This window comes from Carettochelys insculpta, chromosome 8, assembly GCF_033958435.1.
Source record: "Carettochelys insculpta isolate YL-2023 chromosome 8, ASM3395843v1, whole genome shotgun sequence".
NCBI classification, from domain to species: Eukaryota; Metazoa; Chordata; order Testudines; family Carettochelyidae; genus Carettochelys; species Carettochelys insculpta.
Genome location: NC_134144.1, coordinates 32,118,131 through 32,190,219, shown reverse-complemented (window position 1 = coordinate 32,190,219; position 72,089 = coordinate 32,118,131). Strand labels below are relative to the sequence as shown.

Here is a 72,089-nt window from a genome sequence, read left to right as displayed (position 1 = left end):
TGTAGTAAAAGCAATTTGGGCATAATCCCACTGTTAATTTGTGGTGATTTTTTCAGAAAACGAAAGCTGAAAAGGAAATATAGTAGAAATATACGAGTGGGGGGATACAAAAATCCCCAACCAAAAAATGATTATGTTTTTCAGTCTATAAAAATTTTAAGTAAAGTGAAAATTAGTTTTTCCACTGGAAAAAAAATTAAATAGCATGTCTACTAGCTAGTCTTGGTTTTGGTGTGCAGATAGGCATTGACTAGGGTGACCAGGGGTGTGCCTACACTAGAATGCAATGTCGAAGTAGCAAGCCCAACTTCGAAATAGCGCGCACTGCATCTACATACGGCACATGCTACTTCAAAGTTGAAATCGAAGTTAGATGGCAAGACGTCGAAATCGCTATTCCTATCAGAAGATGGAAGTAGCACCCTACATCGACGTCTAACATCGATGTAGGATGCATGTACACATTCCGCATCCCACTACTTCGAAATAGTGGGGTCTGCCATGGCGGCAATCAGCTGTAGTCAGATACGTGCTATCCAGCCCGTGTGGGGCTCTACGATCTCTGCGCCCAGTGGTTCTTAAAGCCGCACGGACCCGGAAACCCTGTAGCAGGAAGCTGACACCACACAGGCAGCAGCTGTGCCATGAGGTGCCCCTGCACGGCCCAGAGAGCAAAGATTGCAGCCAGCCAGCCCCCTGAGTGCCCCCAGGGCTCCACCCCCGGGCCATCCCAGGCCTCCAGCCAGCAGAGCAGGGAGCAAGACCCCTTCTGGACTGACTCTGAGTTTCATGACTTGCTGGGGCTCTGTGGTGAGAAGGAGGTGGTCCATGTAATAGGGAGCAAGTGGTGGAATGAGGAGGCGTTCGCCCAGTTGGCCAAGGGCCTGGCTACCGGGGTCAACTGGGGTCACCCTGCCCACATTCCTGACTGCATCAGGAGTAAGGTCAAGGAGTTGCGGCAGAGTTACGCCCGGGCCCAGGACTTGGTCAGCCAATCTGGGGCTGCCCCCACCACTTCCCCTATAACCAGGAACTCTGGGCTATCCTGGGCACCTGGGACACCTCCTCCCCCCAGGCCATGTTTGACACCATGGCCGACGAACCCCAGCCGGCCTCAGAGCCAGAGTTGGGTCCGGAGCCCAGCCCTGAACCCCCAGGGCCAGAGCCGGGACCATCCACCCCAGCCACAGAGTGATCCAGCGAGGAGGGGGAGCTTTTGCTGGACATCCCCTCCTGCAACTCCAGCCGGGCATCCACCAGATGGGCCTCCTCTGACCATGGCAGTGGACTGCTGGGTACATACCCCACAGGGCACACACCCCCAGGGCATGGGGTGGGGGCACCATGGGACCAGGGGTCCTCCACATCCCCAGAAGACCCCAGCCTGCCAGGGCCTGGGCAGGCCATGGCCCAGGGACAGTTCCACAGCCATAGCGCCCATCAGCACCCTCATCCACAGACAGTGCCGTGCCCCGCAGCCGGTGGGAGGGGGCAGACCACTTGAAGGGGCCACCCACAGGGCCACTGCATGCACCGATGGGGGACGGGGGATGGGGACCAGACACCCATGAGGGGATGGGGGGGTGGGCCACAAGTCAGGGCTCAGTACTCATGGCCTTCCCCTGTTTCCACAGCTGCACCATCCGAGGGCCAGGACAGCCCCCCAAGACCCCCGGACCATCACCGCCCAGGGACACTGCCAATGCCACGATGGGCCCAACCCCACTGGGGCCAGAGGCACACCACCCACGACCCCGAGGTGGCCGCTACCCTGCGGTGCCAAGCAGACATCATGGAGTGGAAGCTCCACTTCAAGGAGCAGGAGGCCGCCTGGCACTGGGAGGCCTGGCAGGACTTTATGGTCACCTTTAACCATGTGGCCTCCACCTTTGAAGAGCTGGTGGCCCAGCTGCCCCCCCTCATCATCCTCCCTGCCGCCCCACCTGATGTCCCACCTGCCGCCCCACCTGCCAGCTCCGCAGGGCAGGAGCCCACTGAGGCCAAGGACCAGGCCGAGGACCCACCCTGGCCATACCTCCCCATCCTCCTGGCCCCCAGCCAGCCTCACCAGGGACCCCAGCTGAGGGGGGGGCCAGCCACCTGGACACAGCGGGGGTCGCGCCCGTCCACCCCCACCCTGGAATGATGGGCCAATGGCTGGCCTGCCCATGTCCTCCCCGTACATAGTTATTTACCATGCGGCTGTTTATTGGTTTTATATGCACAGAGGCAAAGTTTTTGGTTATTTAAGCAATGAAGCAGTTTTAGTTTTCAAAAACCCCATGTCCTGTGTGCTTTTGGTAGGGATGGAGTGTGAGTGCTAAGGGCGGTGTGCAGGAGACCCACCAGGGATGGCCTGGGCGGCACTCACTAGGCCCCCTGGTCAAAGCATTCACACAGGGCAAACCCAGGCCCCTTCCCGGTAGGCCTGGCGGCTAGGGGCAGTGGCCAGCTGGGGGTAGCCTGTTCCGGCCTCCAGCGCCCAGTCCTGCATAGAGGCCTCCCCCTTGCTTTCCACCAGGTTGTGGAGCGTGCAGCAGGCACCCACAACCTGGGGGATGTTTGGGAGGCCCACATCCAGGTGGGCCAGGAGGCAACGCCACCAGCCCTTCAGGCGCCCAAAGGCCCACTCGACCACTTGGCGGGCGTGGTTCAGTCGGGTGTTGTAGCTTTCCTGGCTGGCAATGGGGATGGCCCATGTAGGTGCGCATAAGCCAGGGCTGGAGGGGGTAAGCCACATCTGCCACAAGGCAGAGGGGTATGGTGGTGTCCCCCAGAGGGCAATCCCTCTGGGGGATGTAGGTCCCCGCTTCCAGCCGATGGCATAGTCCTGAATTGAGAAACACGTGAGCATCATGGGTCCAGCTGGGCCAGCCCACATATGCGTCCTGGAAGCAGCCATTGCTGTCCACCATGGCTTGCAGGACCACAGTGATAGCCCTTTCTGTTGATACAGTGCCCACCACTGTGGTCCAGGGCACAGATGGGGTATGGGTCCCATCAGGGGCCCCGAAGCAGTTAGGGAATCCCATGGTGGCGAATCCCACAACAGCCACATCCAGGTTCCCAACTCAGATGACCCTCTGCAGCAGCAGGGCATTAAGCGCATGCACTACCTGTGGGGAGGGGACATGGGTGCCCGTGAGGGTATGCAGAGTGTGCCCCTGTCCCGGACCCCCTCCCTTGCCAGGCCCCCCACCCTCCCCCCAGTGGGTTCAGGCCCAGGCCTCCTTACCTCCATCACGACAGCCCCAACTGTGGTCTTGCCAACACCAAACTGCTGGCCCATGGAGCAGTAGCTGTCTGGAGTGGGCAGCTTCCAGACGGCTATTGCGACCCTCTTCTCGACGGTGAGGGCGTGCCGCATCTGGGTGTCTGGTGCCTCAAGGCAGGGATGAGCCACTAGCAGAGCTCCATGAAGGTCTGCTGGCGCATGCGGAAGTTCCGCAGTCACTGGTCATCATCCCATTCCCCCATGACCAGGTGCTCCCACCTCTCAGCGCCGGAGGGGTAGCTCCAGAGCTGGTGGGGCACATGGCGGGGGGGGAGCAGGAGGGCCTGATGGTCTGGGGCATCCCCTTGTGCCCCTGGGGAGGGCTCCCCTGCCAAGAGCTGCTGGGTGGCCGCCCATGCAGCGTCTAGCAGAGCGCCTGCCCCGCAGGAGGCGGCTTGGAGGGCTTCCAGCTGTTGCTGGATGTCCTTGTCTGCGGGCCCGAGGTCTGCGAGGCTTGTGTCACCAACACAAGGCTCGTGCAGTGCAGACCGACTGTGTCTGGCCCTTTAAGGAAGCGGCATGCTGTTGCCCCGGAAGGGCTAGGCTGCCCTGTGACCCCGTGTGTGGGCTTTCTTGGTCCCTTATTTCAAAGGGGGGTGCTTGTGTGTGTGGACGATCTGCTTTTCCTTCCAGGGCGGCCCCTTTCAATGTTCCCCGTTGCTACTTCGACGTTGAACATCGATGGCACCAGCCCCAGAGGATGTGTGGACGAAACGCATCGAAGTAGCCTATTTTGATGTCGTTACTTCGAAATAGCCTACTTCGACGTAGCGTCCTAGTGTAGACCTAGCCCAGATGTCCTTATTTTTCACACTTGCTGTCTGGTCACCCTAGCATTGATAGATCACTATGAAAAGGACCTGAAGTACTTCGAAAGAGCATGCACAATGGCTGGATAAACAAAATGTAGGGACTATACAGTAAGGTGCTGAGTCTCTCCAGTTCCACTTTAAAAACAGTGAAAGCAAAGTGTTCATAACATGTAGCAGGGTTAGCCTGGGCTTGCATTTAGAGAGAGCAAGAATTTGGATTACAGCCGAACAGTTGTTTTTACTTTACTGTCCTGTGTCTAATACAACTGATCAAAACAAAGCAGCAGTAATGTAGCACTTTAAAGACTAACAAAATGATTTATTCAGTGATGAGCTTTCGTGGGACAGGCCCACTTCATCAGAGCTGATGGTCTTTCTTTTTTATTAATCATCAGATCTGGATTTGATGGAGTGGGTCTGTCCCACAAAAGCTCATCACCGAATAAATCATTTTGTTAGTCTTTAAAGTTCTACATTATTGATGTTTTGTTTTGTTAGAACACAGACTAACACAGCTACCTCTCTGTTACTATATAGTTGATCAAAGTTTTGGCTGACATCAATGATCAGACAAGGACCTGTTAGTAAATCCTTCATAAATGGGCTTTGATTTTGGCTAATTTACTTATTGTTCATAATTGTTCAATGAACAGTTTAAGCAAATAAATCTGAGTTTATGGGTCATTTGCAAACTGTTCACTTAGACTATTCTCTATGCTTTGTGTATGTCCAATTACCTAAGTCACATGGTACTATTTCTACTCCTTGGCTATATGCGTGAAACATTTTAAAGAGAAGAATAATGCATTGCAAATGGCAAATAACAAATTGCAAAAAACACCAAATGCCCTGGTTGGTGCCAGCTACCCATGTTTGCATGTAATTACGGGCAGCTGATGAATGAACACTCAACCCCAAACACCTGTGCAGACAAAAATGCAATAATGTGTAAAGAAAAGAAATACATTGCTAAGCTCTGCCACAAGACATGGCATCTGGTGTTGTAGAGCCTAAGTATGGTTTCGCGGAAACCTGAATTACTCTCTGCCTGATCTGTAACACCTCTCGTTTCCTGACCAGAGGTAAATATGACCATGTCATGCATTGCCTTTGTGAAGGGAACACACCACACCGTCTAAAGATCTAGTCCATCACTAACGATGGTTAACGCTGTCAACCTCTATGCAATGTAAAAAAAATGGAGAAGCAGTGGCATATCACATGATAGGACACCCCACTGCAATGGAGTTCTCATCTTTGAGGAAACAGCGCTATCTGCCTTTCATTAATTCTTAATGTTTCGAAACCATGGAATTTGGAACCTGCCCCAATAAAGTTGAAACATGATGAATGGATATCAGGAACCTCTCTGCAAGAAAATTTACACTGTATTGGTGAAATCAGCGCTATACTGTCAACATGCAAAGGAAGTTCCTTTTGACATGCAGCTCCAGATTATGCAAAAATCTAATAGGTTTTCACTGGTCAAATTAAATCCATTAAAGAAAAGAAACGTTAAAAGAATAGCATTGTGGGCCATCTGATGATGCAGCTGTAACCTAAACTGCAGACAAGCACGTGTGTAATTAATTCAAAACCAAGTCTGTCCCCTCTTATCAGCTAGGCAGGAGATGCCATTGTTGGAGCAATAGCTCACAGTTGGGGTAGAGAGAGCTTTGAATGTCCCTCTGTGAAATCTCCAGCCATTTCAGGAGCTTCCATAACCAATTCCAGAAAAAGGACACAGGACATTCCTGGAGAGGGGAAATTGGACAACAGCAAACCATCACCAGAGCTGTAAGAAGAGCTTAAAGGATAAGGAAAAGTGGGACACTAGAGGGAAAAGGAGGACACTCACATATAACAGAGCTACAACTCTCTTGAACAAAAATCCTTAAATCAAAGACATAGATGCAATGGGATGGACACCCACCGCAGGCTCTGGGGCACGGTGTAGGGAGGCGACTCTATGCCCTGGAAGGGGCAGGGTCTCAGGCAGAAGGGGTGGAGCCATGGGCAGCGATCCCTTACCACTGCCTACACCACAGTTCTGGGGCCCTGTCCCTTCCCCTCCATTTTTTTGGCAGCCACATTATGAAAGGTGAGATCCAAGGGACCTGGGTGATGGTTCTCAGGGTATCCAGTACAGACAGAGTCATCTTGCTGCGTGTCATCTTCAGCATAAGAGACTCACGCCTGTTCCTGGGTGCACGTTAGTTTCCTAGCACTACCTCCTTTTCAGACTCTCAAGCACTCTTCCCTAGGCTATGTTAACCTAGCAAATTAACAGTAAATGCATCCTGTCCCCAAGGAACTTTGCATCTTTCCCCTGGGATCTCCCCTAGCACCGGCTCCTCCCAGAATTCCCAGATCCTCTGGCCCCTGCATTGCAATGTATCCCAGTTTGCCAGTTTCAACTCAAACAACAACACTTGTGAGCACTTATAATCCCAAAGAGAGGCACACGTACCCTGGAGGTAAACACATGGCTTGCACATGTTGGCAGGAAGAGGTCTTTGGTTATCTCAACCCAGAGATGCTGTTCTGGGAAGATCTGTTGGAAACAGAAGAGGTTCATCTTACCAAGAAGGAGAAGAGCCCTAACTTGCCAACCTAGTGAGCAGGGCTTTAAGCTAGGATCAAAAAGTACGTAACAAAAGCCCAAAGTTACATATAAAAAGGCAACCCTAACAGAGGTCAATCTATTGGAGAGTCAGAGGAAGGATCAGAAAATTACAATGGAGTCATAATATTAAATGTAAATCAGTGGGGGAATCTGCTCAACGCCTTATATGTCCACACACATATTCCAGGAATATAGGGAATAAACAGGAAGAACTGGAGGTATTATTACATAAGCTACCTCACTACCTGATTCACACTGCAGAGACCTGGCAGGATAAATTCAAGACTTAACTATTACTATAAAGGGGTATTAATTTTTTCCAGAAGAATAGGCAGGATTAAGAGGGAAGAGGTATTGCATTATATATCACAGATAGGTACTTGTTCTGAGGTATAGAAGGAAGTGAAAAGTTGTAAGGCTCTGAGTAGAGATAAATAGACAGAGGAAAAGTCATGGAAGGGATCTACTATACAACAGGAACTTAAGTGGATGTGGCGTTTCTAGACCGAACAGAAATATCCAAAAGAGAAGAGCCAGTAGAACTAGAGGACTTTTTACTATCCAGATATCTGTTAGAAAAGAAGTACAGCAAAACACAGAATTTCCAATCAGTTCTTAGAATGTATGATAGATAATTTTTTGTTTCAGAAATAAGAGCAAGTAACAAGGGAGACAGCCATTTTAGACTTGATTCTGACCAACAGAGAGAAATTAAGAGTCAACATGAAGGTTGGAAGCAATTTGAGTGCAAGTGATCAGGAAATTATAGATTTTGTGATTCTAAGTAAAGGAAGAAGTGAGAGCAGCAAAAATCAAAATGAACTTCAAGAAAGCAGACTTTAACAAATTCAGGGAATTCTTAAGATACAGGGGCTGTGTCTACCCTAGCTCCTGCTTTTTGAAAGGGTCATGGTAATGAGTGAGGTTGGAAGATGCTAAGGAGGAGCTTCCATGAATATGCAGCATCTCATTAGCATAATGGTGGCTACGGAAATTTGAAAGTGCCACTTTCGAATCATGCACCGCCCGTGTAGACAGGGGCCTTTCGAAAGGATCCCCCAATCTTCAAAAGTCCCTTATGCGTATTTGGTTTTATGAATAAGGGGCTTTTAAAGTCCAGGGGGGTCCTTTCGAAAGGCCTCCATCTACACGGGCAGCGCATGATTTGAAAGTGACGCTTTTGAATTGCTGCAGATGCCATTATGCTAATGAGGTGCTGCATATTCATGGTGGTGCCTCATTAGCATCTTCCGACCTCACTCATTACCATGCTCCTTTCAAAAAGAAGGGGCTAGTGTAGAAGTAGCCAAGGGGAAGAAATTCAAGGCAAAAATAAAATCATGAGAGCAGGTTTTCAGTGTCTCAAGTAGACACAACTTTTCAATATTTTCATGGATGACTTGGGTAATAGAATGGAGAGTATGGCTATAAAATTCGCAGATGACACTGAGCTGGGAGATTTGCTAACACTTTGAAGGACAAGATTAGAATTCAAAAGACCATAACAAATTGAAGAAGCAGTTGGAATTCAACAAGATGAAATTCTATAAAGTGTAAAGAACTTCACTCAGGAAGGAAAAAATCAAACGCAAAACTACAAAACGAGGAATAACTGGCTAGTTGGTCGTACTGCTGAAAAAGATCAGGGGATCATTGTAGATGACAAATTGAATATGAGTCCACAATGTGATGTACTTGTGAAAAAAAGCAAATATCTCTTTGAAATGTATTAACAGGAGTGTTGTATGTAATTATCCTGCTGTACTTAACATAAGAATGGCCAAACCTAGTCCAGACCTAAAAGTCAATCTAGCCCAGTATCCTGTATTCTGATAACAGTCAATGTCCCAGAGGAAATGAACAGGATAATTCCATTCCCATGTTCTGGCCAACAGAGGCTAGGGTCACCATCCCTGCCCATCCTAGCTAAAACCCACTGATTGACGTATCCTTCATGAATTTATCTAGCTCTCTTTTGAAACCTGACCCTTACAACATCCTTTGGCAGAGTTCCACAGGTCGGTTGTGTGTTGTATGAAGAAATATTTCCTTTTGCTTGTTTTAAACCTCCTACTTTTTCATTTCATTTGGTGACCCCTAGTTCTTTTAGGAGGAGGACTAAACAACAGTTCTTTATCTACTTTCTCCCCATCAGTCATGATTTTATAGATCTCTATCATATCCCCTCTTAGTCATCCCTTTCCATACTGAAAAGTCCCAATCTTATTAATCTCTCCTCATATAGAAGTTGTTCCAGAGACACTAATCGTCTAATTTAGACCCCATCATTTTATATGTATAGTTTGGATAATGTTTTCCAATGTCCATTACTTCAAATTTATCAAAATTGAATTTCATCTGCCATTTTGTTGCACAGTCACCCCGTGTTGCGAGGCCCCTTGGTAGCTCTTCACAGTCTGCTTTGGACTTAACTATTTTGCGTTATTTTGTGTTATCCACAAGTTTTGACACTCATTTTTATTCCTTTTTCCAGATCATTTATGAATATATTGAATAGTGCCATTCCCAGTACAGACCCATCAAAGACATCACTATTTACCTGTCTCCATTCTGAAAACTGACCATTCCTACCCTGTTTCCCAACTTTTAACCAGTTACTGATTTATTAAGTTACTTTTCCTATCTAATAAAGTATGGTTTCCTCAAAAAGTTCAGTTTGTTGCAGAGTTGGCTGGTTTCTCAAAACCAGAACCCAAATATGCATGAAAACACTTTCACCCCACAAGGGCTTTCCTCAGGGACTGAGGGGGCTTCTCTCCCATCCATGTTATACTGAAATCCTTTTGGTCCTAGCCATTGAAACAGCTAAACCCTTCCGTGTTTTAAAGTTCTTTCGTATCTTCAGATAATTTTGATTGTTTGTGTTGCCTCTAATGATTTGCACTGAAGTCTTTAGCCTTAAGTGATACTAATAATTAAGCCCTGCATTGCATTTCAAGCTGACATCAGTTGGGCCTGTTGACAACTCTCTGCCAAAATGAGCCATCACTGAGACATATTACCTCCTAGTGAGTAATCTTTAGTTCAAGTCCATAAAACATACTTTCAATATAATTATTCCTGAAATATTACCTACACACACATCTCACACTGATTATAAATCTTGACAATTGACAAGCTTTCTGCCAATACCCTACGTGTTTCTCCTCATAGATAACGTAATACATGCTTGGTGTAGTGAGTTTGTAAAGTCTGAGGCACGAGTCTTCTGCAAAGAACAAGGGATGGTTTCCCACAGGTCTCTGTGGTACATCGTGCCCCTGTCACAGCAATAGGACTAACCTCTAGCTATGCTGAATGCCTCAGTACTGGCTTCTCTTTTCTGCACAGGGGAGCTACTCCCATATGTGCCAACTCCATGGGTGCTCCAAAGCTGGTGCCTAGCACCCACCAGCAGCCAGGTTTCCTCCACACCCTCAGCACCTCCCACACACTGGCAGCCCTGATAATCAACTTCTCCCTCTTCCTCCCCGCACCTTCTGCATGTCACGGAACAATTGGGAGGAGGCACTGGGAGGGAGAAGCAGGGACAGGGTGTATTCAGGGGAGGGAAGAGGAAGAGTCAGGGCAGGGGCAAAGCATGGACAGAAAGTGGTGGGGGCAGGGATGGGGCCTGGGGTGGGAGGGTTGGAAGCGGGGTGTTGGGACAGGGCAGTGGTGGGAAGAGATGAGGCAGGCACGGTAACATGGAGAAAGGGATGGGGTAGAGACAGGAGTGGGGCGTAGAGGGAGTCGAGCACCCTCTAGGTAGAGAGGAAGTCAGTGCTTAGGTTTGTTACCACAGCTTCTTTCCCTTTGATGTACACAATCTCCATCTCATACGCCTTGACCACCATGCTCCAGCTCAACGGCCTAGAGTCGGTACCAGTGATCCTGTGAAACCACATGCATGGAAAGTGCTCTGTTAACACCCTAAATTTGCTCAGGAGCAGACACCATTTCAGCTACAACTGCCCACACAATCACATAGTACTTTCTCTCTCTGACAGTGTTGTTTTGTTCAGGGGACAGTCAGTGCAGGGGCAATATTCTTACCGCTCTCCTTGTTAGTATTAGAATTTCCCCCATTTTAACTGTCACATATGCATCTTTACGTCTTTGCAATACAATAGTCACATAATTCCTGGTCTTGCCAAGTGCTGCTAAAAATGGCAATATCAGAGTCTTGTAATCCATGGAACACCTAATTAAGAAGCCTCTGAAATGTTGCTTCTGCACGGATTCATACAATCAGTAACCTTTTGAATTCATAAAGACACAAATCAGCTATGAAGGCAGATTTTTATTCTGTGCCACACTTAAAAGGGTTTGATAGTAGCCCTTAATAAGACCTAAAGTAGTCAGGAGCAGGTAGAGCATGGTATCAGACCTGAGCATAGGGTAAGGATCACATATTGGGACAGTGTTAAGTCACAGTATGTTTACAGGTCCATCCTTTTGGGGGGAGCATAACAACAAGGGATGCTTGTGGCTGTAATTAACCTAATTCCAGTATGCTGTGTACTTCTGTCCAAGCGTACCCACTTGTATAACTTGGTCTATAGGCTCTGCTGGGTGCTGATGTTGGACCCAGAATGTTGATCTCTGGAATCACTTGGTCAGTTTAACCCAGCTTATTGGAAAACGCCTGCTGGTGGCGCACACCAAATTGTATTTTGTAAACAAGGTAAGAACTTGCTTTTAGAATACAATTTGTACCCTGCTCCTCAAAGAACATACATGCCGTTATGCAATGGGCTGCACAAAGTGTGTGGGATGTGTTTGCAATCCACTTCCTTGTTTGCATGTGCCCAAGTCACAAAACTTTTGTCAAAAGCCATCACCTTAATTGTCACATCCTTGCTTGAAGGGTCAGATATTACAGTGACGTGTACAGTATAATTCCCTAGAAAGATAAAGATCCATAGCTGAATACACAAGGAACTATTTTCTCGCCCTTAAGTGTGAGTCTTAGTTTGGCCTCTGTTCTGCAATGATGTACCTGGTCAGAAGATCTGAACCCTTTTGAAAGTCATCTGTCATTCATCATCTTACAAACTATAACGAATAAACATTTGCAGAGACTTAGATGTCACAATTACACTAAAAATAAACTGAACACGTTATCATATAAGTGCTTATCAGACTGTCTTTAGGGCTACCCTCCTGTTGAGTATCAGCTAATGAATATGCAGAGGAGTTATTTCTGCATAAAGCAAACTCTTAGGAATCAGTGTTTTAAGCTTGAACCTTTTAGCTCTGCCATCAGAATGCAGTAAGTCATCCTTCTCATGTCCTAACATTTTTCTCAACATTTCGCTTTTTAAAAAGTTAACTCTTATGTGCATATGTAAAAAATGAAAAGGACAATTGATTCCAGACATAATAATCAGGACTTTGATGATTTAACAGGCTGGAAAACATTTAAATATATCACAAAATCTTTGATTTATTTATAATTTTGTACTCCATCCTTTCTCCTCTATTATTCTGTAAGTATTATATTAGCAATCATTCTTACGCAGACTAACTAGAACACTGACATCTTCCTGACATGGTATGAATGTAACTGGGAGCTTCTCATACACAAAGGCTTTTAGTGGGTTATTAATAGTGCCCTTCACTAAAGATGGACTAGTATTGCCACCCCCACTGAATTCCTTCATTTTGCTATCAACTCTGCATCTCCTCCAGATGGTTGTACCTACTGGACTGATGTCAGAGTGCCAGCAAGACCACTATCACACCATTCCTAGAAGTACTTTCATTTATCTCTGTAGAAAGACAATCATTTAAAACAAATGCATGGAGGTAGGGTTGGGCATTTTCAGAATCTCTCTTTCTCTGAGAACAGGACGCTGACTACAAGAAAAAAAGCTTTTATTTTTCTGCAAGCTTGCAAATCCTTAATGTACAGTAATGCACAATAGCACAACATATTAACACTGTCACTATAAAGCCCTATTTGCAAAGATGATTTTCAAGTTGGCCCTGAAGAATTGATATGGGATAAAACTTGGAATATGAAGTCTCGGCTCAAAGTGTGGAGGAAGCAGAAAGCGTGGCTGGTTTTTTGTTTGTTTGTTTAAATAAATTACAATGAAAAATAAAATCTGCTGGGACACTTGGAAATTTTAAGAAGGCAATTGGATTTTACAAACAATAGACATTAGTGGTATCAACACTTCAGGCCAGATTGTGGCTTTTATGCAACAGCCATTTTGTAGAGCCTATGGAGAAGCGTGCATTAGACCCCAGGTGAAAGGTTCAAATGACCTCTACCAAGAGAAACTGCTAACTCCCACACCGTTCTTGATACCGTGTGTTGAAGAACTCCTCTCTCCCACCACATGTGTGGCTAAATTTTATTGTTGAAATGACTCCTTGGCATATGATTCTGATCTCAGTTACACCAGTGTGAACCCAGAGCAAATTTCAGAAACATCAGTGTAGGAAAATGTACTGGTCTGTTGAGATTCATCTTTGATTTCTGCACCAGGTGGTGGGGATTGCTCCCTTTCCTCCTCATAGAGCTAAATGTTGACCTTCATCTGTCACTGCACTGATCTCCTACGATCTGTGGAAGCTCATTGCCATTGGCATTCTGCCTGTGTTCCTCAGGATATTCCCCCCTCTTGCTCCATGTCGAAGTGGCTCCACTGGGGATATGTACTATGGCTTCAGCAAGTAACTGCCCTGGAAATCCCTAGTTTAAAGGGGACTACCACCACTGAGGGTCCATTTTCCTTCCATGACCCCCTTTAACTTCACAAGACTGCAGGATCAGGATCCCAGAGCTTTGTGGTATTCCCCAAACCACATATGACTGCCCAGAAGGCTGTACGGTGTACTGATATTTGGGAACCAATCCCACAAACATTTAATTAGATGTTTCCATTAAAGTCAAAATAGGACTTCTCACATGTGTCTTTTCCTGGTCAGGTCTTTAGACCGCCCTGCCAGCACATGAGTGACTCCATGCATGCAAAGGATCCCACTGAAGTCCATGGACCATTTACATGTGCCAAAGTTACTCATTTACGTAAGTGTGGAGAGGATCAGGGGGCCTTCTTCATAACACAGCTCATTTTCTTCCCATTTTAGGTTGAGCATTTTCCCCTTTTGAAATTCCTTTGAAAAAGTGACCTTTATTAATATTAGATACCTTTAATTTATATAGCGGATGAACTGTACTAATATTTTACTACTCATTTCATTTCCATCCATTGCAATAAATGATATTTGGTTAAGACCTCATTTGTATTATGATATAAGATGGGATATATATTGTCAGTTCCTGACCCACTGTTCCGTTTTCTTTTCTCTCTGTAGGGTAATATAATCTCTGACTATTGAATGGAAAGTTAACACATGATGAGAAATTTGTTGCAGGGAAGGGATTCTGCATTTCCAAATAGCCTATTTTATTAAAGCCAGATTCTGCCATTCTTACTCAAGCTAACTAGGACACTCTGTCATTCAGCTAAATGGCACTATGCATTTACACATTAAAGGAACCAATTACAGGAATAAGGATGGAACATTCTGGCCTTTAGTTTGTCATTGTCACAACATTATTTTATATTATTCAAAATAAAATTGTGCACAATTTAATTTTAAGAAAAATATTTTAAATTGGATTAAAACTCAATACAGATAAACGTGATCTGTTACCTGGTTGTACTCAGTCTGATTGCTCCTGCAATCAAGGACACATTGAAGTGATGAGAATTAATTTCCACATTAGGACTAGTTACATAAATAAAGTTATCCATGAGTATAAATGTTCATAGGACCTTACAGTACGCACAGGCCTGACATGCAAATAGTGCTCACTTCTCCAAATAGTCCTATAGAAAAAAAAAGAATTTGCAGGAGTGCACTCCAATTTAGTAGACATTATTATTAACACAATGGGCTTATTAACAGGCTCTGATATGTTATTTCTCATCATATGGCAAGGAACTAGAAACTGATCGGTAAGATATTAGAGAGAGCCCACTATGGTGAAATGACTTGGACGCTCAGGAATGGGTGCCAGAGACTTTTGCAGACATGTGATGGATCTGAGCACTACGAAGTTCTCTCCCTTTGCTAAGCTAGGAAACTGTTTCTTGCTTGGGAAGGTGTGTTGGAATCTAAGGAGGCACAGGATCCTGAGTCTGAATGCTCCTGAGGCTTTGTGTGCACTTCCTCGCTGTCTGGAATACATATTTACATGGTTCCCATTCCCACAGAACCTGGATACCTCCCAGAGACTTACAAATATATCCTGAAAACTATTACGAGTGACAACTCTCCTATAACCTCCACTCTACAGGTGAGAAAGGCTCAGAGAGATTAAGGCTGCATCTACACTACGAGACAAAGTCAAATTTAAGGCAGTTAGCTCAGTATTACCATGTGACTGTCTTCACTAGAAATACCATTAGCTTGATTTAGGGAACACTCATATCACCGTCATAACATCGGTGAAACCAGTGGGGTGTAGCATCAAGTTTGAATCCAAAAGTTCAAAGGAAAGCTAGAGTGGAAGCACCATGTCTTTAAATCAAATTTATTAGCCTCCAGAGGTGTCCTGTATGTACCCCACAATGCCCCAGGGGCATTCTCCCCCCAGCGGCTAAGACTTCTGGAGTCTGGCTGCCTCCTGGGGTGAACACCTCAACTGGCCTTCCCCCCCAAATCATTCCACACCTCCCACCACAACAAGGAAACTGCGGGGGCTAGCTGTTGCCAGGGGGAAGTCTCCACCCAGTGGCTATGAATTACGGGACCTGGCTGATACCTGGGGGGAACAGTTCAAGTGGCCCTCGAGCCATGGACCCCAAACCCCACCGCACAAAATGATCTTCAGGTACCATGTCAACTGGCCGTTCAACCTCCCAAATACCAACCCCCCCACACCCCTCACAGTGGCAACGAAATTTGGTGAGCCCCATTCCCCACCCATGTTGGCCATGTCTGTGCAATGAAGAAGGAAGCCAAAAATCTGTTTTCCTACCCCTTTCTTTCATTTTTCTTCTAACTTTGGACCCCTTTCATGCAGGGATTGGGTGGAGGGCCAGCTGAGAGGACACAGGCTGTGCATAGAAGCAGTATAATGAACTGGGAAACCAAAAAATCTCTCCCTCACCAAATCTCTTTTTTCAAAACCTTTACTATCTACTCTTTGCATTGTCCCTGTATTATTTCCAGGGACCAGATGTACTCAAGGGAGGCAGGACAGTGGCTGGAGGGCCAGTTGAGAAGACTCGGGCAGCTGCTGCTTTTTATAAAATCTTCCATAATTCAGTTACAGCTACAGTTTTAAAAAGAATTTCTGTTATAGACACAAGACATTTCTGTTAATCTGGTGATGTTTGTCAGTGCTCTACTCTTCCTTCCTTCCTCCTGGAAAAATGGACATTTGCTTACCACGAGAGGAGAGTGAGGGCAATGCAATGTAGGAAGATGATGTCAAATACCCACAATCACTTGTGGGGCATTTTTTCCCATGCTGCACCAGGTTCCCACTATGGACTGCTGCAACAGTCGATGTTTGCCGATTGAGTGTGGCAGCAATAAGTCAGCTTTGTGGGGAGCCCTGAACTGGTGTTTTTCAGGAGACTTAGGTTCAGCTCCCAAGCTGCAGACATCCTGTGTGACCCTGGACAAGTCACTTAGGCTATGTCTACACTATGAGATAAATTCAAATTTATAAAATCCAGTGTTACAAAATCGATTTTAATAAATTCAAATTTATCTCGTAGCCTAAGTGACTTGTCCAGGGTCACGCAGGATGTCTGCAGCTTGGGAGCTGAACCTAAGTCTCCTGAAAAACACCAGTTCAGGGCTTTAATCACAAAACGATCTTTCCCGGTATATAGCTATTGAATGCACACGCCCCTAATAATTGTGACATTTATTGCAAATAACCCCACAATGCTACTTGTAATGCTTCTGGCAGTTTTCTCCTGGTACGGATCTTATTTACTACTGAATTTAGTGGAATAGAATGTGCATGTAAGGTCTTTCTGGTGTGCAGCCTGTGGGATATTTTCTGCTGTGTTCTTCCACCAAACGTCTTTCATTATACTACTCTTGGAGGAATTCTATGTCCCTGCACACGCTCAGAATTTATGTCCCCTGCAGATTTCTTTGCTACCCAGCAGAAAATGATTTTCTGATGGGGAAGAAAAGGGAAGCCACAAGAATAATCATGTGACCCTCCGCAGCAGCGTGTGTCAGGTGCCCAATGCAGCTGGCAGGAAGATAAATCACCGTGGGGTGGAGAGATGCGACTGCATAGTGGTTCCTATCCTGCTCCATGCTCAGCTGCTAGTCCTGGCTGGGCTGGGGAGGATGGGACTTCCTCTTCCCCAAGAAGGCACCAGGGGTTGGATTAGATCCACCTCTAGATTCCTCTGACAGCTGGAGGAAGCTCTGCAAACTCCACACCCCACCAACCCCTCTTCCTTTGCCCATCGCTCCTCGGGTGCAGAGGGAGGGTTCCGCTTACATGGAGCCGCTCCTCCATCCAGACAATACCATGCATCCAGATGCCCTCAGACCCAGATTCTCACATCAAGCCTCTGCCCCACACACAAAACCTCCCAATGAGCCCCACTCCCCTCTTCTATGGGCCACCCTGATGAGCCACCTGCAGCATCCAGCTTGCCCACCTCACAGAACTCTCTGAAACCCTACTTTAATCCCCCCACGGACACACACAGTGATTGCCTCCATACTTGGATCTTGTCTTCCTGAGCCTGTCTATCCACAGCTGATGCACCCAGCACAGAGGGTCAGGATGTGTCTGCGGCAGACCCAGTCTTTGCACTGGGTCAGGGTTGGGTGCAGCCTCAACTCCAAGTCTGTGCCAAATGGGGTGATTTCCCACCTCTGTGCATCTCATGGCCTGTGCTCCCCAATACCATAATGGACCCTCCACATTTATTGGACAAGTAAAACTTGCAGAATTTTTAATTTTGGGCTCAGAACTTTTAAGTGTTTTTGGGGGGACTCAAAATTCCCTCAGGAGTAATTACACACTGCGTACATGGGCAGACATTTAAAGCAGTGATAGGCAGCTTTCTTAGTGGTCAAAGCGTTCTCAGCTAAATGTGCTGTATGAGCTTCACGCATCAAGTCGAGTTCCTGCATTATCTCAGAGTAATTTTCATTGAACCAATCGATGTTTTCTTGTACTAAAGCCTAACCCATCACTGGCAGAACTGAGGTGTATAGTCACAGAGACAGCTCCACTCAGCCTCAATGTGCATTACAGGGCTGTCTGAGTATTGAAAAGCCCCTGAAAACATTCACTGCAGTTTCTGTTTATCTAAAGCTTGAGCTTTTAGACTTATACTTTGGAGGTGGTGTTGACACTTCTTGGTATAGATAACTAGCTGCATTTCTCTCTGCACCAGTCTATGATCAAACCACTGCCTAACACCCTGACCGGGTCAACACACCAGAGATCACACTTGCACATTACGATAAACTCTATCAAATGCCAGCGCTGTGAAGAAGGATACATACATGTTGTTTTATATTTGTTCACTTGCTGTAATTCAGTGTTGATAGAGACTGGAGTTTTCATTGCCAACGCTACAAGGGACGATGATGTTCTGTATGATTGCGGCCAATCCAAGAATTATGCATTTGTCAGTCAGTGGGACTGATCTAACGCTCTTTAGAGAATTTCACTTTTGTTTCTGCAGGTTTGTTATAGAGTGAGTATATGCACTGATGAACATAGCACTGACAGACCAATATACAGAACAATAATAATGGCTATTTTTTGGTAGAGAATTCAGCTTCTAGATGAACTTTTGAACTCTGGAGAAATCCAGATCCACATTTTGTAGCTAGCTCTTATCTCTATAGAGAGCCAAGCCAAAAACCTAGATCTAAATGTCAATGAATTTTGGCTTAATTTGTCTCCATTTGCAGTATAGACCAAGAAATGTATGGCTTATATCCAACCAAAATATTGAAATGCACTGTAAAATGAACAGAACAGCAAATGTGAAATATCCCAGCAATAATGCAAAGGAAGTACAGGGAGTCCTCTGACTTAGACTCATAGAATCTTAGGGCTGGGAGAAACCGCAGGAGGTTGTCGAGTCCAGCCCCCTGCCCAAAACAGGATCAATCTAAATCATCCCCGCCATGACTTTGCTAAGACGTAAGTGAAAAATCTCTAGGGATGGAGATTCCACCACCACTCTAGGTAATGTATTCCAGTGCTTCACCACCCTTCTGGTGAAACAGTTTTTCCTAGTATCCAACCTACACCTCCCCCTCTGAAACTTGAGACCGCTGCTCCTTGTTCTGCCAACCGGTCACTGCTGAGAACAGCCTCTCTCCATCCTCTTTAGAACTTCCCTTCAGGAAGTTGAAGGCTGCCATCAAACACGCCCTGACTCTTCTCTTCTGCAAACTAAATAAGCCCAAATCCCTCAGCCTCTCCTTGTAGGTCATGTGCTCCAACCCTCTAATAACGTGTGTTGCACTCAGGACTATCTCCAATGCATCCACATCCTTTCTATACTGGGAGGGTCCAGAACTGGACACAATATCCAAATGTGGCCTCACCAGCGCCAGACAGAGGGGAATAATAACTTCTCTAGCTCTGCTGGAAGTGCTCCCCCTACTGCACCCCAATATGCCATTAGCCTTCTTGGCTACGAGGCCACACTGTTGACTCATAACTAGCTTCTCAGCCACTGTAATCCCCATGGCCTTTTCTGATGCACTGCTACTTAGCCAGTTGGTCCCCAGCCTGTAAGAATGGCAGGGATTCTTCTGTGCATCCACATCCACACTCTGCACTTGGCGTTGTTGAACCACTTCAGATTACTTTTGGCCCAATCCTCCAATTTATCTATGTCACTCTGGACCCCATCCCTACCCTCCAATTTATCTACCTGTCCCGCTAGCTTAGTGTCTTCCCCAAATTTGCTGAGGGTGCAATCCATCCCCTCATCCAGGTCATTAATAAAGACATTGAATGATACAGGCCCTAGAACTGATCTTTGGGGCACTCCACCTGAAACTGACTGCCAATCAGACATTGAGCCATTGATTGCTACTCGTTGGGCATGACTGTCTTGTCAGCTTGCTATCCACCTTACAGTCCATGTATCCCATCCATACTTCCTTAACTTATGGCAAGAATATTATGGGAAACTGTATTAAAAGCTTTACTAAAGTCAAGGTATATCACATCCATTGACTTTCCCATGTCCACAGAGCCAGTTACTTCATCACAAAGTCAACTCAGATTGGTCAGACATGAATTGCCCTTGGTGAATCCATGTTGACTATTCCTGATCATTTTTCCCTCTTCTGAGTTCTGCAAAATGGATTCCATGAGGATCCCCCTCCATGATTTTTCTGGGAGCTGAGATAAGGTTGACCGGTCTATAGTTCCCTCGATTGTCCTTCTTTGCTTTTTTAAAGATAGACACTACATTTGCTTTTTTCCAGTCATCTGGGACTTTTTAAAACTGACCATTTTTCCTTTACTTTGTTTCCTATCTTTTAACCACTGATCCATGAAAGAATTTTCCCTCTTATTCCATGACTGCTATTTTTCTTTAAAGCTCTTAATGAGGGACCCTGTCAAAAACTCTCTCAAAGTCCAAGTATTCAGTAGCCACCAGATCACCCACCATCCATATATTTGTTGACACCCTTAAAGAATTCAGAAAGATTGGTGAGACATGAGTCCCATTTGCAAAAGCCATTGTGACTCTTTCCCAATATATAATATCCATCTATGTGTCTGATAATTCTGTTCTTTAGTATAAATACAAATAATTTGTATGGCTTACTGGCCTGCAATTGCCAGAGTTGCCTTTGAAGCCTTTTAAGAAAAAAATCAGCATGATATTAGCTATGCATACCAGCTATCCAGCCACAATAAGTTACTTGTCTGAGGGTATGACTCAACAACACTGGAGACAGTGATTGTTTTTGCAGCTCATGTAGACCTACTCAGGCGAGTTTTAATCTAGCTAAAATGGTCAACTGATGAGGGTTAGACTGAAAGGAAGACAAGTGAACATCACCTTCATCCAGGTTTATGCCCCAACCAACAACGCTGGTGAAGAAATTAAAGACACCTTCTATGAGCAGCTTCAGGCAGAAATGGAGTCTGCATCACACCATGACCTTACTATCGTTATGGGTGATCTGAATGCCAAAGTGGGAAATGACAACACACTATGACAGGGCCATTGGCAGACATGGGTATGGCACCCTGAATGACAATTGTGACAATTTCCCTTGTCAGCCCCTATGGGTTCCTTCGCCTCCTGGAGGTTCTCTGTTGTGCCTCAGAGACTCACGGAGACCCCTTATCTGCCCAGGCCTTCCCAGAGGCACGTGTCTCCGCTTAGCAAGTCATGCTCATCATAGGCGAGTCCTGAATGGGGGGGATAAAGCCAGTCCCCTCACAGGCCTATGCCTGCTCCCATGGAGTAACCCTCTGGGGAAGGGTGGGGGGAGTCCAGACTAGCCCTCTACCCTGGACTCCGGCCCAGGGTCCCTAAGAGGACAAGAGGCAGCTGGCAGGGCCTTCACCCCTGCCCCGATGTAGCAACCTCACCCTGGGCCACTTCACCCACTGCTTCCCCGTGCTACCTTCTCGCTCTGCTCTGCTCCTACTTCTGCTCTGCTCCTGCTCTGTGGTGCACCTTCCAAAACCTTTCCCCCTGCGACCAGGCGGGGAGCCTTTTATAGGGAGTGCAGGACCTCAGCTGACCACAAGTGCTGATTAGACTCAGCTGTGGCTAATTCTTAAAGAGGCCCCCCAGCTGTCTGCCTTAATTGGGTTTACTCTGGGAACAGGAAAGCATTCCCCCACCAGCTGGTATACCTGCCTTCTTGCAGGATCCCGTAGCCCACAGGCAGCAGTCTGCCACACAATGGTGAGAGACTTGTAGGGTTTCGTTCTGTCAACAATCTGGTCATTGGAGGGACTCTCTTCCCCACACCGTGACATTCACAAGCTGACTTGGTGTTCACCAAATGGCAGAGATAAGAACCAGATTGAACATCAGATGATCAACAGTACGTGGAGAGGCTGCTTGCAAGATGTGAAAGTGAGACGAGGAGCGGACATTGGTTGTGATCACCACCTAGTGATGGCACTTGTGAAACTCAAACTGTGAAGAACAGGCATTAAGACACCTGTACAAAGATGCTTCAAAGTTGAAAAACTACGAGATGTCACCACAACGATTGCCTTCACCATTCAACTGAGGAACAGATTCCAAGATTTAAGGTGGCGGGGGGATGACGTACCTACCACTATCACAGATAAAGTCAGCATGGTATGGGAACAGACAGTATCAGTCTACACAAAGAGCAGTTAGGCTTGTCTGGGTTTCAAGTATAGGAGGAAGAGGAAGGAGTGGATAAAGCCTGATACATGGAAAGCCATCAAAGAGAGATGGGACAAAAAGAAGAGACTGGTAAGTGCTAAATCAGACAGAATTCAAGAAAGATACAAGCAGAATTACAGAGAGGCAAACCAAAAAGTGAAGAAGCGAGTGAAGGCAGACGAACAAGCTTTCATGGAGGACCTTGCTGAAGATGTCACTAATTGAAGGGAGCAAGGAAACATGTAGAATCACCAAGCTTGTTTGTGGCAAGGACTGTGGCAGGACAAATGCCCCCATCAAGGGCAAACACGGGCAGGTATTGACAACGGAGAAACAGCAAGAAGAACACTAGAGAGAACATTTCAAAGAAGTTCTGAATAGACCACAACCTGAAGAAGCAGCTGATATCCAGGAAGCTCAGGATGACCTTGATAGTAACATTGATCCACCACAGAAAGAAGAAATCAGTGCAGACATCAAATCCATGAAAAACGGCAGAGCTCCAGGACTTGACAACCTGAACATGGCATTGTTTAAAGCAGACCCAGAACATGAAGCCACCATTCTCCAGTCATTGTTTACAGCAATTTGGGAAGGACAACAGATCCCTAAGGGACTGGACCAAAGGAGTCGTCATCAAGATTCCCAAGAAAGGAGCACTCAGCGACTGCAACAGTTGGTGCGGGATCGTGCTTCTACCTGTACCCAGCAACCTCCTAGCCAATGTCATCATCCAGTGGATCTCAGATGCTGTCAACAGGTCTCTGAGAAATGAATGGGCTGGATTTCACAAGGGAAGGCAATGTATAGACCAGATTTTCATGGTGAGAAACATCACAGAGCAACGCACAGACTGGCACAATCAGTTCTACATGGTCTTTGTTGACTTTGAGAAGGCTTTTGACAACACAGAGAAAGCCTTTGGTGCATTCTGAGAGCCTATGGAATCCCACTACAAGTGGTCCGGCTCATCAAGAGCTTTTGTACCAACTTCACATGCAACGTGGGATACTGCAATCTGTCTCTCAAAGTCAAGACTGGGGTCAGACAGGGATGCGTCATGTCTGCACTACTCTTCAACATGGTGATCAACTGCCTGATGTGGAGAACAGCAGCAGATGCATCAAGGGAATCAGATGGACACCCTTTTCCACTGTCTGGAAGGCCTTGGCTTTGCAGAAGGCTTTGCATTGGCTTTCCCACACCCATCAACACATGCAGGAAAGGACACAAGGCCCGTACACCTTTGGATGTCAGGTTGGACAAAGAGTTAGCCAAAAAAACCTGAGATCATGACTCTCAGCATAGATTCACCAGCACCAATCAAGATAGATGATACAGACTTATCTGGCACAGAGAGTTTTAGGTACTTAGGCAGAATCATCCACCATGATGGAAGCACCAAGAATGACATCCAGAGCAGACTAAGCAAGGCCAGAAATATATGGAGATCTATACAGTACAGTGTCTGCACCAAGTTTAAGCTGTGCCAGAGCTGTGTCATATCAACACTAGTATATGGCTCAGAGTGCTGGAGGATGACAGTGTGAGCTTGCCAAGTTCTCATCCTTTCACACCACCAACTTTGGCAAGAAACTTTGCATCTTTTGGCCAAAGATAATCGCCAACCACGACCTGCTCCTGTGATGCCACCAGGAGGATATGACCCCTATCATCATGAGAAGATGCTGGAGATGGATAGGGCACATGATGAGAAGGGAGGCAGACACCATTGTAAAGATAGCACTTCGCTGGATGCCTGAAGGATGACAGAAATGTGGGAGGCCCAAGACAACATGGTGGCGTACTCTTGAGACAGACATGAAGAGAATGAACTACAACTGGGACACACTGGAGAAAATGGCCAAAGACAGACAGAAGTGGAGGACCTTTGTTGCTGCCCTACACGCCAGTGGGAGTAATAGGCTCTACCTAACTAAAATGGGAACCAATATCACTGAAATTGCAACAGTATGGGCTTGAGCACAGGCTAGTCACCTGTGCTCGGTAAACTCTTTCATATCCAGAAACCCTGGGACTGGGAGGTTGCTAGATGTTCGAATGTGCCAGTTAACAAAGCAGCTGCAGGATCCTTGGCTTGTGGGGGCATTCTGGCAGTCCCGCAACTGGGAGCAGGCTAGGGCACAGAGCTCTGATGGCAGCTCCAGCCCAGAAGAGCCCTGCCAGGGCCAGGGAACGTTGGCAGAACTGGGGCTGGAGCCCCTCCAGCAGCTCAGAGGGAGGCAGGGTGAGCACTGAGCAGGGCTGGCCCCAGGCATTGCTTGTCCTCTCAGGAGGGGAAGCGGTATCACATTTGTGCCAGTTATTTGAGAGTTCTGGTTGAACATGTACCATATAAAACAGAGTTTACTGCATAGAAATAGTCTCAGGGAGCTTGTACAGCCCTTGCTGCTGTGGCTTCATCACCAAATAAAAGGATGACCTGGCTGCAATTGTATTTCCCAATTTCAATGTAGACATATGCTTAGAGGCATCAGTTATAAGCCAGGCACAATACTGAATTGCATCCACAATTACTGACATTTGCACAACAGCTAGTACTAAAAGATAAGCCAGGTAAAAAGACAGGCTGGGGATCACATTTGTACAAAGGAAGCTAATATTGCACATGTGTAAACCTCACTCATACAAGTAATCTCAGATCTCATTGCGACTAGTGATATTCACAAATGCTTGTAACATCAGGTGTATGTTATATATTATATATGCATCAAAATACATAACATAAAGATCACTATAAAGACAAGAAATATGTCTACCTCTACAACTGTTCCTTAATTGTGATTTTCTAAAATAGCATTTTGTTGATCTAGATGAAAATATCACCCCCACAAATCTTGCACTGATTTCCATAAGAACAGAACAGAACAGTCCAACAGACAGAGCCAACTCAGTGGGGCCACGCCAGGGGGAGGTGGATGCTGAAATCAATTGGAGCGTGGGACCCGGAAGGTACAGGGCCCAAGGCAACTGCTTTGCTCGCCTTGCCCTAAGGCCAGATCTGCCAACAGATGGAAATCTGGACAATCTAATTGACCACACTTTCAAGCTACGGTGCTAGTGCCATCCTAGGGTTCTTCTGCATTTGCAACCAAAAGCTAATTGAATGAAAACTTCCCCTTGCTCTTTGCATGAGAAGCAGGTGAATTAATAGATAAGTCAGTATTTGTTCTGACTCATCACAAGAAAAACTAAATATTTTTAGACTGCTTTTGATGCTACCAGAGGAATTCCTTTTAAAGCTGGTGTGTGATGAACAATATAAAACACAACATTCCAAAACCACTAATCTCATGCCCTTTGCCACTTCTATAGTTCCCTCTGACTACTTCATTAAGCAAGTACCCATTGGCTCACTTGCCCTGAAGATATTGAGGAAAAACAAACTTATTTCTAACAGTTTCTCACACGCCTGAGATTGAAACATCTAAATCATACATCTTGTATTTATTAATATTCCTGCCAAACTTTCTAGAAATCAAAAAGTGCTTCCTTGAAGATTTTCTAATTCATTCCAATTGTTGTCTCACTTTGCGGTATGGCTTACACTCACTACACAAAGGACCAGATGATACATTGAGATCTGTACTGCTGATCTCTAAAACATGGCTTTACTTAACTCTTGCTGGGGCTGACTAACACCTCCAAAGCAAACTGGGGGGCCCCATGTATATAGTTGTCCCCCTTTGTATATTGGTTGCAGTTTCTGTTGTGCACAAAACCAAGTTAGAAGTTTAAAAAAAGAAAAAGGTTTTATTTTCCAAATAACTGGAGGCGTGTGCTTGTTGGGGGGTGGTGTGTGGGCAGTGCCGGTGGGTGTCCTCCGGGGAAGGCCAGGGAGGTGCTCAGGGGTCTTCCTGATCTAAGTGGGCCTGCAGGGCCTCACGGACCCGTACCCCCTCACAGTGGGCGTGGCAGCTGGGTGCGGCAGATGGCTGAGGGAAGCCCGTGCCGGCATCGATCGCCCACCCCGGACGAAAGCCTCCCCCTTGCTCCCAACAATGTTGTGGAGCATGCAGCGTGCGTCCACAACCTGGGGGATGTTCTGGAGGCTGATGTCCAGTCGGGCAAAGAGGCACCGCCAGCGGCCCTTCAGATGGCCGAAGATCCTCTCCACCACCTGGTGGGCATGGTTCAGGCGGGCGTTGAACCGCTCCTGGCTGGCGTTGAGGTGGCCAGTGTACGGGCGCATGAGACAGGGCTGGAGGGGGTAGGTCGCATCCGCCACGAGGCAGAGGGGCACGATGGTATCCCCCAGAGGGATCTCCCTCTGAGGGATGTAGGTCCCCACCTCCAGCCGGCAGCACAGGCTTGAGTTCCTAAAAACATGGGCATCGTGTGTGCAGCCGGGCCTGCCCATGTACATGTCCTGGAAGCGGCCCCGACTGTCCACCATGGCCTGCAGGACCACGGAATGGTAGCCCCTGCAGTTTATGTATCTTCCTCCACTGTGGTCTGGAGCGCTGATGGGGATGAGGGTCCCGTCCAGGGCCCTGAAGCAGTTCGGGAACCCCATGGCAGCGAATCCAGCGACAGCTGCATCCAGGTCCCCGAGTCAGACGACCCTCTGGAGCAGCATGGCATTGAGCGCACAGACCACCTGTGGGGAGGGAACACAGGCACCCATGAGGGTGTTCAGGGTGTCCCAGGGCCCTCCCCTCAGGCCCCCCTCCCGGGCACCTCCCCAGGTACCCCCTTGCTCAGCCCCTCACTCCCCGGCGCCCCTCCCTTCCCAGCCCCACACATGGCCCCCTCCCTCCCCAGCCCCATACCCAGTCCCCCAATGGGTGCATGACCAGGCCTCCTTACCTTCATGACAATGGCCCCGACCATGGCCTTTCCCACTCCAAACTGGTGTCCCACGGAGCAATAGCTGTCTGGAGTGGCCAGCTTCCAGACGGCTATTGCAACCCTCCTCTCAACGGGGATGGCACACTGCATCTGGGTGTGCTGGTGCCTCAGTGCAGGGGTGAGCCACTGACAGAGCTCCAGGAAGGTCTGCCAGCACATGCGGAAGTTCCACAGCCACATGTTGTCATCCCGCACCTGCATGACCAGCTGCTCCCACCACTCGGAGCTGCTGGGGTAGCTCCAGAGGTGCGGGAGCAGCTGGCGGGGGAGGAAGAGGGGAGCCCAGCGGTCAGGGGCATCCCTGTCTGCCCCCAGGGACGGCTCCTCTGGCATGAACCATTTGACAGCCTCCTGGGCAGCACCTAGCAGGACGCTTGCCCCCTGGATGACTACCTGGAGGGCCTCCTCTTCCTGCTGCTGCTGCTGGGGGTCCATATCTGCTGTGACTTGGTCTGCAAGAGTGTGGAGAATACCCTGCGGACCTCGTGCTGTGCAGGCTGGGTGTGTCTGGGAGGGGCCCTTTCAAGGAGCTGCTTGCTGTTGACCCAGAAGGGCTAGTCCAGCCTGTGACCAGGTCCGCGGGCTTTCCTGACCCCTTATTTCAACAGGGAGTGCTTGTGTGTGTGGACACTCCATGTTTCCTTCCAGGGCAGCCCCTTTCAATGTTCCCCCTCGCTACTTTGATGTTGAACGTCGACTGTACCAGCCCTGGAGGATGCGTAGACAATACGTGTCAAAGTAGCCTATTTCAATGTTCTTACGTCGAAATAGGCTACTTTGACATAGTGTGCTTGTATAGACGTATCCAGTGAGTTTAAGCACAATTTTAAATGTCCTGAATGAAAGTATTTTGTTACTTTCAAAGTGCATAGGGCCACATGCCTTGTTGTGCAGGAAAACCCCACACACACATCTAAGTGCTAGGAAAGTCTACTAAAGAGGGTGTCAGCTTGAGAGTTTTCTCTTACTCATCCCTTTACACGTGGGCAATGGAAGCATAGATGATGACTTGTAGAATGACCAATGAGATTAGTTCCCCGGATCTGCAGACCTCAAAATGTACGTCAGGTACTGGTACTGGTCACTACTGGGAAAGCCCCGTTCAATGAGGAAGGAGCACGCACATTGAGGGGATGTAGAGGTACCCATCCCCTTCAGATTCTCTAGACACTTATTGGCTAGCTTAGGGAGTGGGGAAGAAGCTGATTGATCCCTTGCCATCTCCGTTCATTAAATTAAACCCTAGTTCAAGCCACGTGGAGCATCTTTTTGATATGTTCCAGGAGTCCCCTGAATGGATTGTCATGGAGCTGGCTTTTGCAGATGTCTGACTGATCATCTATTTTGGGGTCAGAAAGGAATTTTGTTTTCCCCTGCATCCAAATAGGTTGGTTTTTTTTTGCCTTCCGTAAAGCATCTGTAAGCTTAAATAGGAGTAGGATTTCACCACTGGTGACTGTACTCTATACAGGATGCTCGTTAGTTGTGACTTGCAGTTAAAAGGACAGGTTCCCAGAAGTAAAAGACCTAGGGTTTTACTGATGGGCCGTTGGCTCATGGAATATGAGAAGACCATGTGGCCTTCATGGCCCTGCTTTTATGCATGCTCTTTTCCCCTTGTGAGAAGATAGGTGGTAGGACTCAGATGATCGAGCTGAGTCCTAGAAGTAGGTTGAGAAGAGTTATAAGGTAGAAGCCCGATAGCCCCCAAACTGGAACTACTTAAAGTGCCTGATAAGTGCAAGTATGGGTTAGAGGCTTAATAAAGCTGTCGCCTTCAGCAACAACTACACAGAGAAGAGGGGCGTCTCGTATACAGATGCCTAGTATCTACATGCTACAATCTCTGCTTCCCCTGTCCCTTTAGAGAAGCATGATGCCATAGCTTCCTACCCACAATCCCCTTTCTGAGGGGGCTCTGCAGGCCTGGAGTAAACATTACAAGTTATTCTACCAGAAATCTATTCCTGTTGAATTTCCATACAGAAGTTAACTTAACCCTCGTGCACGTGTTGCCAAAAACAACTGCTCCATGTCTCCTTTTATCGCTCCCTCTTCCCTCCACCGAGATCTGCAGAGGGGCTGCTAGTGTTCAAAACCAGGGGTAGCAGAGCCAGCCTGAGTCATCCATAAAACCATCAGCTGCGCTTCCAGCCTCCAGATGGTCAAGCCCTTACCTGAGCTTTTAATCTACCACGTATCTGAGAGACAGAGAGAGGTCTGTGTTAGTCTGTAGCATCACCAACAAAAAACAAGCAGCCTGTAGCACCTTAAAAACCAACAATTTTCTTAATTAGGTAATTAGCTTTTGTGGGTAAGACCACTTCAGAATCTGATGAAGTGGGTCTTACTCACAAAAGCTCATTAGGTGCTATAGGACTGCTTATATTTGAGAGAGTTTGTGAGTCTGTCTCTGTGCATGCGTGCCTGTCTGTTCAAGAACTCCACCTAAGAGAAACAAAAAAGCAGCCAGGTAGCACTTTAAAGACTAAAAGTGATTTGTTGGGTGAGGAGCTTTTGTGGGACAGATCCACTTCTTCAGATCTACAGAATTTCCAGTCCAGACTCAGTTCTATAGCACAGACATCCAAAAAAATTGCAATAAAAGCCAACAAATCAAAGACATAGAACTGAAGGAGCGGGGTCAGGGTGGGGGATGGCAAGTGTCTTGCCTGAGATAATTACAAACATCAAAGGAAGGGAGGCAGCCCTTTGATGCGTGAGACAATTGCTGTCAGTTTTTATTGCAATTTGTTTGGACCGCTGTGCTAGATAACTGAGTCTCGACTGGAAATTCTGTAGATCTGAAGAAGTGGATCTGTCCCACAAAAGCTCATCACCTAATAAATTATTTTGTTCGTCTTCAAAGTGCTACAGGACTGCTGGTTTGTTTTGTTAGAATACAGACTAATACAGCTACCTCTCTGTTACTGTCCACCTAAGCAGTAAGAACTAGGACCACCAAACTGGGTATGCCGCTTCCTCTTATCGCAACTTAAAGCAAGGCAAGAGTTTGGTTGTGCCAGGAAAATGGGATGCGGAATGGACTGCTTCTCATAAAACCATACAGAAAAGACACAGACTCACCAGGCAGGTGACAGGGGCTGGCTGGAGGTACCACACACATCCAGGACTGCCTCAGCCCCAAGCTTCCTACCCCCAAAGCACCCTTCAGGTGAGCAGGGGGAAGGGCTGACAATCCCCATGCTCCCTGCTTCATATGGGAAAATTGTTGGTTGTTCCCCTTCTTCAGGGAGCAAGGGGGAAGTACACAGTTTGCTGCATTCCTCACTCTTGCTGGGAGCACAGAGGGCAGGTGAACCTGGACCTGCCCCGCTTGGGGTTACGGAGCACGTGGGAGAGAAGGCTGAAGCTCCCGCACCTGATTTGTACATGGCTGGCTGTTCCCGTCGAGTGCAGGGGCAAACAAAGCTGGACATGCACCCGTCCCCCAGATGTGGCTGCTGGAGCTGCAGTGGCCAGGGAGAAGTGCTTCTCACCTGGACCCAAGCTGCTGCAGTGGGAGAGGCCTGGAGTAGTCCTCTGCCCCGCAGGGCACTCTGCATCCTCAGCCTCTTATCCCAGCCCCCGCCCCTCCCCTCCAGCAATTAGTTAAATGAAGTGTGCACATTTTCATTTCATTTTCCGAAAAACAAAAAAATAATTGCACTAAGGACCTGACCCACCAGGTAAATCTCCTAGGAACAAATAAAAGTATGTCTCCATTTTGTTTCATTGCAAAGACACAAAACAATGGCTAAAGCTAGAAGTTTGTTTCCCGCCCCCGCCCCCCGCCCCGCCACCACCACCAGTGCATGCGAAAGAAGTAGAGAAAAATTCATACCAAGCACAGGAGCACTTGGTGCTTATCCCTGGGCCAAGTGGGAGACTGGATACAGGCTAGCACAGCTCCCCCGCTGCTACCAATCTTTAAAGGAGAACAGAAACAAACACTACAAACATCATTGCATAGGTACATTTCAGAACACGTTTCTGAGTCATTCAGTCCTTTACGGATACAATAGAGAAGGAGCCCTCTGCTCAGTCACCACCACTTCTCCTCACCAGCTCATCTCACAACAATGGCGCTTGCACCACCTGCAGGCCCCCCGAGAAGGTGCACAGGGGCCCTGGCTCCGTACCCCCAGAATGGGCAGATGCTTGGGTGGAAGGGTCAGGGCTGGGCCCCCTACCTCCAGCCCCTTAGAGCCATGCAGAGTGGTGCTCCAGCACTCCAGCAGTGATTTATAGGGGCCAGGGATTCAGTTACCACAGCTGCCTCAGTAGTGGCGGCAGCGGCTGGAAACCACAGGCCCCTTTGAATTGCTGGGCCCTGGGGTAATTGCCCCTCCCCCCACCCCCTCCGGGTGGCAGGCCTGGCTTACACATTGTCCTGATCTATATTTGGCATGCGAACCGGCATACAGACTTTCTACTCCACATCTCTGCACGCAAAAGGCACTGCCACTACTCAGGCTGCATTAACAAACAAACCAGCAGTCAGAGCAACAGGGATAAAAGCCAAACAACAGTAATTCCACGTTATACTTCAAATCAGGTTAGTGATTACATTGGTGTAAAAATTTTAAACATTATCTCTACCATTTTAATATTTTAGATTTGAGTTTAAATCATTTTAAATTTAAATCATAAATTGACAATTGCTATTCCTTCATAGCCGTGTCAGAGACCTTCTTTTCCAGGTGGAAAATATCAGTGGGATCATTTTAATTACAACTATTATTTGTATTAAGAATTCATAATCATAATAAAATACATCTAAATATATTTGCAACAAAGATATCCACCCACACAAAGAGTTTTCCCATGGATAACCTTTTCTGAAATATATGTGTCAGCCGCTCATTTGCATTTTGCTGAGGTTTCTCTTTTCTCTGTGGTCCACGCATTCCTGGTTATGCAGTTTATCTCATTTTCCAAGAAGGCCTCTATTTATGAAGAGTCACAGCCATTTTCTTCGGGATGGAAATGCTGCCCTCAAGCTGCTATTGTAACCTGAAATGAGGATGCTTCATTGCCTCAGAAAAGACCCCAGGGACTCTTATTCATACACATATTTATCTTCTTCATTGTGTACACACAGATTTCCACCGCGCGCAAAAGCTGAGTCTGTCCAAAAGACCGCACATTTCAGAACAGAGATTGTCCAGGCTTAGGACTAAAGGTGTAGCAGTTGGGGGGAGGGAGGAATCTTTCCTGAGCAGCAACTCAGCTGGGCTAGGCAGTTGGCCAGTTATATCATGGCTTTTGCTATAATCCTTCTTCATTTCCTTCCCCTTACAATCATTACTCCTCTTTAATCCCCCTATGCCCCACAATCTCTTGGTCTTCAACTTCTCTCCTGACCCACAGCCATAACCTTATTGTTTTCCTGCACACTATCCAGAATGCTCATCTACCTCTGCCTTTTTAAGAGCATTGTTAATGATTTGAAGGTAATAAATCACAGTCATGATAATGGCTGCAAAAAAATTAATAGACCTGAATTTTATGTTATAATATACTAATGTACTAATTGTCAGAATAGTTAATTGAAATGCACTAAATATTTTATTATCCATTCATTATTCCTTCTTTGTTTAGCATCCATTCTTCTGTTTGTTTTCCTTCCTTTTCAACTTTTTGCCTTTTATTCCTAAGTTAATTTAAAGAAAATTTCCAGTATAACATAAGATACCTTCTAATATGTCATTACAAAGACCAAATTACTATAGAAATTATCAAACATCTTTAATAGCGTTTCAATTTTTAACTGACACTGAGATTATCATCATCTTTAACATTCATAAACCATGTAGGAGTCAAAGGGATGCAGCTCACAGCTGAGTGGATGAACAAAGGCAGAATTACTGAGGCAAGTTATGGTTATTAATCAAAATGTTTTAAAAACTAGAACTTACCTTCGAAAAACAATTCTACACCCTGAGGTATACAGAATCAGAGTAACCACCATGATGTAAAACCATGAAGGAACATAGGACTTGCTAAACCAGTTCAGAACACAGTGATCCAATGAAGTTTTGTATCCTACTTTGGGCCATACCAGATGCTTCAGAGGATAATACAAGAAACCTCATAACAGACGTGCCAAAGGATAAATTTTTTCTAATTGCTGTTAGCAGTTGGCTTCTGCCCTGAAGAATACAGGTTAGTTCTGTGGGTGTTTTTGTTCTGTTTTGTTGCTGTTGTTTTTAAATGCTGCCTGTGATTTTATCATTTCTATTCTGGTGCCTGAAAAATGCAAGTCTTGTCCCTAATACAGACAGTGCTTGGCAGTACTGTGCAATGTACAAACCATTTTTTTCTAATTTCTTTTATTTGTAAATATATGCAGGGGCTTAACCAATGAGCTCACATCTTTTATATCTAAATAAAAAAAATTCAATCAGCCCAAGTCACGTTCAGTTTTTGTTTGATTGGGATCTTCTAATAAGAATCACGTCAGTGCTTGTGTAAGAAGTAATATAGTCACGAAAGGTGAAAAATGGAAAATTGTGAATCCAAGCTAGCTCCTGCATGGCACCTTAGATGTGGAATACCAACGATATTGCATTCATCCTAGAAAGACAACCTTACTAATCTATTAGATAGCTGTGTAATGTTCATATAATTACACAGAAAATGACTGCAATGAAAGAATGTTCAAGTTAGTAAATCAGCCACCTAAAACTAAGGAAGAGCTGGATGTCTTAGCTGGAATATAGATAATGGCTGTTCCTATGAGTCATCAACCCTGTCAAGGCATGTGATTTGCTCATGTGACCCTGAATTCCATCTTGTCCCTAAAATTTTCCACAATAGACTCAGTGCATCCCCTCCACATGGGAGAACGTATCAAGGACTCTGGAAGCACCTCTGTTTTGCCTCTTTCCTTCTCTGATCTCTGGATTATAGCCTTACTCTAGAAAGAGTATATTGAATAAGGATGGTAGAAGACCTCCTCACCTTTCAATCTTTTGGAAGTTACCAGAGACATTATACGCTAGCATTCTATCACTGCTACATAGCTGTTCCAAGAACTTTGCAATGACTGTGTGTATACAGTGCCTTTTTTCTAGGAAAAAAGGTGCCAGAACTCAAACCACCACCACCACCACACAGCCCCAAACTGCCACCAGTCTACATACACATGGAAAGACAGCACAACCCAACCCAACCCAACCCAACCCACATGGTTAGCAAAACCCCAACTCACAAAATAGCCATAATGCTTGACACAAAACACACACATAATCCCAATACACAAAATGTCCATAATGCCTGACACCACACACACACACACACACAATACAGAAAAGACCCACAAGTCTTACACAAACTGCACACTCCTTCAACCCAACCGCACACAGCACAGCCCCAAATGTATCCTGGAACACACACGTCCCCACCACCGCAAAGAGCAGGGCACAAAACCACAGCCCCAGACTAGCATCCCTGTCCCACACCTCCTGCAACACCACACCAGGTCTCCACCTCCTCCAGCCCCACAGGGCATCCAGGCATCATCCATGGTGATGGAGGTGGCCAGTGCAATCCTCAGCTTCTCCTCAGGAAGACTGCAACCCTGGGAGATGTACAGGTCATAGTGGATGGCTTTGCTGCCCAGGGCTTTCCTAACTGTGGTGGGACAATAGATGGCACATCCCCATCATGGCCCCAGTCCACCTGGCCTTGGAGTATATTAATCAAAAGGGGTGCCCTGGGGAAGGGTGGCTGCCCAACCAGGACCTGCTCCTGGGAAGGGAGAGGTGAGCCCCAGTAATGGCAGCTGGAGGACAGGGGCACCAGGCAGAGGAGAGACATATGGGGAGCTGGCATGGAGTGAGCAGGGAAGGCGGGCTGTGGACACGGGGCAGAGGGGAAGTGAGTAGGACAGGGGGCAGGGTGGGCTGTGGGCACCAAATGGGAGGGCAGGGGCAAAGCAGTGGGTGGAGGGGCTGGGGGTAAAGCACGGGGTGAGGGAGGGACAGGGTGGGCTGGGCACAGGGCACCAGGAAGGGCAGGCTGTGGGCTGGGAGAACAGGGCAGAGGGCACCGGGCACGGGGTGTAGGAGACAGGCAGCACCAGGATCAGGTAGGGAGCTGTGGCCTTGAGAGGCAGGGCGCAGGGTGCGAAGGGGGCACAGCCACCCTCCGCAAGCCAAAAGTGCTCCCCAGGCGCAGGGGCAGACTGCGGCCCCTGCTCCCTTCCCACCACCCCCGGGGCAAGTCACTTCCTGGTTCCCACACAGTCAGCAGCCCCTGAGGTGCCCCGTGCCTCTCATCCACCACTTTACCCTCTTCCTCACCCCCCGCAGCCCCAACCCAGCACAGTCTTAACCCTCCCCCCAGCGGCCCCAACCTGCCACCAGGGTTAACCCCCTGTGGTCTCAACCCGCTGCCAGGCTGAACCCTCCCCCTGGAGCCTCAAACCATCCCCCACCTACTTCACACAGGGGCGGTGGGCGGCTCCTCTGCTCTCCCACTCACAGCTGCTCCCAGCACAGCGTGGCCCGGCCCAGCCCAGCCCTCTGCAAGCTGCCCAGAGAAGCTTCCCAGCGCAGCACAGCTTTGCACAAACCACCCAGAGCAGCTCCTGGCGCAATGCCCCACCCCACCCAGGGAGAAAAGATGGCGGAATGCTGTTGCAGCAGAAAAAAAGCCTGGTGTGTAAATATGATTTAATTGACAAATGTAACGCTGCCCTTGTTTTCTCTTATCAATAAACCTTTAAGATATTAAGATAGATATACACAGCACAGTTATTACAAAATAGACATTATTTCTAAATAACTATCCTAGCATCTACGTGACACAACTGCTATTTCAAAATCAATTTGAAATAGTAACTGTCTTTTTTCGCAATTGGTAAACCTCATTCACCAGGAATAGCACTTTTTTTTTAAATAGTTATTTCAAAATGGGTGCTATTCAGGCTGCATCTACGCTATGAGATAAATTTGATTTTTAATAAATTTGATTATTTAACCTTGATATTATGAATTTGAATTAAGTGTCTGCAAGGCTTCTTGAAATTTGAGCCACTTGTTTTGTGTGGCGAGTCTCCGCGTCCCCATTGCCCCGTGCAGGATTGTGAGTAGTGCATTGTGGGTACCTATCCCACAGTGCCTTAGCCCCAGTTGCTCGTGGATGTTTCATGTTTGAATCCCAGAATTCCAAGCACTGTCCCAGAATTCAGAGCACCAGTAACCCTGTGAAAAATTAACTGGAGATCGCGCCATTTCCTGCTGCAGTATTCCAGGGCAAGCATGGATCCCCAAACACTCCAACTCATAGCACATATCATTTCAGCAACCACACTGGCTGTTGTGCAATTTTTTCCTTCAATTACAAAGCTCAGTGATGGTTCAGTATCATAATGGTGCTGATGACGACCATGTTTTGCAAGAGCAAGCCTCCCAACTGCAGTCCAAGAACTCAGAGCTGCTGGCTGCCATGAATGTATTGCTGACAGTGGAGCGGTGGTTTTGGACTCGTGAGACCAGCACATACTGGTGTGATCGCATCGTTCTGGAGTCCTGGGATGACCACCAGTGGGTGCAGAACTTCAGCATGCACAAGTCCACCTTTATAGAATTTTGTGATGTACTGGTGCCCACCTTGAAGCACGGCAACACAAAAATGAGGCAGGTTTTAATGGTTCAGAAGCAAGTGGCAATTCCACTGTGGAAGTCTGCAACCTCCAACAGTTACTGGTCAGTTGCAAATCAGTTTGGGGTGGGCAGATCTACAGTGGGGTCCGTTGTGATGGAGGTGGCCCACACAATCTGTCGGCTTCTCCTCAGGAAGACTGTGACCCTGGGAGATGTACAGGTGATAGTGGATGGCTTTGCTGCCCAGGGCTTTCCTAGTTGTGGTGGGGCAATAGATGGCATGGACATCCCCATCATGGCCCCAGCCTACCTGGCCTTGGAGTATATTAATCAAAAGGGGTACTTCTCCACAGTGTTGCAGGGGTTAGTAGATCACAAAGGTCATTTTACCAACATCAACGTTGGCTGGTCAGGGAGGGTTCACGACGGGCACATATTCCAAAACTCAGGACTGTAGAGAAAGCTCCTGGATGGGATTTTTTTCCCCATCAGAAAATCAAGATTGGCGATGTGGAGATGCCTATTCTTATATCAGGCAACCCTGCTTGCCCTCTGCTCCCTTGTCTTCTGAAGCCCTACACCGGAACTCTGGACCCCAGCAAGGAAAAGTTCAATCACAGACTCAGCAGATGCAGAATGGTGGTGGAATGTGCCTTTGTCCATTTAAAAGCAAGATTCAGATGTTTATTGACACATTTGGACCTTTCTGAAGGTAATGTCTCCACCATCATTACACCATGAACTATGGGAGGCTTTCCCATCCATCTGGAAATCCAAAGCTGCGGCCATAGGCAGGGCTTACTCGCAGCCACCTACACAACCATCCACCAGTAGCCATACTGAGGCAGCAGCACTAAGGGACACTTTAAAAAATAGCTTCATGAATGATCTGTAATGCACATGCTACCCATGTTTTTCTGTGACATAATGCCAATAAATCATACTGGCTACGTCTACACGTGCACGCTACATCGAAATAGCTTATTTCAATGTAGCGACATCAAAATAGTCCATTTCGATGAATAACGTCTACATGTCCTCCAGGGCTGAAAACGTCGACGTTCAACTTCGACGTTGGGCAGCACCACATCAAAATAGGCGCTGCGAGGGAACGTCTACACGCCAAAGTAGCACACATCGAAATAAGGGTACCAGGAACAGCTGCAGACAGGGTCACAGGGTGGACTCAACAGCAAGCTGCTCCCTTAAAGGGCCCCTCCCAGACACAGTTGCACTAAACAACACAAGATCCACAGAGCCGACAACTGGTTGCAGACCCTGTGCATGCAGCATGGATCCCCAGCTGCAGCAGCAGCAGCCAGAAGCCCTGGGCTAAGGGCTGCTGCACACCGTGACCACAGAGCCCCGCAGGGGCTGGAGAGAGAGCGTCTCTCAACCCCTCAGCTGATGGCCGCCATGGCGGACCCCGCTATTTCGATGTTGCGGGACGCGGATCGTCTACAGTGCCCTACTTCGACGTTCAACTTCGAAGTAGGGCGCTATTCCCATCCCCTCATGGGGTTAGCGACTTCGACGTCTCGCCGCCTAACGTCGATTTCAACTTCGAAATAGCGCCCAACACGTGTAGCTGTGACGGGCGCTATTTCGAAGTTGGCGTCGCTACTTCGAAGTAGCGTGCACGTGTAGATGCGGCCACTGTGTCTTAATGAAGGAATGCTTTTACTTAGTGGGAGGGAGTTAAGTTGCAGTAAGTACAATGCATGTGGTGGGCAGCTGTGCCCCTGTCACAGAGGGAACCAATGTGGAGGAGACCAGATCCAGGTCTATGGTGAATAGCTCTGGGCTGTCTGGCACAACTTCCTCTGTCCCCTGCTTGTTGCCCCCTTCCTCCTCTCCCTCCAGGCCACCCAGCTTCTCTAGGCTCACCCCGAACTCTGTACCAGGGCCTCCCCAAGTGTAATTCAGACTGGACTCAGTGGTGGGGTCGCTCCCCATAAGCCTGTGCAGCTGTTGATAACAGCAGCCGGTTCATGGAGCCACCGTGACCGCTGGTTGGCTTACTGGATTTTATGATAAGCATGACGGAGTTCTTTTACCTTCACCCTGCACTGCAGAGTCCCGGGAGTAACCTCAGGTGGTCATCTCACTCAACATCAACTCACAGATTGCTGCGTTTCTTTTGAAAAGTTTGAGGAACAAAGGGGCTTTCAGAAGGGGGGGTTCCTTCCAGAGGGGCCCCATCTACATGTCTCTGTAGCTTCTGGAAGCGAAATCTCGCAGGAATATGCGAATGAGGTGTGAGATATTTAAATCCCTGCCTTATTTGAATATTCCCCTTTGCTCATTACCATGCCCCTTCTGGAAGGGAGGGAGCTGTGTATACGTGGCTTTAAAAATTAAATGAGTGGGTGATATCTGAATTGTATAGTGACCTGGGTATATAGCTGATCTTTTGATACCAGAACAACAAATTGATGTTCAGCAACCACTCGTCATTAAGTCTCCTATCTCAGTGGTGAAATAAGTGCTGTAATGCATAATGAGACTGCATTTCTGATTTCTGACCTCCTCTCCACCTCTTTTTTTTTTTTTTTTTAAATTTTGTTTACCCTGAATCTGGTATTCTCACCTGTGACCCACTGAGGTACAGTGACAGGTTTTCAGAAAACAAGCAAGACACAATAGAGATCACTTGTGAAAAATTAGTCTCTGTGATGGCTCAGGACTCACATGTGAATTAAAGAGAGGGAGCAAACTTTATTAGCACTAGACAGGAGGTAAATACCCGCTTATCTCATATACCAGGAATTTAATTGGGTCGAATGCAGAGTTCCAGGGCTCCCACCACATTACCCCTGTGATCCAACTCAAATGTTTCCCATGACCACAACTGAAATGGGGTGAGATTCACCTGGGGTGAGGAAGTCCGTGTCAAAAACAGGAACTCAACCCAATTATCCAGGAGAGTGTTCAACTAAGACTGTCCTTGTCTTCCTACAGTTCTCTGCCTCACTCACTGCACACCAAGAGAGCACAGGAGCTGACTGTGGCACACGAGGCAGGAGCTCTGCCCCGCCCCTGTTCCCTCCTGCAGCCAGGAGCTTGCTCAAAGCCTTGCCGCCTGTGAATTAACAAAAGACCAACTAATGCTACCAACAACCATCTAAACAGTAAAGCTCTGTATCTAAATTTATTTATTAATGACACTGTTATAAGGAGGACTATAAGTGACTTTAAAAAGTATCATCGGCACTCAGACCATACAGTGAGGTCAAAAGGTCAAATTTTGGCATTCCACATAGGAAAGATTGCTGACCCCTACCTTGCAGCTTCTGCAGCAAAAGTAGTAGGGAGTCCAAACAGGCAACAGCTTCATAAAGTATACATCTCTGACCACATGTACCCCTGTATTCCCCCCATGCATTAGAGTACTAATATGCCTTAGGAGGCATCATTCAAAAAGTAATAACTCACCAATCATTAATATTCCTGTGTGATGTATATACACAGTATGCATTAAGAGTTCCAGATATACACTGGTTGGGGGAGTTGGTAAAGCACTCTACCTTAGCCAAACGGATGTGTATTTGATTCTCTGATTAGTCCAGTCCTCAGGCAAACACAACGAAGGTGTATTTTTACATTTTAAACATTATTACAGTAATGTGGGGGAAAGGAGCCTAGAGCTCCCTTTACCACCAGCATCCAGATCACCTTCCTCACACCTTGAACAAACCTCACTTTGGGTGTGTCTGCACTAGGAACTAACTTCGAAGTTAACTTTGAAGTTAGGCGCTAATTCGAAATAGCCAGCAGAGAGTTTACACGCATTTTCCCTTACTTCGAAGTTAACCCAACTTTGAAGTCCTTACTCCATTCTCAGGAATGGAGTAGTAACCTACTTCAGAGTTTAACTTCCCTGAACAAAGCCTGTAGCTTGATAGATTAAAATTTAGAGTTTTAACTGCATGTTTTCACTTTCACTTGCTTATAACCTCTCTCCTTTCAAAAGCGCGCTTCCACTCCCATTTCAATCTGGCCACAGTCTTTCAATCCGCTTTGCAGTTTGGCCGCAATCTGCCAACAGAAGTTTTGTCTAAGATTTCTTCCAACAATAACTGCTGTCAACAGATCTCTCTAGTGTACACAAAGCCTAAGTTACAGCAGATTTCATGAACCACTCTTAGATCAATACTCAATACTGTGTGCTGTCCCTTTCCCTTCCAAATCTCCCACTTTGTATGCCAAAGCTTGCAAGAGGTCCTCAGAAGGCAGCCTGTGGCTACCTTTCTCTGTTCCTGAACTGGGGACATATTCCCTAGCCCGTATGCGGGGCTTTTAAAGCCCCATTATAACACCTCATCCTTTTTACCCAACACAAAAGGGTCAGATCAGGAGTGAGAACCTTATCAGTGGAAGGTAAGCCTTGTAGTTCAAACCTTACTCTGGCTCGATGGACACGGAAGGCCAAATTAATCGCTGTGTTTCTCCACTGTAGCCTTTTATCAATGCTTTCTTCCTCAAAATGACCAGAATTACCTCTTCCAAAATTGTCTAAATCGTTGCCATCCCCACCAAGGTGTGCCAGGAGAAGGATTACAAGCAGCCACAAATACACGAGCACCTGATGGGGACATCCATATGATCTGGATACTAATATGCAAGAGAACCCACAAGGAGACCTGCCTGCTTTCCATTACCAGATACATTTATCTGAGTCATTTCTCTGTATTTTAGAAGCCTCATTCTAAGTTAACAAAACACTGTACCTGTTAGGAACCACAGATGCAATACTGAGTATGTCTAAAACTGAAAATCCATTAGATTGCAAATATTTCAAACAAAAAAAATCAATTGGCTGAGTGATTTCTGCTGCTTTGTTTTGTTGGAGTACAGACTAACACAGCTACCTCTCGGTTACTGAGTGGAGTCATTCAAGTGACTGGTGACAAGATTTAAAACCATCTCTGGTCAATGGCATTCAAATATCATTCAGCAGATCATGTGAAATGTGGTTAGTTCTAGCAAAGACAATTAAAAGTCCTTTGGCACCTTACGACTAACATTTTTTGGAGCATGAGCTTTCCTGGGCAAAGACCCACTTCGTCAAATGCATGTGACATTAGTCTATAAGGTTACAGACTATAAGATGTTAGCATATAAGGTGCCACAGGACTTCTCATTGCTTTTGCAGAGACAGACTAACACAGCCACCCCTCCCACAGACTTCTAGCAGACACTTGTGCAAAACAAAAACAATCGCCATGGTAATAGGTGCTAATTTGCATACTTGCTGATCAGCTTATCGGGAACGCTGCAGATTTATTAGGTGCTGGGACAGAACCACCCTCTGACTCATGAAAAAACGTGAAACACCTTTGGTATGGCATTTCAGAGATGCTTTAAAATGTACTTAAAAAGCACTAAAATTAATTTTCTAAAATATTACATTGAAGGAAAAGAACCGGCAGTTTTGGGAGAGGGAGGAGAAGCTGTTTGTTGAAGATTGGTGTTTGAGGATCAGGATTTATTCTTCAGATTTGATTTTTAACTACCAGAACACTACTGTAGTCACACTGAGGACCAACTGTTGTACTGATGAGAAACTGTTTAACAGAGAATGCTTTCTAATACTTTTAAAGCTCTTAGGGTTAACAAATATGATGCACCTAAGAAAAACACGCGCTTGTAATTGGCACAAATGTCATTCCGCTCTACACTAAAGGGAACTTCCCCAAAAGCCACTCCAACTGCATCAATACAAAAAGCAAATAAATACACAAGTTGTTTGAAAAAAAGTCTTAGCAACGAATGTGCTTTATAATGGGTCTTTCTGCTAAATTAAAGTCTACTCCCTCAAGGGCTCTTATGTCTCTTTCCAAATGTTTTAAAGCATTTTACTCTTCACTAGATCACTAAAATGCCATGTAAATAAAACTGATTAATAAGAATTCAGTGAGGGGAGAGAGACATTTACCATAAAACAAGAATGCTTTGAGCTCTACAGAGATTCCTTTCTGCCACGCAGCTCGGCTGGAAACATTCCAGTAGTCCCACGATACACATGTTTTCAATTACAAACTACAGGTTTTATCAGAGTTTAAGTTAATTATTTTATATCACTTAGATGAAAGAAATCCATGTTTTTGAACATGAACACATCTTTCTGTTTTAAAGCTAAAATTTTCCTAAGAACAGAATATGGGCCCATACTCAATGATATTTTTTTTTTTTTTTGTTATTTTGATGTGAAATCTATTTCTCTCCTGTGGTTTACCAGTCTTGAATTATCAAGGCTTCCTAGCATAATGAGATCAGAATTACATCTGATGGCAGTCTGTTATGCTCTCTTTGTTTACAGGCTGTTTAAAAGACAACAGCTTCTGTGACAGCCCTTGTAAATATGAGCCAGGGCTCACTTTCCACAAGCTACTGTTTCAGTGTCCAAATCCTGTGAAAAATAAAGAAATGAAAGCTGTAGCATCCCCAGTGAACCATAAAAAAAGTCTACATCCAATATAAATCTTAAGATTTATGTAAATAATATCAGCTTATTTTAATAAGTTAAGCAAATACATAATTTTATAAAATATAATAAATCAGTCATCACAGATAAATCTCTACAATACATGCTACTGAATTCTGTGTCATGGTCTTAGTTATAACAATACAAAAATGATATTTTTTTTAAATGCAGTTTATAAATACATACTTCCAGACCTAAAAAATCAACATGTTCTGCTTGTGTCTTTTCCAAAAGAAAAATACACAAAGCTACCCTGTATTTAAAACACACTAAAGCAAAGTGCATCATGGGTTATTTTTAAGATATTCAAACAAAAGGCTATGTCTACACTAGCCCCTTCCTTTTGGAAGGGGCATGGTACTGAGCCGCTTCGGCAGATGCTAATGAGGCGCTGCCATAAATATGCAGCACCTCATTAGCATAATGCTGGCCACACGCGGTTCAAAAGTGCCGCTTTTGAATAGTGTGCTGCCTATGTAGACAGGGGCCTTTCAAAAGGACCTCAAAACTCCTTCTTTCTATTTGGTTTTAGGAAGAAGGGGCTTTCAAAGTCCAGGAGGAGCATTTTGAGCAGATCTAGAGAAGTAGTTATTCCGCTGTATTCGGCACTGGTGAGGCCACATCTTGAATACTGTGTCCAGTCTTGGGTCCCCCAGTACAAAAAGAAAGTGGATTTGCTGGAGCAGGTTCAGTGGAAGGCAACACAAATGATTAAGGGTCTGGAGCACAAGACCTATGAGGATAGGCTGAGGGATTTAGTCTTGTTTAGTTTATAGAAGAGAAGACTCAGAGTGATTTAATAGCAGCCTTCAACTTCCTGAAGGGGAGCTCTAAAGAGGAGGGTGAGAAACTGTTCTCAGTGGTGTCAGATGGCAGAACAAGGAGTAATGGTCTGAAGTTAAAGAGGGAAAGGTGTAGGTTAGATATTAGGAAAAACTACTTCACCAGGAGGGTGGTGAAGCATTGGAATGCGTTGCCTAGAGAGGTGGTGGATTCTCCATCCCTCGAGGTTTTTAAGTCCCAGCTGGACAAGGTCCCAGCTGGGATGACTTAGTGGGGGTTGATCCTGCTTGAAGCAGGGGGCTGGACTAGATGACCTCCTGAGGTCCCTTTCAGCCTTATGATTCTGTGGGGGATCCTTTCAAAAGGACCCCACCTACATGGGCAGCATGTGATTTGAAAGCAGCACTTTTGAACCACGCATGGCCAACATTATACTAATGAGGTGCTGCATATTTATGGCAGCGCCTCATCAGCATCTGCCAATGTGGCTTGATACCATGCCCCTTCCGAAAGGGACGTTGAAAGTAGACGTTGCTGTAGACTGGAAGCTATACAGGGAAGCAAGTAAGAAGAAGTTCAACAAGAACAAGTGCAGAGTCCTGCACTCATGACAGAAGAATCCCAAGCATTGGGCTGGGGACTGACTGGCTAAGTACTGCTGGTGCAGCAGCAAATGACCTGGGGATTACAATGGATGAGAGGGTGGAGATGAGTCAACAGTGTGACCTTGTAGCCAAGAATGCTAATGGCATATTGCGGTGCATCAGGAGCAGCATTTCCAGCAGATCTAGAGAAGTTATTTCCTTTCATTCAGTACTGGTGAGGCCACATCTGGAGTGGTGCATCCAGTGCTGAGCCCCCCGGTATAGAAAGTGGATGCACTGGAGCAGGTCCAGCGGAGGGTAACCAGAATGATTAGGGGGCTTTAGCATATAACTTATGAGGCGAGGCTGAAGGATCTGGGCTTATTTAGTTTGCGGAAGAGAAGAGTGAGGGGCGCTTTGACTGCAGCCTGCAACTTGCTGAAGGGGGGCTCTAAAGAGGATGGAGAGAAGCTGTTCTCAGAAGTGAGGGATGGCAGAACAAGGGGCAGTGGTCTCATATTACAGTGGGGGAGGTCTAGGTTGGGTATTAGGAAAAAATATTTCACCAGGAGGGTGGTGATGCACTGGAATACATTACCTAGAGAGAGGGTGGAATCTCCATTCCCAGAGGTTTGTAAGTCCCAGCTAGACAAAGTCCTGTCTAGGATGATTTAATTCGAGTTGATCTTGCTTTAGGCAGGGGGCTGGACTCAATGACCTCCTGAGGTCTCTTCCAGCCCTAGGATTCTATGATTCTAGGAAGAAGAAAAGAAGTCCTCATTTCCACTGATGACAGCTCTCTTTTCTTCAAAACATTTGAGGAACAAAATATGTACACACACTGATAATTAACACAAAATCTCCCATGCTTTTGAAGCCAGGTATATTTGTGGTCTCTGACATGGGAGAACTGGATTCTATTCATATTTCTGTTACTGACTTGCTATGAAACCAGAGGGAATTTGCTTAACCATATTATGCCTCAGTTTATCAATCTTTGAAATGGGAAAAATAATACTTGCTTATCTAACTCAGTAAAGCACTTTGAGATTTACACATCAGAAAAGTGCAATATTCCTGAAGAACAGCAGTCGCTATAGTATCAGAGAGAAACCACCTAGCACAATTCATCATTTTTTGCCAAATATAATCTGGCAAAAATATCAAGAACAAAAATGGCACCTGGCAAATACAATCTACTTCTCTGGTTTATACTAATTGTCATGTAAACTAACAAAGACAAAAATCACACCAGTCAGGAGAATAAAAAGTTTCTCCAGTTCTTGTGCCTGACCCTGAGAAAAGTCTCCCCCAGCTGCTTAGCTAACACTGTGTTTGGTTTTTAGACAGTAAAATGTGAAGTTTTCCTTTTCCTGTCAGCAAATGATGAATACATGTGGTACAGATTATTTAATACCACCAGACCACCAGGGATGAAGATTTAGGTGAGCAGCAGCAGAGCTGTACCATTTATTTTTATTACCATGCATTAAAAATTACGTTTACAGATAATTGTTTTTCTCCCTCCAATAAACCAAGATAAGAAAAAAAAAGCAAGGAGAATATTTAATAATACCAGACCACCAGGGAAGAATTTTAACAGTTGATTTTTATTGACAAATTACATTATCTTTTTTTTTCTTTTCTTTGAAAATTTTTTCTGTCTTTTTAATTAAAATGCAATTATTTTAACTGCAATTTATGGAGGAATAATTGTAAAATAGAAGGACACGAGGAGTTTTTAGCTGGGGGAGTTTCACACACAAATTAAGTTGTCCCTTTACATGGGTAGTTAGCTAATCAAATAGTCCCTCAACACCAGCAGTTTTATAACATGTAGCTGCCCACATGTTTTTCAGACACAGGTCCCCACAGATTTAGCCCTTTAGTCCTGTTTCCTACTATTCTTTGCCAAGGTACAGTCCTACTCCCATTGAAGTCTCCGGGACTTTTGTTTCCAATTTCAGTGGAAGCTAGATAGGGGCCCTCATTATCCCCAAAGTTATTTTACTGAGTTTACTCTGCCAAGAATATCCTGATTTTTGTGAACTCTGTATTTTTAATTCCTCCTTTCAACAAGAAACCGAAAGACTGTGTGTAAAGACATTCGTTCCTGTGATATGTAACAGCAGCAAAATGAGAAGTATGGAAAGTACCAAGAGTCAACTTGCTTATGGCAAGATTTCCAGATGATTTTAATCCCTGAGGTTTAGGGACAAATTCTTAAATCCACACTCACTGGCTAGACAAAATTCCAGTTGGCTTCAAAGTCAACGGTGATTTTGCAGAAGTAAAACCAGCAGGGATTAGCTCTTCAATGCATTAGTTAAACATATGAATGTTCAGACACTTAGCCAAAATAAATCAAGCCCCATAATTTTTAGAAGTTTGCCTATTCCAATAGATATGGAACCAATCAGACAGAGGAGTTCATCCCCCTCTTTAGTGCAAACACTGCCACTGCCTAGAATTTTATTTGCTACTACTTGAATATTCCTTTGAATTCCCTTTGAATTTTTCTCCCCTTACACACAATTTTCAAAGTAAAACATCTGCCCATAAATTGCTTCCTGGGTTCAGTTTAAACTATTTCCAGGTGATTTTATCTCCAGTGTACATGCCAAACTGCTGGTAGCCTAAAAAAGATCAACTATGCCATACACACACCCCAGGGAAAGAGGAATGGATTGAACTTAGAGGAGGAGCTTGGACAAACTTACAAACCAGAGTAAAGTCCCTTGAAATCAGTAGTAACTTCCCCATTTGCTTCAGTGGATTTTGGAGCAAACACTCGCCTTGATTCTTACCTTTGTATAATGGAGAGAAACCAACCTGAATTTTGGCTTTGCAAAAATTTGGCAGCAGAAATGTAGTCTCCTTGCTGAAATGTTTAGCTCTGCAAGAGCGTGAATTTTAACTAACAACATATTAAAGTATAACAAACGGGATTTTGTTTTTTCTCTCTCCTTCAGTGGTAGCCTAAGAAGGGACAGAGACATAAGAAATGTGGAAGCTCAAAAACCATGCAATTATTTTCTTTAAAATACATGACATGTTCCTAAAATGTGGTAGGGTGTCAGTCCAGCATATTAAACTTTCTATTTTATCCAAGTAGGTTAAACATAAGCAGTGATTACACAACTTCCCTACTCTGCCTTATAAACATGCCCTAATCTCAGCCAGGAGGAACCAGCTGTTGGAGTCTATTCCTCATACCCATCTCACACGTGGTTTCTCAATTTTAAGTGCCCTTGTAGTAGCAGTTTGTGGGCCCAACAACCAGACAGGGGAACTGGACTACAAAAATCACACATTCATGTATCACTATTGGAGATTATTAACTTTCAGCGCCTCCCTCACCAGGCTCCACCCCCACCACCAGGCTCGAAAAAGTAACAGTGAACAGATAACAAGCCTGTCTAGCAGTTCTGAAATATTCAGTCCTGTGTTATTGTTTCAATATATAGTGCAGTAGGAAGAGAAGTTGAAAAAGTAAATGTGAGTCTAAAAACTTCACACACTTTGACTATGTCTACACTAGAGAGGTTTGTCAACAAAACTCATGGAGCGTCCACACGACATATGCACTCTGTCGACAGTAAATCAACAGAACGCGGCACTTTTGTCAACAGATTTCTGCCATTCCCCCACAAGACAGAACGCCTTTCTCTACAGAATCTGTTGACAGAAATCAAGTGTGGACACTCTGGGGGTGGGGAGAAGGGCTCCTGTTGATAGATAAGTACTCCATCATGCCGGCCAGCAGGCCCTGGGAGATGCCCTGTGCACAGCAATCACAGCTCTATGCTCCCTGCCTGTGGCCATTTTAAAGCTGCAGGTAGCCCTGGAAACCCTGTGGCAAGAAGCTAAGAGCATGGCAGCAGCACGCTGCTTCCACCCACGCTCCACAGACACTCCCCAGAGCACATTGGCCCCCTATGGCCGAAGGCCAGCAGCCCCACAACCCTCCTGGGGCCCTCTAGGGAGCTGCAAGAGGGGTCCCAGGAGTGCCCCAGGGCATAAATCTCCAGGCCCCATCCAGGACCTCCTCAGCCTGAGCTGAGAAGCTGATCCTCTTGGACCCCTTGGCCAAGAGGAGGAATGCCCCTGCCTATGCCCCCCTGGACACCACTCCGGCAGCACAGGGCCACCCTGCCCAGAAGATGGAGCAAGTCCGGGCAAAGGTGAAAGAGCTGAGGCAGGGTACACCAGGGGCTGGGATGCTGCCAGGAGGCCAGGGGCAGGACCCACATCCTGCCCCTACTACCACAAGCTCCACAAACTCCTGAGGGGCGAGAACTCCTCTCCCACCAACAGCCGCTGTCAACACAGGCCACGAGGCCCCCTACTGCTGACAAAGCCACAGGAGGAGCAGCCAGAGACCCTGCTGGAGCTAGAAGCAGACATGAGGTCCGAGGCCAACAAAGGCACACTTACAATTGCCCTGGACTTGGGCCCCTCAAACCAGGCCACGTTCAGGGCATCCCTGGACCTTTTCGGGGGACCCTCTGGTAAGTACCCCATGCATCACACACCCCAGGGAACGGGGAGGGGACCTGCCAGCCCCTACCACAGCTGGAAGTGGGCCAGTCACCCGGGCAATAGTCAGCACCTGCTGCCCATGCTGCAAGCTACAAGTGTGTGGTGAGGCCACAGTGAGGGCCAGGCTGCGCTCGGCTCACCCACCACCTACACAGGGGACCCTTCTGTGGCCAGACACCTCCCCCCCTTTGCCACTAGCCTGTCGGGCAGGCAGGGGTCCTGTAACATTCAGCCCAGTCCCCAAGGCAGCGTGGGTTCCCTGTGCAGCAGCACCCACCACGCAGGTCACACTTGTCTCTGCTCCTGGGACATCCCCATCCCTCGGCCCAGAGGTGGGCGGGTGGAGGGAGGACAGGGCCTCGGGGGCTGTGTTCTATGAACTCACCTTCTCCCCTCCTGGTCTTCCTTACGGCTGCGCCATCTGAGGGCCAGGCCAGCCGCACCTCCCTGCCAGGGCCAGCAAGCCCCATCCCCATACCCGAGTGAGCCAGCCCGGAACGAGGACTTAAGAGAGCCCACACCCCGCCACCGTGGGGGGCAGGCCTGTGGCCAGAAGGACCATCGCTGGCCAGAGGAGGACCTCCAGCATGCCCACACCACTGACTTCTGCAGGCTCCCCAACCTCCTGGAGCTGCGGCTGTGGGATTACTGGGAGTGGCGGGCATGGGAACAGGAGTGACACACGTGGGCCTGGGACCAACTGATGGCCCACTTTGACTCTGTCACTGTGATCTGGCAGGCTCTGTTGGCCCAGGAACCCGTAAGCTCCCCCCGTCCCTGTCCCCCCAACACACGCTGCCTTGCCCCCAGGCATGGTGCACCTGATGCAGTGGGTGATGGCCATAGCCAGTGCCCCTGACCCCAGGCCCCCTGCCACGTCCACCCCCCCGTAATGCCCACCTCCCTGCTCCCCATGTGGAACCAAACCCTGTTGCAGCCACCCCACCCCCATACCTCCCTGTGCTCCCAGTCCAAATCCAGCCGCAACGGCGACCCCAAGCCCACGGTGGGAGGGGGATCCCAAGGCCAACACCACTCAGGGTCCTGTTCCCCCGCAGGGTCATGGACTCCTCGGACTGAGACCCCCTCCTGCCCCCATCTCAAGCCCCCCCAACCAGGTTCAGATGCCCCCCATACCCTGCCCAAGGCCCCCTCACTGTATATAATTATATCTGTTTGTACATTGTAGCTATGTTTTGCCCAACATTTATTTTCAACACGTTTATATTTTTAAGTAAAAAGTTATTTGAACCCTGACCCACATCCCTCTTCATTGGGAAGGGGCTGGGGAGGGGTGAGTGGGTGAAGGGAGGGGTCATGGTGGGGGTCAGGGTAGGGCTGTGGGCCTGAGGCCCCCACTGTGGGTGCCCGGGGGGCATTACTGAGGGCCTCAGGAGAAGCTCTCCCATACAGCCTCGTGGATCCACACCCCATCCCTGTGGGCTTGGTGGACTAGGGCCACACCCAGCTGTTTATAGCCGTGACCAGCCTTCGCCCCCCACCCTGGGAAGAAGGCCTCCCCCTTACCCTCCACAATGTTGTGGAGGGCACAACACATGGCCACAACTTGAGGAACATTGTGCCCTCCAAATTGCAGCTGGGTCAGGAGGCACATGAAGGTGCACTCATCCGGGTTCTGTGCTCAGTTTTCAGTGGGCATTAAACAAGTCCTGGGTGGGGTCCAGGTGGGTGGCGTACGGCCTCATGAGCCAGGGCAGGAGAGCCTAGGTGGCATCCCCCACCACTCACAATGGTATGTCCACATCCCAGACTGATAGCTCCTGGTGGTGGATATAGATACCTCCATCCTCTGGCGCGGGCCAGAGCTGCAGAACACCTGTGCGTTGTGTTCCTGGCCTGTAGACCTGACACAAATGTTGAGGAACCATCCCCAGTGGTTGACCGGGGCCTGCAGCATAATGGAGTAGTACTCCTTGTGGTTTATGTACTGGTCAGCGCTGTGGTCCAGGGTGTGGATATGGATGCGGGTCCCATCAATTGCACTGAAGCAGCTGGGGAACCCCAGGGCGGTGAAGCCAGCCATGACTGTGTCCACATCTGTGAGACGGACAACCCTCCACAGCAGGACGGTATTGATTGCTGTCATGACCTGCAAAGGGAGGGGGCCAAACAAACATGCATAACAGAGACTGAGGGAGGGAAGCCCTGACACCGGCAGGCTCCCCTGCCCCCTCCTGTCCCCTCTTCCTGAGCTCTCTAGGCAGCCCCTCCCGCAGCAGTAGGTCTGTGTGAAGGTGGAATAGCACAGTCCCTCAAGGAAGGGTTCCCCCCAACCCATCCCTTGCACCCCCAACCCCACTGCCCAAGTGTCCCCCTTGGGCAGGACCATCCACCATGCAGGGCCTGCAGCCCAAGAGTGTCTTACCTACATGAGAACAGCCCCAGTGGTGGAGTTCCCCACTCTGAACTTGTTCCGATGGAGCTGTCGGTGGTGGCGAGCTTCCAGAGGGCGATGGCGAGCTGCTTCTCAAGGGGGATGGTAGGCCGCATCCAGGTGTCCAGTCTGCAGGGGGTGGAGGAGAGCCGGGCACAGAGCTCCAGAAAAGTGTCCTCCTCATTCAGAAGTTCTGGAGCCACTGCTGGTCGTCCCACTGCCCCATGACCAGCTGATCCTACCAATCTGAAATGGTGCTCTGCGACCAGATCCGCCAGATCAACAAGGGAGCGAGTGCAGGTTGAGTCCCGGGGCACTGAGAGTGTGTTCCTTGATACTGGTGGTGGGTGTGTCCCCCCAAGAGGAGGTGGAGGACGGCCATGATCAGGGTGAGCACCCTGCCTAACTAGAAAGAGCAAACTCTGTCACAGAAAGCGTGTGAGCCCTGCACAAGCTATGCTGTCCCTAGGGGAGGTAGGCAAGCCTCACCATGGGCAGGGAAGGTGGGTGGCGGGGGAGTCCCTTTAAGGACATGCCTGGCTGGGGTTCCCCAAAGGGCTTGCCATCCATTCAACCCTGTCTGATGAGGTTCCAGGGTCCGCTCTATCGAGACAGTGGCCAGGCAGCGTGGCCACTCTGTTGATGGAGCACATCAACAGAGCGATCTGCTTTGCTGTGTGGACGTGATCTGTCGACAGAAGTTTTGTCAGAAGATATCTTCTAACAGTGACTTCTGTCAACAGATCACTGCAGTGTAGACATAGCCCTCGGGACTCTCTTGGTGTGGATATGTGAATGTAAGTCCAATTGAATGAAAATACAATACCACCGTATTTTTACATATACACACTCCATCTTTCATAAAAATGGTGTCCCAGGATTTTTTGCACTTTTCAGTGGCACAGATAGACAGTTAAACAACAAATAACTGGAGAGGGAGAAAATATCTGTCTTCAGATGAGATTTGAAATGAGATGGAGAGTCAATGAGACAGAGAAATGGGAGTCATGCATGCATACAACAGCAGAGCAGTTACGAGCATGAATAAGGAGGCAAACTGTGTATCCTTATTCTGTCTCCTGATTTTATCTGAACGTTTCAAACACGGTTTTAAATTTAATATAGAACTAAAAGTTCTCTCACAGCAGCAAAGAGAAAGTGGAGCCTAGAAGTGAAGCATAAAAATGATAGTATATGGGCCTCCTGAAAAAGCAAGTTCTGATCCTAGAGCCAATGCCAGTTGCTTTTTCATTTGCAAAGTTAGGACATTTAAAGCATACAGGTGAATACAAGGTTTGGCCCCTCCCAACCAACTACAAACCACAGAACAATTAACCAAATGGCCTGCTGGCTCTTCAGGTGTTGTGAGATGCCAGTTCTCAGTCTCCCACAGAGCAACACTCTCATTTTCATTTTTAATCTCCAAAAATACAGGAAGGGAACTGAAAAGAACAAACCTCCCATGGACGAGCAAGCTAAAAATAGCAAAAGGCAAACGAGCATGGCAGTTACCCAGGGCAACATCTAGCTGATGAATGAAATAATTATGACAGACAACAAACTAATCCTCATTCCCTTGCTAAATTCTGGTCCACTAAATAAATTAGTAATGTCGTCAATATCATTATTGCATTTACCTTCCACAGCAGCTGCAGTGTCCCTGCTGTTCCCTCTTTGTTTTTGTCCCTTTGCTAACCCAATCTGCCATGTAACCAGTCAGTGGTGCAGAGGTTGACGTCAAGAAGGCAAGAGCCAGTAGAGAGACATGGTAAATGGGCCTAGAGCATGATTTTGTCCCTAATGGTGGGTTTAAGTGATTAGCGAAGATGTTTCCACTGCTGGTGCTCCTGCTTCTGATTCTTGTCCCGAAACACAAAATCTTTGTTGGCAGTTCAATGCTAGAGTTAATTTTCTTCTACTTTCACTCTGCCTACTGTGCAAAATTAGTGAGCTGAGTATGGAACTCCAACACCATAATTAACTCAATTCTGAATTTTTAATGCTAATGATGATACATTTATATAATGTTAATGATGCTTTACATTGATGGCACTTCTCATTCCTTATGATCTTAAAGAATTTCAGAAACTAATATACAAATTCATTCATTTCGTCCAATGTCAAATTGCAGCCACGACTTGGTTATACCATAGCAGCTGTTTAAAACAGTGAAAGAGAATAATGGAATGGACTTCTCAGGGGATATTTAGGTATAAGAGAACGATAATTGTCCATACGGAAATTCACCATGAACTCCAAAGGTATGTCTATCCTGCAATAATAGATTCACAGGTGGCCACGGCTGGCCCAGGTCAGCTGTATCAGGTTTATGGGGACCAGCCTGCGGGGCTATAAAATTTCAGTATCAAATGTTCAGGCTCAGGCTGAAGCCTGATTTTTGAGACTCTGAAGTGGGAGGGCCTCAGAGGCCAGGTTCTGGCCCCCGTTTCTTTTCTGCAATGTTACAGCCCCACAATTCAAGCTCTGTGGGATTGAGTCAATTAACAGAGGCTCTGCAACTCAGTGCAGTGAGTTTTTATTTCACAGCAAACTTACCCCAAACTTAACCCATTTCTTCTTGTAAAAATGTCATGGGATTTTCAAAGCTCACAGGCAGTCAAAATCTTGTTTTAAATGCCATCTACCAGCAAACACACAGCACCCAGCCTCTGGCACTATGGTTTAATGTTCAAAGAGGGAAAGGTACCATAGACTGACAACTTACTTCTAACATCTCTTTCATTGTTGCTCCATTTTCCTCCTTTATAAAGATTTGTCCTGAGAGAAGTAGCCTCTGGGGCCAGGTTTAAGCATAAGTGGCATTGTCCAGTCATTTGTATAAATCTGAGCTTTGGCATATGTTGGAAGGGTTTGAGACGGGCACTTGGTTATGCAGATAAGAACCAGCTCTTCCTCATGTTTTCTCTCCAGCTTCTGGATCATATTCCCATGTGAACTCAAAAACATGTCCTCTTCCTTCAAGGTAACAGACTGTAGGGCACAGGAAAGCCAGCATGAGCGCCAAACATTTCCATTACTTCTCAACAGTGTTTCCTGCAGTTTGGAAGCATATATTGCTCTAGAGTCCCATGGAGGACCTTTTGCCTCATCTGTAACTCCTGTGTGGCAGCATGTTTAACAAAATTTTACTCATGTGTGCTGCATGCAGAATTCAAGCCTGTCCAATGACTCAGTTTCCAATTGCATGCTAAGGGATCCAGATTTGGTCACTTCAGTTTCATTTCCTCATTTTCCTGTTCTAAGTTTATAATTGCCAGGAGCAGCTGTGTACATTGCCAATCACTTTCCCAAGTAGTAACAGGCATCCAAGAGACAAAACATCTATTCTGCTTCTAAATTTGTTTTTGATTATATTACAAGTGGGAAAAAATGTCCCAGCTGTTAACGATTCAGTGAGGCCAAGAGTAGACATTAGGAAACACTTCAAAAAAATTCTTGTAGTTTGTCATGATTAGATAGCAGATATTTCTGGCTTCGAGTAAACTCTGAAAATCCCTGGATGACAGGATAAATGATAGGCTGCCACTATTAATTTTAGGTCATAACATCTGAAATGCTGCTTCAAAAATAAATGCAGTATTTTTACTTTATTTTGTCAGGTAAATACTAAGCTATTTTGTCATAACAACTTTACAACACTGTGTTTCACCTTGTCTTCCCTTGACTACTGAAGGTAATAGGGGTTGTTTTATTATGCCCATAAATTGAGTCAATTGACTTATCCTTATATCCTGTTTCCTGAACTTAACGAGAGATTCTGCATCATTAGGAAAACACATCATCCTACAACAGGATCAAAAGCAAAGGAAGCCAAATAATAAGTCATTTTGATTTCAGGGAATGATCACCAGGCAAACTTTTAATATTCTGGCAGGACCTAAAACAAATAAGTAGCTTTTCAAAAAAACAATTGGCTGCTACGCTTTTATGGGAAAAGTCGCAAAATGTTCAACCAAAAATTCAGCTCTCTGAATGCGAGATGCCTTCGGTGAAGATGGGTATAAACTCTCCCCCACCTGGATTTTAGGAATCAAACGTCATGAACTTTCAGACCACAAACAAAAAACATCAAAATAAAACACTTGTTAGAAGAGCTGATTTCATTATGTTGTTTCTGTGAAATACTTCAGTAACAGTTTTTCTACTTGTGAATAAAAGAATATTTTTAAATAGATTGATACTGAATCTACAAGGATCCCTTATTGACTTCACTGGAAATCTGCCCAGGTAGAAAGATATACCCCCATGGAGTGCTGCAAGACTGCAGGATATAGTGCCATCATTTCACGTCACTCTCCCACCTTGGCTCGTCATTGCTGTGTCACCTCATGGGTGTTTTACTGGTATACCTGCCCACTACTTTTCACAGCACTAATAAGTCACGTTACCAAAGCAAAAGCACAAAGACATCTAAAACTGGGGTTTTATAAGAACCATGAAGGAAAAGAAAAACACATTAAAAAAACCTCCACACATCAAATACAACAGATTGAACTGGGGTGTTATGGAAACAAAGGCCTTGTACGTGACTTTGTTCATGTGACAAGTTCTGTGGACACAGCAGGACTGCCCATGTAGATGCCATCATTCACATGCATTTTCAGGATTGGAGCCTGTGGGGAAAATATAGATAGGAGGGGAAAATTGTTTTACGGTTAGAAGGACTATCAGGTACAGACAACATAGTCCCACTCCAGCTCTAATTAAGAGTGAAAATAGAAAGGCACTTTAGCCATGCTCAGAAAATACAGAAAAATAAAAAGCATCATGTTTTGCTTTGTGGTTCTGCTGGAGAAAATTCCTAAACTTCTTCAGATCTATAGTACAGCAGTACAGAGTGCCAAGAAACAGACAGCTCCCCTTGGTTAAAAATAGAGATTGGCTACGGAGGTGGTGTTTGGATCCAAAAGGGGTTCATACAAGGGTTTTGCCTTGAACTTTGGAATCCAGTTTCAAGGGCAGGTTAAGAAGTATAAATGTTAACAAAAATTTCACAAGCAGCATCTATATCATCACATGAAATCTGCTGTTCATGTGAGAGTGCCACTTTCTTTGGTAAAAATTAATTGTCTGTATCCACACTGGATCTGAAAAACAAACCCCAAACAATGCTAGTTCTGACCCAGACCTGTTCAAGGGGTTTGATTCTAACTGGAGAATTTGTACCCTAGCCCCAGAAATTCAGAATATAGGTTCAAGAAAATTAAGAAAAGAGATCCTTCAGTCACATACTTTCTGCAAATTACCATGTAAAACACCTGCACTTGTAACCAGTTATTCCTCCTAATATAACAAGAAGTCCTGTGACACCCTATAAACTAACAGATATTTGGACCATAAGCTTTCGTGTGCAAAGAAGCAGATCTTTGCCCACGAAAGCTTATGCTCCAAAATGCATCAGCCTATAAGGTGCCACAGGACTTCTTGTTGTTTCTGAGGACACAGACTAACTTGGCTACCCCTCTGATACTTGTCCTCCAGGTACGCAAAACTTACGAAGACAGTGTCACTGAAATTTGAAGGACTATTTGTGTAAGTAAGGGCTTGGAGGACCAAGCCTTAAAATGTTAACTAATGGTTAACTAAATGTTTTTGTCACAAATGAGAAACAAAAAGGGTGAAGTATCACAATGAAAAGTTGTCTAACTAGAAAACCCACATGATTTCCAGCCAAACCACTAAACTAAAAAGAGTGGCAGCCTTGTTTGTTTGGTAAGTTTTAAGTATACGTCTGTATTTCTGCACACTCTTCTGAATCACTAGTCTTTGGAAGTTCACCCGTTACCAATAACCATTTTCCAAACACAGCTACCTGTAAAAGAAATGGGATAATTTCCAGAAAAAAATCAAGCACAATTTGCATAACACTTTCATTAAATTAACAAATTATTTATAAAATTCAGGTTCTGACAAACACACTCACGCAGACAGTTCAAAGCTAATACGTAAATGTCGTCCTTCAAAAGTTGTGCTAAGAAACCACGTAATTACATGGTGCACAAATCCTCTGTGAGCAAACTTTTTACACAGGGCCCCACTTTTTGTCCCTGCAATTAGCAGGGCCACTCCACTCCCCTGGACGGCCCTGGAAGCAAAAGGTGGTCTCTGGGAAGTAACACTCTGTACTCCCTCAGCAACAGTGGTGGCGGAGGCCCCGTAGGCAAGAGTAGGAGGAAGCAGTGGATAAATCAGCTTTCTGAATGCCACTTTCTCTTTTAAAAAGTTTGGCTTTTATTTTTAACATATTTAAGGAAAGTTTTATAAATTTCCTTTTTATTGATTGGACCCCTGGGACCATTTCTCAGACCCTGGCTCTAAACTACGTTACTCTCTTTTTATATCAAATGCTCAGGAGCTTCAGAGCAAACCCAGGCCCGGGTGCCTCAAGGAATTAAGTCCAAACACACTTATAAAACAGAATTAGAATTTGTAAAGCAATGCCCCTGGTGGAGCTCGAGCCCAGAACAGTGCTCAGAAGATCTCAGCAAGCTGCTGAAGCGGGGCTTAACTTTTCCTGCTGGCCCTGCCGGGTGGCAGTAACGAGTAGCTTGCAGGTGCTGATCTGGTCTGGCCTGGGAGTGTAGCTGTTGAGTCTGCATAAAATGTGAGGCATTCCTGCTTCTCTAACCACATTGTCCCCCAGCCCCTCCTGCTGATATCTGCAAGCAGAACCTTTTGTAAGGAGTGGGGTAGGCTGCATGCAGTGGGGAGCTTGCCCAAGTTCCCTTGAACACTCAGCCACCGCTCACTTCTCTGCAGGAGGGTCATTAATCAAGCTGCTCTCCTGCAGCAAGGCCACACCCTCCTCCCAGGAGAGACACCCAGCCAGAGCTGCTGCATCAGGTAAAAAAAAAAAGACCAGGAGACAGCTCTCAGCAGAACTCAGCATAACAGGGGCAGAGTGGCTGCGTGGGAGGTAACAGAGGCTGCAGAAGAGGTAATGCAGTCCGAGGAGGAGGAGGAGGAGGAGCAACCCAATCATGTTGCATCCCCCTTACAAAATGCCACACACACCCCTTTGCACACCCCCGATATAGTATACATTATCTAGAGACCCATGCACATTTGTGCATGCTAATGGCAGATTTTCAACTTTCACTCTACATGCCCACTTGTGGATGTAAATTAAGCCATGGCTTTAATCTATATCTAAAATGTTGTTTGTTTATTTCATAGTAGCATTCAACCAAAACAGAAAACATGTTTTTTTTAAAAAGCAGTCTCTCAGTAAAAGTATAAAGAACATTATTTATATTGTGTTGATTAATCTGAAATCATGAAGCAATGACAGTGCCAACAGAAGCTTTGCTATCATGTAAATGGAGGTGTTACAGTAACTTTGAGACTTTAATATAAAGCTGATTGGTAGAAAAAATCTCTTTACTACTTAAGTGTGTGTTCATGGAATGTGTATTACGTCTATCAGAGATATACAGGAACACTGGCAGCTGTTGCAGGAGGAGTCACACAGAATCACAGGTGTCTCTAATCTGCAAGCCAATGATTTCTCTTCAATATGCAGATTATTGACATGGTAGACCACGCTAGTCAACTGTATTGAGGTCTACTTAGATTCTCCTAAGTATGTAAATTCTTAGCATCCAACCATGTCACCATTCCTTTGCAATTGCTTAAGTCTTCTGCCAACAGATATTTTGTGATATTAAAAATGAATAGGCAAAATACTGTTTCAGCTCAATCATTGTACTCTAATATTACCTTTACCCTGCAGTCCAGACTTCACATAACACAGATCCCAATATGATACTCCATATTAACTGCCACATATGCATTAATCAGTGCTCTAGAAGCATATTGTTTTAATTTTTAACAATAGCTTCTATCAAGTACATCACGCACATTTTAAAACATGTTAACTTTATTAATGGATGCTTGGGACCTTTCCAGTCCATCAGGCACACAGACCTTATTACCCAAAAAACCCACAGAATTTTTTTTTTATTTCCTTTTTCTTTTTAAACGGAAAAACCTCCCTAAAGAAAATTAAATATGGGGCACATTTAAATAAAATTATACAGTAGAAGTGACAGGAGAAAAGGTTCAGATTGAGTGACATATTTGCACATCACATTAAAGTAACTTCTGTACTTCAGGTTTGGTTTATTTCATAATAATATTCAACCAAAACAGAAAATGTATTTTTGAAAAGCAGTCTCTCAGTAGAAGTATGAAGAACTTAATTTTCTAGTTTTCTTCAGTTCAAGTGACTTCATTTAAGACCATATTCTCATATATGCTTTTGAACTTCCACCCACAAATTTTGCACACATACGACGTTGTGCATTCAAATGAAGACAACATCAGTCTAACAACGCAAGAGCCCGAACCTGCAAGTGCTCTGAAGTGAATGCAAGTTCTGCACAAGATTAAGCTGGAGGTGATGTGAAGACAACAAAGGGAACTGAAATGAAAAACAACACAGTCAAATTAATGGTCAAGAAAGATAATTTATAGGACTTTATGTTGGTCAGAATCAAAGTGGATGATATGATTGGATGCAGCAGTCAAACTGGAAGTGTGTTAGAGCACTGACAGTAAACAGAACAGAGAGGAAGACGGGGTTCATGGCATGCTGTGAGAGAAGAACTAACAAAATTTAAATTATGTGAACACCACAAAATAATAAATATCTGCAGTGTATCAGGTACTGAGGATACAGATTTTTAGCTGCAGCCACTGGCTACGTCTACACGTGCACCCAACTTCGAAATAGCTTATTTCGATGTTGCGACATCGAAATAGGCTATTTCGATGAATAACGTCTACACGTCCTCCAGGGCTGGCAACGTCGATGTTCAACTTCGACGTTGCTCAGCCCAACATCGAAATAGGCACAGCGAGGGAACGTCTACATGCCAAAGTAGCACACATCGAAATAAGGGAGCCAGGCACAGCTGCAGACAGGGTCACGGGGCGGACTCAACAGCAAGTCGCTCCCTTAAAGGGCCCCTCCCAGACACACTTTCATTAAACAGTGCAAGATACACAGAGCCAACAACTAGTTGCAGACCCTGTATATGCAGCACGGACCCCCAGCTGCAGCAGCAGCAGCCAGAAGCCCTGGGCTAAGGGCTGCTGCCCACGGTGACCACAGAGCCCCGCAAGGGCTGGAGAGAGAGTATCTCTCAACCCCCCAGCTGATGGCCGCCATGGAGGACCCCGCTATTTCGATGTTGCGGGACGCGGATCGTCTACACGTCCCTACTTCGATGTTGAACGTCGAAGTAGGGCGCTATTCCCATCCGCTCATGGGGTTAGCGACTTCGACGTCTCGCCGCCTAACGTCGATTTCAACTTCGAAATAGCGCCCAACACGTGTAGACGTGACGGGCGCTATTTCGAAGTTACTGCCGCTACTTCGAAGTAGCGTGCACGTGTAGACGCAGCCACTCTGTGCATGTGTGCAACAAGTATATTGTGCATACAACGTATCTTAATTGCCCTGTTATGCAATGCAGAGGTGTAACTAGATCTTGCATCACTGGCTGAAGAATCTCTTTATAAGATTTTGGTTCAGTGTTGTTCCTAGTTAAATAATGATTAGTAAATACGTTCCTGGGGGAAGGGCATCCAATGTTATGATGTCTTGGGTTGGGCTGTTGCCGGGGGAGCAGTTCAATTGTGCTATATTTAAGGTTAATGAGAAAAGTTTGTATCATGCAGTGTAGGTTGCTTCATTTTATTAGATAATCTTAACAGCAGCAAGGAAACACAGGGTGCCTCTGGAGTGGCTTTAGGTCCTGCATGAGTGTATCCAGGGCTTTTGTAGACAAAAATGTGAATGCATTCTTGCGGTGTTTGAAGAAATGCAAAGGATTGAGAAATAGGTGTGAGATAATCAGTGGTACCACAGGAAAACCGAAGCTGTGGTTTGTACATGAGCGTGTGATGAAATAACGCCAAGCTTGTCATTGAATCAAAGGCTTCCTACTCCGTAATTGCCTAAAAATCACACTTGAGAAAATCCGACCAAGTCTGAAATTTACACATAGCCCTTATTAAACTGACGTGCATAAATACACTGGGAGGGAGCTACAGAAGCACAGTCCCTTCCAGAATTCCCAATTCACAGGATATCCTTGGGAGATAAAGTGTGCCCCTGCAATGTGCATGGCCAACTTTGCTATCGGGGTGGGGTCCTAGTCCCATCTCCTTCCCACAGTGAGAAGGTGCAAAGAGCGAACAGACCCACTATCCTGGAATTAACGACGATACAAAAACATTGCGTGTCAGAAGTGTCATCCTTACCTAGGTCTCCTTTTTCTAGATCAGTGATTCTCAGCCTGAATCCCTCAGGTCACTTGCAGCCCGGTCAGCATCAAACTGCAGCCTGTATGACATCCTGAGGGACATACAAATAGTACCGGAACCAATTCACAATGGTAAATAGATTGAGAACCACTGCTTTAGATTACATATATGTATGTGTGGGTAACAGTCCTGAGTATATCCCTGAACAGATAAAGTCTAAGAGTTTATGGACACAAGATGCAGGTAACGACCTGCTCATTCACAGGTACAGCCTAAACGCTAAACAAAGAAGAGTTTCATTCAGTTTCTAACTTCTTACTCATACTCCCTGAGAAAAAACAGATGTAAGTTTCAGGTTCCTAGAAATGTATGTACCATACACAGTACTACAGGCTCGGATTAATAACAAAATCCTTATGCTCAAATTCTACATTGATTTGATTGAGGCGCTGTCTTAGCCAGGGATGCATTTTTAAACCCATGCAATAAGATTTTTAATACATATTGGTACTGTCTTCCTCTGGCCAGCTAGTGTCCAGGAAACAAGTTTGCAAACACCAAATATGTACTGCAGTTTTAAAAGTTTCAGATATTGCTATAAGTCTTGAAACTGGCATGTTAGTACATCATAAAGCCTAAGAAGAGCAGGTTGGATATTTTGAAGCTCTGGAAATAGACAAAGAGCAAGAATATGTTGGCTTCTAGAGCTCTAAACATTTATTGGAACACCGGATGGTTGACTCACTAAAGATTGTTAGGTTTGTTTGGATAAACAGCCAAAGTTTGAATAAGCAAATCCCTGTACATTTGAAGGTCTCCCCTGCATCTCTTCCCTCCCCTTACCAGGTTGCTCAGCTGACACGCTCACCAATACAGCAACCCTCTTATGCAGATCCCCTCTGTATCACAATCTGCCTTTAATCTTTGTGTGGAAAGAATTACTGCTGCTCCCTTGAGCTCTGATTGATAAGGGGGTGGGCAGAGAAAGGTGCTGGCCCAAGATCCTTAGTTAGCCAGAGGACTAGAAGGAAATTCCACCCTTAACTTCCAGCTGCCAGCCCATCGTCCATCAGTGGATGAGAATGCCATTGCAGAGTGTGAACTCAGCCATGACCAAATGGAGTCAGTGGATTCATTACAAGCCACTTTATTAGCTCTGTGCCAGCTGTATGGCAAGAGGGGGAACTGGAGAGTAAATACACATGCTGTGACTGTGGCTGTGGCTGCTGGAAAAAGAAGCCCAAACACTCAACCAAGGGGCATGGCTGCAGCACCCAGTGACCACCACAAGACAGAGAAGGTGCCCCGCTTGGAACTTACTGAGTGGGGACCAAGGGCAGTTTGGATTGTCAGAGTTACAAAAAGTACGGACAATAGGTAGCTAATGGGGACTCAGTAGCTGCGTCTACACGTGCACGCTACTTCGAAGTAGCGGCACTAACTTTGAAATAGCGCCCGTCGCGGCTACATGCGTCGGGCGCTATTTCGAAGTTAACTTCGACATTAGGCGGTGAGACGTCGAAGTCGCTAACCTCATGAGGGGATCGGAATAGCGCCCTACTTCGACGTTCAACGTCGAAGTAGGGACCGTGTAGACGATCCGCGTCCCACAACGTCGAAATTGCCGGGTCCTCCATGGCGGCCATCAGCTGGGGGGTTGAGAGATGCTCTCTCTCCAGCCCCTGCGGGGCTCTATGGTCACCGTGGGCAGCAGCCCTTAGCCCAGGGCTTCTGGCTGCTGCTGCCGCAGCTGGGGATCCATGCTGCATGCACAGGGTCTGCAACCAGTTGTCGGCTCTGTGGATCTTGTGTTGTTTAGTGCAACTGTGTCTGGGAGGGGCCCTTTAAGGGAGCGGCTTGCTGTTGAGTCCGCCCTGTGACCCTGTCTGCAGCTGTGCCTGGCACCCTTATTTCGATGTGTGCTACTTTGGCGTGTAGACGTACCCTCGCAGCGCCTATTTCGATGTGGTGCCGCGCAACGTCGAAGTTGAACATCGACGTTGCCAGCCCTGGAGGACGTGTAGACGTTATTCATCGAAATAGCCTATTTCGATGTTGCTACATCAAAATAAGCTATTTCGATGTTGGCTTCACGTGTAGACGTAGCCAGTATGTAACTATTGCTTTGGGAGGTACATGTGACTCTCTGTAGGTGCTGCAATTCTAGCACTGAGGTTTTGTGTTTCTGGGATTAATTTCTGCCTCTTTGGCAATTCTGGGAGAGAACAAGGAAGGTTGGGTGCCCTGGGAAGCATGCAGGGTATTTACAGGCATGTGGCTTGGAATGTAGGATCCATTTAACAAAACTGGGATACTTGCACCACTGTTTGCCCTTTACCCTTCTAAGGCCAGGTCTACACTAGGAGATAAGTTTGAATTAAGATACACAACTTGAGCTAAGTTAACTGTGTAGCTGAAGTCGACATACCTTGATTCAAACTTTGGCGCCATCCTCACAGCAGGAGGTTGACAAGAGAAGTGCTCCTGTTGGCTTCCCTTACTGGGGTCACCAGGGATGCCCTGGATGTTCAGCTTAGTAAATGGAAGATCAACCTTCAGAGAGTCAATCTGCACATAAGTATAGATGTGTCCTAAAATATGGATCCAGAATGTTTAGTGATCTCTGCTGGACTTGAGTTCTCTACAAAGTTGCCAACCAATTTGGGTCGTTATTTATATCTCAGAATGAACAGGGAACTGCTTACGAGAAATTCTAGGGAGGAAAATATTCTAAATTTAGAGGTATCCCATACAGTGCAGGATCTCCAAGGTGCTAAGGAATTTGCTGTAATCAGTGCATTAAGCCTTAGCAGACAAAGCATCAGACCTGCTGGCCCACGTTTACAAAAGTAAGGGCAGAGCTGAAGATAAAATTGGTGAGGTTGAGATAAAACTAAATTACACATGTATGAAAAGATGACATCTTTGTATCTTCTGTTGAATTATAACTGTATTCTCTTCTGTAGTCAGCAGTCACAACTGACAAGCCTAAACAAGTACTCTCTCATGAACAATCTGATATAGCAATACAGTTTACAGTCCCTTTGGTGCCCCTAGTTTTTGAATTAAACAAGCATAACATCACAGCTCTCCTATAGCCCTTACCACTACCAACAGTCAACACAATAAGCAGGCACAGAGCAGAGCCAGCTGGGTACTCTCTAATTAAAGTAACGTTCTGAAACACTGCCATCTCATTCCAGTTTAGAAACATAACACTGCATGTTTTCTCCCCCCAGCGCTTATTGAAATCCTTTTAGAAATATGTACATCTGCTTCTGTCCATTCATCTATCAGCAGTAAACTTGTTTTGATAAAATTAAAGTAATACTTAGTTCAGGCCTTTAATTGATGAATGTATGACAGCTGGCTACTTTGGACAGTTTTAAAAAGCCTCAGTTGGCATCACTCAGAGACATAAGAGATACTTTTTTTTTATTCCCCACTTTGTTACACCACTAAAACATTTTAATTTTAGGTTTTAAATTCAGACATCTCATGATAACATGTAGCCAGTGAGTTTTATGCCAGCTCCCATTTAAAAGCTAAGCATCCTGAAATGATTTGCAATGTTCAAAAAACTAAGCTGGCCTTTCTTAAAACGGCTACAAACAAAATCTTCATTTCAAAGTCAAGTTCACTAGGATTTTAAAGTGCATGCCAGAATTTTTGAATGCTACATATGCCTGTGTGTGTGTGTACATGCACACACATGCATGTAGAAATAACTGAGTAAGAGGCATGTGAAAGAAGTGGGATACGCATGTGGGGAAACAGCCAAAACACTAAAGTCAATGGAAAGACTTTCATTTAACTGCAGTGGGCTCTGAATCAGGTCCTTAGGTCTAAAATTTATGAGGTCATTTTTTTCCCCCGAGGGTGAATTCCACAGTCTAAGTCCAGCTGCAGTGAAAGATCAGCCTCTCACAGCCACAAAAGTCTGTGTGAATAGACTCATGACATAAAAGAAAAAATAAAAGAATTCAAGGTACCGTACACTCTCATTCCAGCCTTAGTGATGGCCACAGCATCTGCCACTACCCTCCATACTACTGTTTCTGATCACTGTATCCTGCACAGTGACACCTCACTTAGTGCCTCCACAAACACACTTAAAGGTGAAGCCTGATGTTAAGTAATGAAACATTTAGATTCATCTGTGCATTCATTTTCTCTGGGTTATGTCCACACTTGGAAATAAAGGCAAATGTACGAAAGACAAGTATTTAACACTACATTTACAAAGCTGAAGCTGAGTGCTCAAAACTGCTCACAAAGTCAACTTAGTGTGTCCCCGTCAAATTGTGTAAGTTCAATTGTGGCAGTACTGCACTGTGGGCACCTATCCCACAGTTCCTGAAGACTGTTGCATTTTGGGATTCTGTGCCAGTGTCTTGTGGGAAAAAAGGTCACCACATATGGTTCTGGGTTTCTGAGATCATCATAGTAGGGTGCATTTCCCTCACTTCCTGCTTTCTGCTGAAAAGAAACAGACAAGGGAATTTCTGTGCCACTTTTACATTGACTGTCACCCGCCATTAAAAAGAATTACATGAATCCTGAGATGCTTCATTGTTTGCCATAGTGTTTTGTTAGGACTTCCCACACTGCAATGCAAAATATTCTGAATGTAATGCCCATGGAGTATCAATGGATTGACGTGGGGGGCACTAACAGACATCATGATGTGAAGAAGAGCACTACAGAGTTGTTTGCAGCACTGTAGTCCCTGTACACGATAGACCACAGGTTCTGGACCCGTGAAACCAACTCAGACTGGTAAAATCATATTGGTTTGCAGTCATGTATGCAAGACTTCCGTGTGCGTAAGACCACTTTCATGGAACTTTGTGAAGTGCTGTCTCATACCCTGAATGAAAAGTGCTTTGACAGTTGAGAAGCAGGTGGCAATTACTCTGAGGAAGTCTGCTACACCAGACAGCTACCAGTCAGTGGGAAATCAATTTGGAGTGGGCAACTCTACAGTGGGGGCTGTTGTCATCCAGATAGCCAAGGCAATCACTAGCTTCTCCTGTGAAAGACAGTGCCTCTGGGAAATGTGCAGGACATAGTAGATAGATTTGCTGCCATGAGGTTCCCTAACTGTGCTGGGGCCATAGATGGAATGCACATCCCCATCCTGGCACCAGACCACCAGGCAAATTAACTGCAAGGGGTACTTCTCTATGGTGTTGCAGGCATTGGAAGAAGACAAAGGTTGTTTCACTGGCATCAACGTGGGGTAGTAAGGAAAGGTGCATAACACGCAAATCTTTAGAAATTCTGATCGGTTTAGAAGGCTCCAGTGCGGTACTTTCTTCCCAGACCAGACTTTGGGGGTGGGGAAATGCCCATAATGATTCTTGGTGACCCTGCTTACTCCTTGGCTCATGAAGCCATACACAGGCATCCTGGACTCTAGTAAGGAGCTCTTCAACTGTAGACTGAAGAGCAGGTTCAGAATAGTAGTAGAATGTACCTTTGGTCATTTAAAAGCCAGGTTCAGGTGCCTTCTGGCCTGCTTAGACCTCAGTAAAGAAAACATTACCCTGGTCATTGGGGCCTGCTGTATTCTTCATAACATTTGTGAGGCGCAAGGAGAGAATTTCATGCCTAGCGGGCAGAGGCCAGAAATGATCAGCAACTGAACACAAGGGCACATGGGAAAGCACAGAAAGAGGCAATGAAAATCAGATATGTCTTGAAAACCAAGTTTATGAATGAGCATGCAGGGTCCTGAATCTCCTGCCGTTAACAAGCACCCCCACCCCAACATCCATGCTGTTTTCTTACCCTTTATGAAACCACCTCCAACCACATGCCAACCCTCACCACCATGCCCAACCCCAAAGTACTGACCCCAAAGCATGTTAACTAATATATGAAACTGTTTTTTTCCAACCTACAATGTTTTTATATTTAGGGGCCCTCAATGACAGGGTGATAGGCATAGGGAAAACAAAAGGAGAATAAACTCCTGGTTCCTGGTACGTTAGCCTTTTGCTGGTGGGTGATTCCCTGGGGGTAATGTGCAGGGAGCTCTTCAACATTCCTCCCCAGAAATGCAGATATGATGATGAGCTTTATGCTGCTCTGGGGACAAATGCAACCTCTTCCCCTGGAAGGTGAATGGACTTCTCAGCATGGGTTGCTCAGCAGGTTGATGAAGTGGGGTCTAACTTGTTGGACGAGGAAAAGGTGGACAACAGTGCATGCAGTTAAGTGCAGAAGCTGATCCTGCAACCCAGGAGTTGTTTCTGGACTTGGAGCCATCCTGGCACCATACCATCAGGCCTCAGTAACCGCAAGGGGTACTTCTCTATGGTGTTGCAGGGATTGGTGGACCACAAAGGTTATTTCACGGACATCATCCTGATTTGGCCCTGAAGTCTCCTCAGAGATAAGAGGATTCTGGCAGGGGCCCAGACCAACCATTTGCTTCTTTGCACTTTTGGTAGTTTTGCCTCAACTTCTTGATTTTAATGCAGCACTGCTGAGTGTCCCTGGTGTACCCTTCTGAATCATGACAGAGGTAGCCGTGTTAGTCTGTATTCTATCAAAACAAAAAAGCAGTCAAGTAGCACTTTAAAAGACTAACAAAATAATTTATGAGGTGATGAGCTTTCATGGGACAGACCCACTTCTTCAGATCACAGCCATACCAGAACAGACTCAATATATAAAGCACCGAGGTCCAAAAATTATTGTTATCAAGGTTGACAAATCAGAAGAGCAGAGGGGTGGCAGGAGCCGGGGGTGGGGAAGTTAAGAGTTAGATAAAACAAAGTATGTAAAAGGGTCTTTATAATGGGCAAGGTAATTGCTGTCCCGGTTCAAACCACGTGTTAATGTGTCAAATTTCAATATAATGACAGTTCTGAGCACTCCCTCTGTAAATGATTGTTAAAGTTTCCCTTTCAGTAAAACACAGAGTTTCAGGTCATTAACAGAATGGCCCACCCCATTAAAGTGCTGGCTGACAGGTTTGTGAGTTGAGTCTTTTGATGTCTGTTTTGTGTCCATTCATTCTTTGTCAAAGAATGTTTGCAGTCTGTCCTATATACATGGTGTGTGGGAATTGTTGGCACATGATGGCATATGTGATGTTAGTTGAGGAACAGGAGAATGTGCCCATGATTCTGTGAATAATATGGTTAGCTCCAGAATAGATATGTGGACAAAGTTGGCAACAGAGCTTGTTGCAAGGAAAAGTTCCAGGATTGGTATTATTGTGGTATAGCCTGTAGTTGCTAGTGAGAATCCTCATAAGGTTGGGAAGTTGTCTATAGGTGAGAACAGGCCTGTCACCTAGGGCCTTCTGGAGTGTGGCATCCTGACTGAGGATAGGTTGTACGTCTTTAATGATGCGTTGCAGTGGTTTGAGTTGGGGGCTTTAGGTAATGACCAGTGGTGTTCTGTTATTGGCTTTTTGGGCCTATCTTGGAGTAGTTGGTTTCTAGGTAGTCGTCTGGCCCTGTCGATTTGTTTTTTTCACTTCTCCAGGTGGGTAATTCTGGTTTATGAATGTTTGGTAGAGATCTTGTAGTTTTTGGTCTTTGTCAGTAGGATAGAGCAGATGCGATTGTACCTAAGGGTTTGACTGTAAATGATGGATCTTGTGCGTGCAGGATGGAAGCTAGAAGCATGTAGGTAAGTATAATGGTCAGTGGGTTTCCAGTAGACTGTGGTACTGATCAGCCACCATTGATTTGTACTGTAGTGTCCATGACACCTTCTGAATCACACCTTGCAGTATCTTCACATAAATATCAGCATTTCCTTTACTGGTTTTCAGCTGCAGGAAGATATATTCTTCCCTGCACACAGCAATGAGGTCCAAGATATCCTGAGTGCTCTATGCTGTGGCTCTTTTGTGACCCAGGGAACTCATGGCTACTAGGTGTGCTGCGGAGGTGTGCTCCTGACATCTGCTCACCACACTAGCCAGAAAGGAAAGGAAATGGATTCAAAATTCCTGAGCTGATGACCACTGCTTCCTGTCACCTACTTTCTGCTCACCTGGGGAGCAATGATCAGAAAGCACACACCCAGGGGCCCTGTGGGATAGTTTCAGAGGCTCTATCTTCCAGGCAAAGAAATTGTGGTCAAGTCAGTCTGCCCTAAATGCATCTATGTGCATGATTTTGTCCAACAAGAGAGAGACAGACTCTTTGCATAATAAAACATGGCTAGTAATAAGCTGCCCATGTTTTCAATATGAAAAAGGGAACAATTTTCTGGCAATTCTTCCTCAGGGTCAGGCATATAAAAGTACATTTTTTTAAGCTGAGTAATGATGTAGCTACCATGTCCACTTCCAATTCAATAGCAACATATCTATAGCTCTTAAGTAGAGAATTTAATCCAGAAACCTTAGACTGCATCTATACTGCCAAGTTATTTCAAAATAAATTTCAATAGAAGGGGCTCTTTCGAAATATTCCATGGAGCATCTACACACAAAACACATTCTTTTGAAAGAACACAGCCCACTTTTCGAAATGGCTCTTCCATTCCCATTTCATTAAGAGCACCTTTTTTTCAAAAGACTCTTTTGAAAGAAAAGATGTGTAGACACTCTGTGAGCCACTTTTTTCAAGAGAGCAGTCCTCCATGGCACTGGTCAGCTGGAGCACGGAGACACCCTTGCCAGCACTAGCAAAGCTCTATGGTTTCTGAGCCTAGCCCCATTTAAAGCCACATAGACCCAGAAACCCCACGGCAGGAAGCTGACAGCATGCTGGCTGCAGCAAATCCACGAGCCTCCAGCAGCACACTAGCCCAGCAACAGCAGACCAGCAGCAGCCTCCCCACCAGCAGCATGGCCAGTGGCCAGGACCCCTGCCCCCCCGCCCCCCCAGCACTCCCACCCACCAGCTGTATGAAGGCTCCCAGGAGCCCAACCAGGGGCCAAAGGAAAGGGCCCCCTCCTGGAGCAAAGATGAGATCAAAGACCTCTTGGGACTGTGGGGGGATGAGGTGCTCCTGCTCCACACCACTGTCCAGCTCCAGAACCCCACTGCATTCTGCCAGCTGTCAACCTGCCTGACCTCCTCGGGAGCCACCCCCACACACACACACCACACACAACTGACCAGGTCTGCAGTAAAGTGAAGAAGCTTCAGCAGGCATACTGTCAGGCTTGGGATGCAGCCAGCCTCTTAGGGCCAGCAGCCACCACCTGCCCCCACTTCCAGAAACTCAGCTACCTGCTAAAGCCAAAGGCAGCAGCCCCCCCGCCCCACCCCCCAAGCCAGAGGTGCAGCACACCATGGGACCAGAGATGGAAACCGAGATGGAGGCCGAAGACCAGCCAGGATCTTTGGACAGGACACGTGATAATGACCAGGCGCTGGAACCCACGTTGGAGGAGAGGTCCCTGGCCATTACCATCCTTTCTGGGTCCTCCAGCGAGGCTCTCTCTTCCTGGACCTACCCTGAAATCTTTGAGGGACCCTCCGGTAGGTGCCAGATGTTTTGGACACCCCAGTTGGGGGTGGGGAACACCCGCCCCTCCTACAGCTGACAGCAGGCTGGCCACATGGCTGCTGACCCCTGTTCGTATGAACCCCAGATAGCCCCCATGAGGAGTAAGGTCCTGCACCCCATACCAAGATCCTCCATTTATACAGTCCCGCTGCACGCAGCCCCCCCCACCCCTGGCTCCCGTGTAAATAGTTACCTTTCCATTAAGTAATGGTTCATTTTTTCAGTAAGGAGTTTATTTTTCACCAGTTCCATGTCCCTTGTGCATGGTGGAGAGGCAGTGAGGGGTGGATGTGCAGGGGGAGGTCATTGGGGCTCCTGAGTGAAGGCTTCCTGGAGGGCCTCTTTGACATGCACCCCATCCTGGCAACATGGGACAGCAGCTGACTGCTCAGAGCCGGGGCCAGCCTCAGCAGCCCACCACTGTACAAATGGCTCATGCTTGCTCTCCACAATATTGTGGAGAGTGCAGCATGGCGGGAACATTGTGGAAGCCAATCTCCAGCCGCGTGAGGATGCACTGAAAGTGCCTCTTCAGAGGCCCAAACACCTGCTCCACAGCGTTCCAGGCTGGGCTCAGATGGGTGTTGAAAAGATCCTGGCTCAGATCAGGGCTGCACGAGCCATGACTGCAGGGGGTAGGCAGCATCAGCCACAATGTGGGGGGCATGGTCATATGGTCCTGCGGGGGGGATGTAGGTCTCCTCCTGCATCCTGAACTTGAGCCAAGAATTTCTAAACACCCAGGCATCATGGGCCCATTCCAACCAGCTCACTCAGACATTTATGAGGGCCTGGAGCACCACACAGTGGTACCTCTTGTGGCTGATGAAGGTGCACACACAGTGTCCAGTGCCCGGATGGTGATGTGGGTCACATCCAGCACCCCAAAGCAGCTGGGGAAGCCCAACTCTGCAAGTTCTGCGAGGTTGATGTCAAAGTCC

General features: G+C 46.2%; 1 long non-coding RNA gene across 4 annotated transcripts; it reads right to left on the bottom strand.

Annotated features, from left to right (window-relative positions):
• Nucleotides 1-25,350: 25,350 nt before the first annotated feature.
• On the bottom strand, nt 25,351-61,701 carry LOC142017134 (uncharacterized). Of its 4 annotated transcripts, none has more exons than XR_012646452.1 (4): nt 61,657-61,701; nt 54,092-54,357; nt 30,806-30,889; nt 25,351-26,710 (listed from the first exon to the last, which is right to left on the bottom strand). It is a non-coding gene; the product is annotated as an uncharacterized LOC142017134 (long non-coding RNA). The 4 variants fall into 4 exon arrangements; XR_012646454.1 differs by lacking the exons at nt 54,092-54,357; nt 61,657-61,701 and adding exons at nt 31,774-31,977; nt 32,883-33,435; XR_012646453.1 differs by lacking the exons at nt 54,092-54,357; nt 61,657-61,701 and adding an exon at nt 31,774-32,193.
• Nucleotides 61,702-72,089: the final 10,388 nt, after the last annotated feature.